Source organism: Cinclus cinclus, chromosome 16 (genome assembly GCF_963662255.1).
Source record: "Cinclus cinclus chromosome 16, bCinCin1.1, whole genome shotgun sequence".
Taxonomy (NCBI): Eukaryota; Metazoa; Chordata; class Aves; order Passeriformes; family Cinclidae; genus Cinclus; species Cinclus cinclus.
In genome coordinates this window covers 10,678,644-10,748,468 of record NC_085061.1, presented here as the reverse complement: position 1 = coordinate 10,748,468, position 69,825 = coordinate 10,678,644, and the positions used below count along the sequence as shown (strand labels likewise).

Genomic DNA, 69,825 nt, shown 5'->3' with positions numbered 1-69,825 from the left:
GTGTCCAAAGTGGAACTGGACACTTGGCAGCAGCTGCCAGTGTCACCCTGAAAACCTGCATGTGGTCTTCACCCTGCCCACAGTGCAGAGGTTCACTCAAGCCCCCTCCAGGTTGGTTCAGAGCCTGGTTTCCATCCAAGAAGTGTCCCACCAGGACTCCAGGGCTCATCAGGCAGTAACTGGGAGACAGTTTTCCTGCCTGTAGTCAGGGCATGGTTCTTACTAATGGTTTCATACGATCACAGAATCATGGAGTGGGATTCGTTTTGCCCATCCCTTCCCTGGAGAGGTCTGACCTCTCCCTAGGCTTCAATCATAAAATCATTGAATGTTTGGAGTTGGAAGGGGCCTTCAAGATCACCTCGTTCTAACCCCCTGCCATGGGCAGGGACACCTTCCACTGTACCAGGTTGCTCCAAGCCCTGTCCAACCTGGCCTTGGACACTTCCAAGGATCCAGGGGCAGCCACAGCTGCTCTGGGCACCCTGTGCCAGGGCCTCACCTCCATTGCAGGGAAGAAATTCCTCCCAAAACCCAATCTAAATTTGCCCTCTTTCAGCCTAAAGCCATTCCTCCTTGTCCTACCACTGGCTGGCCTTCCAAAACTTGCCTCTGAAGCCCTCCTGCAGGCTCCCTTTAGGCACTGGAAGGGGCTCTGAGGTTTCCCAGGAGTCTCCTCCAGGCTGAATACTCCCAGCTTTCTCAGTCTCCAGGGCAGAGAGGCTTCAGCCCTTGGAGCATCTTCATGGCCTCCTCTGGAATTTCTCCAACAAGTCTATATCTTTCTTGTGCTGCATTCTTGATTTGCTGTAAAAAGCTGCTTTTTGTGAGCTTTGAAAAATGAACATGTGACATTACATAGGGTTTGTTAAGCTTGGCCTCAGAGCAGCTGCTGAGATGAGCAGAGCTCTGAGGAGCATCTCTTCTTGGTGCTGTTAGGATGGGCTCTGGCCCACTGCCCCCAAAGGAGCCACAGTCACTTTGGGTGGGACTCTGGCTTGTTGAGCTGTGGTCTCCATAAACCCTGCAGGTTTCCTAGGGCAGGGTTGTTGAGGGCCCTGAGAGGGCAGGGACTGCAGGGTGACCTGGCACTGTGGTTACTCACCTCTTCCTGTGGTCTTGCTTCTCCTCTCCACCCCCAGACTCCACATTTAAGGTCAGAACACAAACTGACTTATTAGAGCTTCTGATCTTCACCCACTGCAGAGAGGACTGCGGTACCTGTGATACCTGTGGTACCTGTAGTACCTATGGCTTCTCCTGGCCCACTGAGCAGCTGAGGACAAGAGCTGGCCCTCTTTGACCCTCAGCTTCTCACTCTTTAAAAGGAGTATGGCAATGCTGACCCCCTTTTTCAGGCACTTTGGCATTCCTGCTCATGGAGAGGGACTGTAACAAGATGATCTTTCAGGTCCTTTCTAGCCCAAACCATCCCAGGATCCTCTGATTCTGCGAGATCTGCTGGTGAAGGAGCTGCTGTTGCTCTAGGACACCTGGCATCTGGGGTCTCGTGCTGGCCATCCCCCAGACCCAGTGACTTGTGCGCTTGCTCTGAGCTCCAGGCTGGCAGGTCAAGTTTTCCTGGTAGGCTTTGTACATCAGCTGGTGCCAATGCAGCTAAGACCACCAAGGACAGGGTTTCTGTTCTGGAATTGGTGTCCAGAGAAACTGAAATTTCTGCCCAGGGAGCAGGGTCTAAAAAAAGTGTCTTTTTTTCATTCCCAAGCAGCGTTCTCATTCCTAGGCATCTTCAGTGGGGAGGAGGAGGCAGTTACTATGGTCAGAGGCAGTGACAGGAGCAGAGGTAATCTGGGAAGATCCAGGCAGGTATGATCTTAACCCAGATTCCTTTGGGTTTAAATATCACTGTGTGCCAGGCCCTGGAGCCATGGGGTGCACACTCCCCCTGATTGCTGGAGCCATCAGCCTCTGCAAGCCTGGCCTATGTCAGAAGACACAAGTCCTGAAGGAGTGACCCATCAGAGACTCCTGGGGATCAGTCCCTGCTGTCCCATGCCAGGGACCAGCCCCAAGTGCAGGGGCACTTGGTGAGGCTGTGCTGGGTTGTGGTTGCCCCCAGAGTGGACTGCTCTGCCTCCAGATCTCCTTGGGAAGTGGGACCAGGAGAAGGCAAAGGTTTGCTGGTGCAGGTTCTTCGAGCTCTGACATGTGACTTGTCCATGCCTGTGCCCCCATCCTCCTGCTCCATCCTCCCTGCATGAGCCGGGCTCCAGAGCCAAGTCCTGCTGTGTCCATGGGTCTGTGCAGGCAGGCGACCTGGACTGGGTTTCCTGTGCCCTGAAATCCCACACAGATAAGCTGCTGTGGCATTTAGTCCATGCTCCTGCTTTCCCTGTCTGTTCCTGGTGTCCTGCTGCTGTCCAGTGGAGTCTCAGCAGTGAGCACACTTCTGGAGCTCTGGGAGCAGGGAGGTGGAATTCCTGCCTGATCTCTGCAAGTGGAAGATGGATTCTGCCAGGAGATCCCACCCTCCTAGCACAGTCCTGGCCCTGCTCTGTCCCGGTCATGAGCTCTGGAAGGCTCGTGGCAGGCAGGAAAGTTTTGCTTATGGAGCAGAGCTCAACCGGGTGAACTTCACATGAACTCGAAGTTTCTTTGGCTGTTTTCTTTCCTGATGATGCAGGCAGGTCAAGATCAGGATGCTGCACTGTAAAGGGACCCAAAGCTGCCTTCCTTGTGCACCAGCATGATCACCTCATCCTTCTGAAGGACAGGGCCAGCTTCAACCTCTGCTGTCTGTGACCAGGGACAGGACCCAAGGAATGGCTGGAGCTGTGCCAGGAGAGGGTCAGTCTGGATCTCTCATAAAGGTTCTTCCCCCAGAGGGTGCTGGCACTGCCCAGGCTCCCCAGGGAATGGGCACAGCCCTGAGGCTGCCAGAGCTCCAGGAGTGTTTGGACAATGATCTCAGGCACAGGGTGGGATTGTGGGAGTGTCTGTGCAGGAACAGGGGCTGGACTTGTGACCTTTGTGGGTCCCTTCCAGCTCTGGCTACTCCAGGATTCTGTAATTCTTGGTGTCCAGGCAGGAACACCAGCAGACAGGTAGAACTGTTCCTGTGTTACACTGGGTCTGTGCTGCTGTAACTTTTGCTCTCCCTGGTCCCAGGGGATGGTGGGCACCCCATCGCAGCACCAGGGCTTTAGTGGCCTGCTCAGGGTCACCCAGGTTGTCTGTGAGAGAGTTAAATCACCCTCCTCATGATGCTCCCACACTTTACCTGGAGATCACTCTTGCTACCTCCCTTGTCTGCATTCAGACCACAGAAAAATTGGGATAATGGAGCATGGGAGGGCCCTCAGGTTTGGGGGCTGGTTGGGTCAGTGATGGCAAGCTGTGATTGCAGCATGAGCCACCTGTGTGAACACAGGGACAAGCTGTGCCATCCTAGGCCAGCCTGTGGCAGGGCACAGTGGGCACAGTGAGGTTTCCCAGATCTGTGAGCATCCTGGTCCTGAGGAAGCTCTTGCAGCACGTGTGAAAAACATGGTGAGGAGTATGGTGGGAAGAGCTGAGTGTCTGAGGGGCATGAGGGTATCCCCAACCCTCACCTCACTGCTCAGGGAATGAGGAGGGGGAGGAAGGAGGCAGCAGCACCCATCATGTGTTGGGGCCACCAGCTCTGGAGATGTTTCCCAGCCTCTTGGTGCTGGAAGGGCCCAAGCTGGCTGAAAGTGTGTGGCTCAGAGATCCTGTCTGGTGTTACTGTGTGAGCAGGAATGTCCCAAGGGCTCTGGGAGATCTTGGAGGTGCTGTCTCCTCTCACCCCCCTGCCACCTCCCATCTCCAGGATCACCTGCAGCTGTTGGCCCCTGCCACCCTTGCTCTTTTGGGCTGCAGGGAAGTCATCCTTGTGACCTGCATGGAGAGGCAAGGAGGGCACCACAGCTTACCCTTGGTAGGGCTGTACAGCACTTCCCAGTGGAAGTTTGTTTGCTTTAACCTCTGCCAGGCTTTAACTGTTTGGGCTGGATTGTTCCATGCTTTTCTGCCTCAGGCTGAACTTTCTCCTTTTTTTTCCCCTCTATTTATCCCAATTTTCAGCAGAAGGCTGGGGGAAAATGGTAGCTTTGCCAATTTCTTTTTTCTTCTCCTCCTGTCTCTTTGTTTGAGGGCTTCTGTCTCCACTCTTTGAAAAAGAGACTTGAAATTTGGCAGAGATGATGCATTCCTGCTGGAGATCAACATGGATTTGGTCAAATGGTTAGCCACTGGAAAGCGTGGCTGGGCATGCCTGGAGGAGCTCTTCAGCAAAGGGACTCTGGCCACACTGTGTCCTCCTGTCCCTTTCTCACACAAGTCCAGGTCAGGAGTGGTGGCTGAAGGAGCTGTTTCCCAATAACAAGTCTCAAAAACACTTTACCCAAGACAGCATTGTCCTTGTGCCCATTTCCCATGCATGGCACTCACCTGCCTCTCACCCTCAGCAGAGAGAAGGAGCAGAGCTTAGGCCAGCTTGGGCAGTGCCTTGTGAGAGGAGAAGATGCTGAGGAAATGCTCCTGTTATGTGAGACCTGGGAAAGGGTGCTGGTAGACCTGCCTGTCTCATGGGTGAACTCAGCAGCATCACATCCGTGCATGGAGGGACAGAATCCCAGAATTATTATGGCTGGGAAAGACCTTCAAGTCCATCAAATCCAGGCTGAGCAGGTCCTGGTAGCTGGAGGTTTGACCTGGTGATCCCTATGGTTTTCAAAGTTGCTCTTTTAAATTAGAGTGAAAAGTTTTTCTAATTGCTGTCCTGGGGGCATTGAAAATTCCTCCACAGACTCCATTATCTTCAGCTGGGGTTTCTCTACTTGATGCTTTCTCTAATTCTGCAGAGAGAGGAATGACACATGAGTTGTGAAATCTCTGGTCTGATAAAGGAGAGCAGGCAAGCTCCAGCTGGAAGGAGGCCCTGCTGGTGGTTACTGTCCCCCATTAGTGTGGCTACAAGAGTGCTCGGGCACTTGTAGGGTGTTTTCTAGTAAAATGGTGAAAAAAATTGGCTTCTCCTCTTGTACTGCAGGCTTTGGATCCTGACACCGTGGAGATGCTGTTGTAGTTGGGTGGCAGTGGCCCAGCCTCTCTAGTGTTGCTCATGAGTTGGGTGGTGCTGGCATGAGACCAGCCCCAGGGCGACGTGGTGGGGTGGTCACAGAAGATCCCAGTGGGTGCTGGGCAGGGATCTGATCTGGAACAAGCTGGGAGCAAATCCTGGCATGAAGGATTTGGCCAGACAAGGGGTTTGCCAGGCTGGGACATGCCGGTCCAGGGAGATCCCAGTGGGGGTGTCTGTTCTTGGTAGCCGTACCGGGGACAGTCTGTGGGCAGTGGCCGGCGTGCCCAGCACTGCTGGCTGGCTCCTGCTGGGTGCCTTCCAGTGGGAAGCGGGTTTCTGACTCCAGTAACAATTACCAGCTGGGCAGCAGCTCTGGAGCCGGGTGTGTGCATTTGTCTGCTCTTCCATTGTGACTTGGCCGATGTCTCCTCCTCCCCGCCGAGATCAATGGCTGTGGGGTCCCTTTTGTAACCCCTTTGGGTGCAGCTCTGGAAGTCTTCAGCCTGGTTTCCATCAGAGTGCTGGTCCCATCTGACTGGATGTCTTTGTGGGACAATGGAATGGAGGTGGGTTTCCATCAGAACAAACATCCCAGTGATGGACTGGAAGGCTGGGAAGTACAGGTGGGACGTATGAGGCTGAGGATGGAGCCCAGCCATAGGCATGGGGGAGTGAGCTCAGGGGACCTCCAGAAGGCCTTCTTGGGCCATTTTTTCTACCTGTTGGTGGTTCTGGAGAAGAGGTGGTTCCTGCTGGGTGGTGCATCCAGGTGGCACGTCCTTCCCGGGGGCACCAGGTGGCGCAGGAGGTTAAATGATTTGATTCTCTGCAGGGCTGCTTGCAGATGTGTTGCCTCCCACTGCTGTGATGAGTCTGCAGGTCTCAGCTCCCAGTGTACAGAGCTGTGCCCCCATGCCCGGCCATCCTCAGACCCAGGGGCAATGGGGCTCCCTGAAGCCCTGTTTCCAGCTGAACCAGGAGCTGACCCAACCTTTGAACTGTACTGGGGACCCTGAGTGTGGAGCCCACCATGCCAGGAAAAGGCACAGTGGTGTGGAGGAGCCACACGTGCGGCAAGAGCACTTGTGGTGTCAGGGGAGTAAGGAGGCAGTGGAACATTACCCTGGGGTGAGGCCATGACAAAACACATTACAACCCTCTGGTACAACCTCAAGCTCTCTTGTGCTTCTTCCTGGTTCGTGGAAGGTCCTGGGCTTTTTGGTGGGGTGCAGGTACATAGCAGCAGCCCTCACAGCAGCTGGGACACTGCCATCCTAGCCCACTTCCTTCTCCCATTGGAACAGCCTCGGACCCATGGACTCTGCCAGTCCCCTGCCCTGCTTCCTCCCCAGAAGTGTGTGTCAGGACCCAAGGAAGGGGCAGGACCCAAGGAAGGGGACAGGACCAGGCCTGGGTGCGTGTGACCTTACATCCCTTCTCACTCCTCCTGGTATGCCAGCTGTGCCCTGGGCATCTCTGTGCTGAGCATCTTCCTCCTGCTCTTGTTGGATCCAAAGTGGGCCGCTGTGAACGCACAGGGATACTTTTTCTCCCTTCATTTGCCTTCAGTGATCTTTGATTTCAGTTGTTGTATGACTCAGCTCCTGCATTTGATCCCCTGAAGCAGGGTTTGCACACATGCAGCTGTAGCAGGAGTGCTGCTCATTCCCGGAAGGCCAGGCTGGGATAGGGCTTCCTCCTCACAGAAGGGCAGGGAGTCCCCACGGCTCATCTGCTTCCCCATGTGGGAGTCTGATTTAACCAGGAGGGTGGTAGTGGCTTGGAGGTATCTCTGAGAGCTCTGCTGACCTGAGCTTGTGAGATCCTGGCAGGACGGGAGTGGAGCAGAGCAGGTCCTTCTCTGGACCCTCTGTCTGCCTGTCCACCCATCCCTACTTTCAAAGGTCTGGCTGGTTGCTGGTGCTGGAATCATCAGGCACATTTGAGTGTGGAGCTGAACACATCTGAGTTTGGGACACGGTCAGTGGAAGGTGATACCATCCAGTTCCGATGAAGGGCAGTCTGGGCACTGACCTTTAGGTGCTACCTCTTCTTGCTGCCTGTTCCCTGCGGGCAGCTCCGGTCTGGAGCAGCTCCTGACTCAGCAAGGAGCAGTCAGCAGTGGTGCTGAGCTCCCTCTGGGGTGCTGGGCTCCTTTTCTTAGGGGGCCATGCAAGCACAAGGTCATAAACCCCTGCAGAGGTTTGCAGGGAACAGGGGTTTTACAAAGTGCAGGGAATTACTGGGCACAGTTATATGTAGAACGTGGGTTGTCAGGGGACAGGGGTTGTCAGGGGACAGGGGTTTGCAGGGGACAGGGGTTTGCAGGGTGGCTGCAAGCTTCCACCAAGCCCCAGGGCTGTGCGCTTGGCTCTTGGCACCAGAGCTCTGGCTCTGTCTGCCTCTCCCTGCTGGTGCCAGGGTTTTTGGGTGGTCGCAGGGCTGTGATCACAACCAACACTGCCTGTTGTGTCGTGGGTACCTGGCACCGGGCTGACCACACTGGACTTCCCCAGGAACTTTGATCATGACTCAAGGCAGCCTGTCCTGCTCTGTCCTGTCTCCATCAGGTTCCAGTTAAAACCAAATGCATTCTCCAGCCTAAGCTACACAGCCGTTTGAGCCCTTCCAAAAATGAAACAAATACCCACGGACTGCAATTCGAATTGCAGCTCAATTAGGGCTTGTTCCCAATGCGATCATAAAACCTCCAGTACGAAAACAAACAACCCAACCAAACCACATCCAAGCCTGACGGCATCCTCTGGAATGCCTTTAAAATAACAAGGAGGGCAGAGAAAGATGAAAGCAGTGTGGCCAGTGGGAAGAAGGCTCTTTGACCCTGAGGGGCAGCCTGGAGGTGGGCTGAGCAGGTGTGGGGCAGGGCGGTTTGGGATGGGGAGAGCACAGAAGCGACGGATGCGATGGACACAGGCTCGATGGGTACCATGGAGATGTGGGCCAGCGTGGAAGTGATGAGCTGGACAGAAATGGGGCAGCCTGGAGCCCAGGGTTAGGCTGTTCACAGGAGGATTTCACCGGGCAAGGAGGAGGAAGCTGTAGAGGTGTTTTGGAGCGTGGTGGTTCTCGGAGAGGTTCCGATGTGTGAACAGGGCGGGGGGAGCGCGGGCCCGGGCCGGACCCCGCGGCTGGAATGCGTGTCCCGCGTAACCCTGGCTTGCACCGCGTCCAGCCAGTCTGGTGCCGCGGTTCGGGTTTCACGGCGGACTTTAAACCCGGCCTTATTTAGCGTGAGCCTCGCCGGCTTGTCAGGGAGGGGAAGCCGCAGCACAACTAATAAAAAAAATAAAAACCAAACAAAAACAATGTAATTAAAGAGACTCAGCACTGTGTGTTCCCATAGCAAGAACATTTACCCAAGACTTCCTTGCTCAGATACTTAATGTCAAGCAGCAATTAAAGGCTGGCTTTGTGACTAGGCAGCGAGGAAGGTTTGCCCTGGCCCGGAGATAGGAGCCCAGGGCTGAGCCATCCCCAGTGCCTGTGCCGGTGGGGAGGGACCGACGGCTTTTGGCACTGGGAGGTGCCCCAGGGACACGTGCGGCTCACACAGGGCTGCTGCATCCCGAGCAGCAGCTCCCGAACCTCTCCAGAGATGCCCTCAGTCTGTAAAGCACAGACCCACTCAGCTCCATCCCCACAGAAGTTTGGTGGCACAGAAGCAGAAAAGTGTATTTTCTAGGTAGGAACCTCTGGGCAGGACATGCAGGAGCTCTGCTGGGGTAAATCCTTGTGAAAACAGTAAAATCAGCAGAGCTGGAATGGGTGTAGAATATTCCAGCATCTCGTTCCTGACACAGATCTGTGGACGGAGACTCTGTGAGCCTCTAAAATGTTGAATCTCCTCGCTCAAGGGATGGTTTGGAGTGCCTGGAGCCAGGCTAGGATGCCAAGAGCCAGACTGTGCCTGTTGGTGCCCCCTTCACTGAAGCCCAAGGTGGTGCTCATGGGCTGCTGTTGTTGGCAGCATCCCCTACCTTGGCTGGTGAGCCAGTCATTGTGCCACGTCCCTCAGCACAGTCCCAGGGAGAGGTGCCCCCATGCCCTGGCAGTGCTGCATGAGGTGGGGGTGCAGGGGGGTGCCCACGCATGGCACAGCTGGGACAGTGGCACTTTGTGATGGCAGCATCTGCCTGCAGCAGTCCTAACCATGATGGCAGATGTCACTGGGACACTACAAGTAAAAGTGATTTAGGGTACATTTTAATGGTCATTGAACCACGAGATCCTTCTGGTCACACTTTTAAGCAGTGATCAGAAGGTTTAACTAAAAAAAAAATAGAGAAGAGCAAGAAGCAGCTGCATTATTGTGTTGTAGCAGAGTTTGCTCAAGCATCTCTGATCCCTTCCTCCCCAAAGGCACTGCTGGGCCTGCAGCAGTGGGGTGTTTTATGGGACACTGTCAGTGAGTGAGTGATCTACTTGGTCAGCTCTGAACTTCTCTTGGAGTCCTGAAGTCTCCGTCTTTCCCAAGTTCAGCCTGTGATTTAAGAGGGAGATGCAGTGGGGGTGAGACATTTGGGCAGGCTCTTTTGTGCTGTGCCAGGTGACATGGCTGTGCTTCATGAGTGCACTGCTGACCCCCAGCTGGCCTTGTGGTGTGAGATCTTGTGTGTCCAGCCTGTGTGAGTCCCTTGTGCCACAGCTGAGTGAGGACTAGACCCAGGAGAGGGTATGGGGTGAGGGGGGATCCTTGCTATGTGCTCCCAGCACACGTGTTCCCCAAAGGGTACAAAACCCCTCTGATTTGGGGAGTTAGTTTGGATGGCACAGGGGGAGTGCTTGGAGGGGAATTGCTCCAAGGGGGAATGCTCCTTTTCATCCCCTGGTGAGATGCAGGGTACTGGGCATTGCTGGGTGTTGCAGATCTCACCCAGGATGTGTTTTTGATTTGGGTACCATGCTGCTGGGAGTCAGCTTTCCACTCCAGAGCCATGCTGCGCCAGGGTGGGCTGTGTGTCCTGTGTGTCCAGGGGATGTTCTCTGCTGCCACGGGCCATGAGCTCCTCAGGCAGCACAGACACATTGCAGTGTGCCTGGCATGGGGACAGCAGGGAACATGTGCTGACATCGGTGCTCAGGAAGTTCTGCCTGACCCAGGGGCCTGACACCATGCTGAGCTCCTCCAAGCATTGGGGTCTAACAGCACTGGGCTTCTGGAGCGCCAATAAGAATGTCCTGGCAGGAGCAGCATCTATATAAGTTAGTTGTCATTGCTAAACAAAAGAGGCATGCTTGCTTCAGCTCCACTCAAAACAAAACCCAGCAGGTTTGCCAAGTGGGGAGAAAAGAGAAAAGCTGGAGGAAATGAACAAACAAACAAACAAATAAAGTCCACTTTGCTGCCTTTCCCTGGACCCAGGTTTCAATAAGCAAGTGTGTTTTCTAGACACACAGATGTTTCCATGGAGCAGGAGTGTTTTGCTCTGTCTGCATGGTCAGGTCACTGCACAGCACCTAAATGCCTTGGTGGTCTGCACAGCCCAGGTTGGGTAACTGCTGTGCCTGTTGCTCCCTGAGCCCTGCTGCCTTGCAGGGATGCTGATTGTGGCATTTGGTCCTAGTTCTGAGCATGCTTTTTGGTGGGTTATGAAATCCCACTCTTTGGAAGGGCTCCCCTACTCATGTTCCATTTTTAATCCAGACTCTATTTTGCCAGTCATGAAAAATGCTTATGCTTGGACAAAAAGAATGGAAAACACAAATGCATCAGCAGTTCCTCTTCATGTCAGACGTGGCACTTCTTATTCCTGTCCCCATGGCTGTAGAGGAGCTGCTCTGAATGTTGGTCTCTGCTGTCAAGTGTTGGTGTCTGTCTGTGCATGACCATAGTTGTGAATTCCTGCTGCACAGGGGTGAGTGTGTCCCTGGACCTGGGTCAAGTGTGCTCAGGTGTGGAGAGACCTCTCACACTCAGATTTTTCACTCAGGAAAAACCTGTATGTTTATCTTGCACTTGATCTCATAGGATGGTACAGTCATGGAGCAGCTCAGGTTGGAAGGCACCTGCAAGATCACCTCCTTCCACCCCCTGCCATGGGCAGGGACACCTTCCACTATCCCAGGCTGCTCCAAGCCCTGTCCAACCTGGCCTTGGACACTTCCAAGGATCCAGGGACAGCCACAGCTTCTCTGGGCACCCTGTGCCAGGGCCTGCCCACCCTCCCAGGGAACAATTCCTTCCCAATATCCCATCCAACCCTGCCCTCTGGCAGTGGGAAGCCATTCCCTGTGTCCTGTCCCTCCATCCCTTGTCCCCAGTCCCTCTCCAGCTCTCCTGGAGCCCCTTTAGTTCGTGGCAGGGGCTCTGAGGTGTCCCTGGAGCCTTCTCTTCTCCAGTTGAACACCCCCAGCTCTCCCAGCCTGGCTCCAGAGCAGAGGGGCTCCAGCCCTTGGAGCATCTCTGTGGCCTCTTCTGGACTCACTGTCCTGTGCTGGGGCCCCAGATCTGGAGGTAGCTCTGCAGGTGGGGTCTCACCTGAGCAGGGCAGAAGGGCACATTTGTCCCCTTGCCCTGCTGCCTATGCTTGGTGCTGCAAGTTCCCAGCTGGGGTGAGGTTGGCTGGATTGAGTTGTCTGTCCCTGGTAACTGATTTTTAGGCTTCTTCTGTCTTTTGCCTGTTCCATCCTTGGATGCCCCTGTGGACTGAATTGGAGCATGGTTCAGGAGAGCATCCCTGGCATCCTGTGCTAACACACCACTGACATCCACATGGCTGTGAGGCTTCAACAAACTCTGCAAGGGCCAAGTCCCTCTTCTGCTCCCAGTACCAACCCTTGTCCTTTGAAAGCCATCAACACTTTTCATTACCAATCCTTCAGGCTCCCTTATTCTCATACATGGAGCCCTGCTGCTTCCTTGTTTGCTGCATCAGGCTGGGAATGGTGGTAGCAGCACCCTGGAGTTCCGGCCACCCACACTGACCCCAGGGACTGGAGCATAGTGCTGAGCTTATGTCCGCTGCTGTGCCTGTCCTCTCCCTGCCACCTTGGGGAGGCACCCAGGAGCTTTTCTGTCCCACAGCCAGCCTCGGGATGTGGCTGGAAGGTCATTGCTGCCAGCAGCAGCACCGCTGGCACACGAGCTGTTCACAGCCCAGGCTCCTGGTGGTGAGAGTGTTGTGGGATGGCCACCATGGTCCCCACCAGCCACAGCATAGAATCATGGACTGCTCTGGGTTGGAAGGGACCTTAAAGATTATTTATCTCATTCCACCCCCTGCCATGTCCAGGCATACCTTCCACTATCCCAAGTCCTGTCCAACCTGTCCTTGGACACTCCCAGGGATCCAGGGCCAGCCACAGTTTCTCTGGGCACCCTGTGCCAGGGCTTCCCCACCTTCATGGTAAAAAATTTCTTCCGTATGTCTGACCTGGTGACCTGTTGGCAGGGTGGTCATTCCCTGCCTGTCCAGATACCTGCTGGGCTCGGGGTGGACTCTGGGCTCTGTCATGGGCACAGCAGCCCTGTCTGTCGGGGACTGCTTCTCAGCTGGAGATTCAGAGGGGCTATGCCTTTCAACAAAATGCACTTAAAATCAGGGAATTGAAACAATGATAAACACTTTTTACTAGGCCAAGATCTGTAGTGTTTCAAACATTAGCATTCAGAATATCCATAAACCACATTATAAACTACCCTGTGGACTTGCTTGTGTTCGATGCTGAAGGGGAAAAAATGAATGTGCCTTATGCTCATCCATCCTCATGTGCTTTTAAAAAAAAGAAAACCACCTCTATTGCATTGGTTTCCTGAGACAGCATCATAGTTAGAATCACTAAGGTTGAAGAAAACATTTAAGATCATCAAATCCAACAATTAACCCAGCACTGCCAAAGCCACCACTAAACAATGCCCCCAAGTGCCACATCCACACACCTTTTAAATCCCTCAAGAACTGGTGACTCCACCACTGCCCTGGGCAGCTGTACCCTTTCAGGAATGAAATTTTCCCAATATCCAATCTAAACCTCCCCTGGCACAGCTCGAGGCCGTTCCCTCTCATCCTGTCCCTGTTCCCTGGGAGCAGAGCCCGACCCCCCCTGGGCTGTCCCCTCCTGTCAGGGAGTTGTGCAGAGCCAGAAGGTTCCCCCTGAGCCTCCTTTTCTCCTGGCTGAGCCCCTTTCCCAGCTCCCTCAGCTGCTCCTGGTGCTTCTGCCCCTTCCCCAGCTCTGTTCCCTTCCCTGGATGTGCTCCAGCCCCTCAAGGTTTTCTTGTCATGAGAAGCCCAGAACTGACCCATACAGATCTGACCAGCCTCAGCTCATCCTTCCACAGAACCTCAGCCTCTTCCATGAAGATGGTTATGGAGTTTGCTGGTGTGTGGGTTTATGGCACTGCAAACCTGATGTCCACATCACCTCCCTGATGGTCACAAACACATCCCCCATGGCCAGAGAGTTGAACTGCTGGGGCAGGCAAAGCACCCGTCCCCTTCTTGCAAACTGTAGGACAGTAATTAGCAACAAGAACCAATTGTGGCTGGGATAAATTTAGTTTGGCTGCACTGAGACTCTTCAGGCAGAGGAGGTGAGATCTCCACCCACACCTCCCTGCAGGCTGGGGCTTTGCCACGGGTGAGCTGGTGTTGGCTGGTCAGCCCCTGAGGGTAGGACATCTGTAGGTGTTGTTTTCGGCTATTAGTTGCTCCAGGGCAAAGTTTAGCTCTAGATAAATCAAGACCATTTCACTGAGTCCAGATGACTCATAACCACAGGGCAGGAAACTCTTTTATCTTGGGGGCAGCTGGTTTAATATACATAGATGTTCACTCCTGAGCACTGAATAATTTCCATCTCTTTAGTTCTCATTAAAAGCAAATCAGAGGAGGGAAAACAGTGAGAAATTTCTCTCTGTCTCTGTTCCTGCCATCTCTGAGAGAGCTTCCTCCCAGCTATGCAGTCTGCCTGCACTGGGTCATTTGCTGAGTATTTTAATTGGCAGAACAAAGGACTTTCTCTCCCAAGCACCACTCCATTTTAAACCCTGATTCTGCAAGCACAAATGGAGCAGGGATCTGTTACAAGAGGGTCTGCTCCAGCTTCCATAGAGGGAAGAGCATTCTTGCCTCCTTTGAAGAAGGGGAGCTGCAGTGGAATTTGCACATCTTGTTGATGAACCTGCTGAAAGAGCCACCTTCACCTCTGAGCAGCAGCTGGAGGTGGAGAGGAGAGAGAAGAACGTGGGCAGCAGGGAACTCAAACACAAGAGAAAGGGCAAGGTTTTGCTGGAGAACCTCTTGAATCGGTTTTTATCCTAAATATGCCAGGCAGTGCTTTGCATCTCAGGCTTTATCTGAGGGTCAGGACCTGCCTTCCTGTCTCTTCCTGCCAGAACAGCTCTGCCTGCTCAGGCACAGGTGGGTTTTCTCTTATTTCTGGGCACCAGTGACAGCAGAGCTCTGCTGCTGTTCTGCCCCTGTGCCCTCTGGGATGCTGTCCCTGCCCTCTGCAGAAGGCTGTGTGTGCTGTGTGTGAGCCCTTGGCATGAGGAGTTCTCAGGAGTGCCAGGAGCTGCTCCCTGTCCATGATGACACGTGGTGTGCACAGGCTGAGGACTCTGTCCAGAGCCAGGCAGATCCTGGAGACCACAGGACTGGTGTTCCAGCCCTTCCTTGCATTGTGCAGGTCTCCCCCACCATAGTGGCATGTTCCTGGGTGCTGATCCCTTCCTCCCTGCCAGAACCAGAAAGGCTCTGCTGCTCAAAACTCACCCACTCCCACATGGCTGCTAAGGGGTATTTTGCCAAGTGAAGTGACAAAACACCTGTCTGCTTTTGCAAATGGGCCTTTGGTTGATGTGATTGGTGCTCAGTGTCTGATCCATGAACCCCTGTGTTCAGATAACCTCCATTCCTGGAGCAACCCAGGGCAGCAACTTGACACCGTGGCTTGGGCCACACTGGAGACCTCTAAATGCACAGGGTGAAGCTGGTGAGATGAATGATTGCCAGGAGCCAACCTCTGCAGCATTTTCCACTCTTTAAATTTCACAGTAATAAAAGGTAAAATCATTTGAATCCTTCTTCAGCCCACTGTGCCTCATCTGAAATGAGGACGACAAAGAGCACAGAGTGAGGGGTTATTAATATCCTGTTCTCACGATGATGGCTTTATAAACATCCTTACCACAGGCACAGCCTTGCTGCAGTGTTTGGGCGTGACCTTCAGCCACATGTTATGCTTTTATCACACTTGATATTTAACCAGTAAAGCATGGGGGGAAGACCTTGGCCCTTAATATCTGATCTTATACCCAGGGGGATGGAGTCAAAACTGAGAGAAACTGTGTTAAGTGTAGCCATGCTGAATTCTCCTTAAACCTGGTATTCCTCTCTGGGAACTGTGCCAGAGCTTCAGCAAGAAGGGGATCAGATGTTTGACGCAGTGGAAACCCTCCATGCCATAGGGTATGACTCATGGGCAAAAGCCCCACACAGCAACAAGGCCACACTCACACCAAAGCAGAGGATTTTGACTGGTGGGATGAGGTCTTGGTGGAGACAGGAAGGTCCTGGCTGCAGGGAGAGGAACAGCTCCCAATCTGGAGAGCCCCAGAAAAAACGTCAGCTTTCCTTGTGACTTGTAGGTATTGATAATAAGAATCAAAATCATGTCCCCGTGGCAGGGCATTGGAATTAGATGGTCTTCAAGGTCCCTTCCAACCTAAACCAGTCTGTGATGCTATGATCAGAGAGGAGAAAAGATTTTGTAGGTTAATGGATGGAGAAGATAGGGTGAAGCTGTGGAGCCTGGATCTCTTGGTGAGCAGAAGACTGGGGTCACTGGTCCCCATCAGGACCTGGCACTGTCTGGATGCCCTTAGCAGTGGCCCTTAATGTTCCTGCTCCCACTTCCAGAGAGCGCCCTTTGCTGCTATAACAGCTCTGAGAAAAGTCATGTACCCAAAAGGGCTGAGGGATGGTGGTAAGTGCAGGACACGCGTTCCTGTGGAAGGTGGGTGTGGAGAGGGTACACGAGGCTGTTCCAAGCCAGTGGTAATGGACAGCACTCACCCAGCACGGGTCTGGGGGCTGCCAGGTCCTGCAGCCTGCACTGCTGAGGGGGCTGAGCATCCCTGGATGGGGCAGCCCGTCTCTCTAGGAGCTGGATGGTGGAGACTGGTGTGGTGAGATTGCCCTGGTGAGATGGATCCAGACCAGTTGTGGAGCTGAGCAGCCTGAGGTTGCTTTGGGCATCCCAGCCTGTGTCTGGAAGGAAATAACTTACCTGCAGGGATCATACAAGCCCCTTGGCACCCCTGCAGGGCCAGCAGCAGTGGTGAGGAGAAGGAACAGATCTGCCTCAGCTGAAAACAGATGGGTGAGGGCATTGCTGGCTCTGGATTCCACCTTGCAGTCCCTCCCATTGGTGCTGCCCAGGAGCACTCTGGCTCTGCAATTCCTGTCAGGAATCCTGACAGGTCCTGACAGAACAGATGTGCCTCTGCCTTTCTGGCACATCCTCCATGCCTCATTTCCCTCCTGGCTTTTTCCCAGGTCGTCCTCCCCTAAAATGACACAACAGATGAGGGACCTGCAGCTGGCACAGGCCAGAAAGCCACCAGGCCCTTCCTCACCAAACGCAGCCAAGAGGCTCTACCGAAACCTGTCTGGGAAATTCCGCGTCAACTACACCTCCTTTGACGAGGGCAGCCTGGTGGGACGGGGTGACAAGGAGAAGCTCCGCAAGTCTTACCTGGTCAGTGCCTGCTGGCTCCATCCAGATGGGGACAGAGGGTCTGTGCGGGCTGAGGGTCCCTGTGTGGGTGGTGCTGGAGCCTGAGTGAGAGCACAAGAGTGCATGAAGTGAAGCTGTAGGAAGTTCATTTGGAGCTTGTCCGGGTGTTTGCTTGGCACCATCCAGATGTGTCTGCAAAGAGCTGATGCTCCCAAAACCTTGGAATGAGGGCACCCTCTCCCTGATTGGGTTCATGGGGTGCTAGTGAGGGTCCAAGGTGTTTAGTGGGATGGAGGAGGGTGCCCAGTGCTTAGCCCATCTGCATTTCTCCTTTCACCCAGTTCCAGAGCAATGCTGCCCTCTTTGAGGCTGTGGAGCTGCAGGATCTTGACAGGGTGCAGGAGATGCTGAAGCACTACAGCCCTGAGGAGCTGGACCTCAACACCCCCAACAGCGAGGGGCTCCTGCCCCTGGACATTGCCATCATGACCAACAATGCTCCCATCGCCAGGGCCCTGCTACAGGCGGGAGCGAAGGAGAGCCCACACTGTGAGTTGGGACACGGAAGCGTGCTGTGCCCATCACCTGGGTCTCTGGCGTGGTGCAGTGGGGCACCACAGGCTTTCACGAAGGCGGGGAGGTGATCATCGGGCTCTGGGAGACCGGTGCAGGCTGCAGCAGGGCTTGAGTGGAACAGTGCACTCCAGTGGACCCCAGGAGCAGGACACGGAGGAGAGGATGGGGTCTCAGGGTGGGGATTCATTGCCAGCAGAAGCAGAGCTTGCCCTAACCAGTGTCTCCTCCCTTTCCTCCTGGGGCCTATGGCCATGGCCACCCTCCCACAGTCGTGAGCCTGGAAAGCCGCTCGCTGCACCTCTCCACGCTGGTGCGGGAAGCGGAGCAGCGCGTCAACGAGCTGATGGCACAGGTGGTGAACGAGGCACCCAACGCTGACTGCTCCGAGAAGGAGAAACAGCTCAAGGCCTGGGAGTGGCGATTCCGGCTTTACAAGCGCATGAAGGCAGGGTTTGAGCATGCCCGTGAGTGACCGCAGGAGGGCTGGGGGGCTATCCCTGCTCCAGGGGAAGGAGTGGGGCTGTGCATGGCACCAGCACCCATCAGAGGGTCCCTGCACCTTGTGGCCAGGACTTGCAATATGAGTGCATGGAGGGGAGAGCCTGTTCAATCAGAGAATATGTCCCCGGGGCCAGGGAAGGACCCAAGAGGGACACGGGGAGGTTCAGAGCAACCGTCTTCACTGTAGCAGTCCCTGCACTCTCTGTCCCCAGGAGTGCCAGATGCCCCTAGCAGCGTCCACCTCTCTGTGGCCAGCAGCTCCTCATTGCAGGTGACCTTCTGGGAGCCCCTGAGCATCAACTTGGCTGTTGTCACCAAGTACAAAGGTAAGGACCAGGATCCCTGCAGCAGAGCAGCGTCACACAGCCACAGCAGGTACCTCACACCCCTTGCACCCCATGTCAACACAACAGAGCCATGGGCAGTGCTGCCAAGCCTCAGTCAGGCCACTTTTATGCTGAAGCACAGTAGCCAGGGCTGCTGGACAGCCTGGCCACCACCCAAATGCTCTGAGCTAGACCAAATATCATCCTGCACCAAGGCAAAACTTGTCATGTCATTTGGTGGCTGCCCTCTCATCCTGCACACTGGGAAGACTTGTCCTGTACCCCATACCCACTTAAACCAGTTATTTTTGGCTTCTGGAAGAACTTCTTTAACCCCCCACTTCTGAACCACCAATTAAAGGTGCTGACCCCATCTTATGTGGCTTGGTGAGGACAGCAGCTCCCCATGACCTTCCCCCCACTATGAATCACCTTTTCCCCTGCCTTTACTCTGCTGCCTCCACCTCCTGGGCTGTCTGCAGTCCCCCTGCAGCTGCTGTCTGTGACATGTTGCCCCAGTCCTGGTGGCCTGTCCCCATTGCAGGGCCTCATGACACCTTGGGATCTCTCTCCTTGCAGTGGAGTGGAGCTGTTCCCCCAGCTTCTTGCCACTGCTGGGAGAAGCATTGATCGACAAGCTGAAGGAGCTGCACTTTACCATCCAGGGGCTGGTGTCGGTGAGTGCCAGGGGTGCCCAGCATGGGCAGGGTTCAGTAGGGAGAGTCCACAGCTGGGAAAAGCCACAGGCCATGGTGCAGCCCATGGGGAGGGGATCAGGCACTAGCACAGGCTGCTCAGGGCAGTGGTGAAGTCATCATCCCTGGAAATGTTCAAAAGATGTGCATTTGGTACTTGGGGACATGATTTAGTGGTGGCCTTGGCAGTGGTTGGACTCAGTGATCTTAGATGCCTTTTCCAACCTTAATGATTCTTTGTTTCTATGATAATTCTGAGCAGGAACAATAGGACTGTGCCACACTGCATGCCATGGGCACAGCCTGGGCACAGCCAAGATTGTGGGGCTGGGAGAGACATCTGTCTGTCCCCATATGGCCACAGCCACTGATGGGGGAACCTCCCCAACAGGGTGCCCGGGGACTTGACAGTGACAGGCACAGTGGGCTCATTCACCCAACGCCTGATTTATCCTCTGTCCACCACCCCACTCCTGTCTCCACCCTGGCTCTTCCTGGGCAATAAATCAGTGGCTCTTTCCTCTGCCACCTGCACAGTCCAACCCCTCTCCCCAGCCCCGATGTCACTGAGGGGGTGACCAGCCCCATCTCATCTTTGGCAGCTCAGCAAGGTCATAGCTGGTGGGACTATGGCTCCCTGCTAGTTTATCTCCCTAGGAACCACAAGAGCCATGCCTGGGCCATCACTGGGGACATGGGACTGCAGTGGGATGGAGCTCAGGATGGGAACATGGGCAGATGCGGGATAAATGGGTCACCCTTGCCAGGGGTAGGCAGGCAGGGAGCACTGACTTGAGGAGCAGAGAACACCTTTGTTGAGGTGAGAGGGGCTTAGGCACAGCAGCAGTGCTGAGCCCAGGAGCTCTGTCAGGGCTGGAGCTGCCCTCAGTGTGGCAGGAGGGGCTCAAGCGAAGCCCGGAGCAGCATCACTGCAAGGAACTGCTCCAAGCCCATCAATCATACTCTCAGAGCTGCTTCACAGGCTCCTCTCGCCTTCACGAGTGCCTGGAGGCCTGGCAACATTTGTCAGCTTGACTGAGCTTTAATCAGAGGGCTTAATCACTGTCAGTGCTGGGCCAGTTCCCTGTCTCCAGGGGATTGCCAGCACCCCAATCCACAGAAGCACTGAGTCTTTCAGGCTGGAGCATCTCTGGTGAAGAGCCTTTGCAACGTCCAGTCCTTCCTCTATGTGCCCCAAACCCACCCAGCAGGGCCACAGGGATTCTCTAGTGTCTCATAACAAGGACTTTGTATGGGAGGGAGGGTAAGAGTCAGTGACCCGGGCTGTGGGCTCCCAGCTGAGTACTCCTCATTGGTGTACTGGAGCAGTGGCCTGGTGGGAATTCTTGCCTCATCTGCCAAGCCAGTAGTGGCAGGGGCATGCTGAGTGTGCCATCTTCTTGCAGGGCACGGCGTACCACGTCCGCGTGTCTGCCTACAACATGAAGGGCTGGGGTCCCCCGCAAGCCTCCACGCCCCCCTTCGCCATCCCTTCCAGTGAGTACCCCCGGGAGCACTCCCACAGCAGCCAGCACAGGACGCGTGGGGGTCCAGCAGCTCCCTGTGCCATCCAGGGGTCCCTCTCACTGCTAGCATAGGAGTGAGCAGACCCAGGGGCAGAGGCAGAATTTGGAGTCTCAGGCCAGGCAGGGATGCTGTGCCTGGGGGTCTGGGATGCTGCCTCCAGCCAGCAGGTGCTTTGCCAAATAATGATTTTTCAGCCTTGAATTACCCTTCCCACTTGGGAAAGGCTGAGCCATTTCAGGCCACCTGGATCACCTCATCCCACAGAGGAAGCTGGGTGGTGGCTACGAGCCAGGACTCAGAGTGGTCCTGGACGGCAGTGGCCTCCCACTCTGTGCCACCACATGGTCTCTTCCATCCAGCCCAGAACCAAGGACCTGCATTCCCTGGCATGGAACTGGGATGGGGGTCACGAGCCCCAGCAGAGACCATCACTGGGCTGCCAGCACTCTCCTCCCCGTGCTGGTCCCAGGAAAAGTGTCAGGAAACAGCCACCCAGTTGTCACACAAGGCACCCCGGGGTGCTGGGTGGAGAAGGGCCAGGAGGACTGAGCTAGAAGGAGCAGCCCAAAGGGTGAAGTTCAGGACTGAGGGGGCTCCAGAATGGCCTCTACCACTTGTCACCAGTCCCAAAACAGGTGCCTGTGTGGTGTCCCATGGGATTGGTGCTGTGAATGAGTAAGGAGCAACCCCATGGGAGGCTGAGTTTGTCCCAAGGATCAGGCCATGGAAGCACATGCTGTACCACCATGCTGCAGGTACCCAGGGAGCAGGGCTGCTGCTTCCAGGAGCAGTGAGGGCAGCGGGGTCAGGTGGAGGTGACCAGTGATGGGTCAGAGATGTGCAGCGCAATGCACAGCTCTGGCTGCAGATCCACAGAGAACTGAAATCACCAAAAATCCATTTTCATGTCTAGGAATGCACATAGCAAGGGCGCAGCTGTCCACTACTCTGGCTTTATCTTGTCCCTGTCATGTTTGCACCCACTTTAAAGCTCATTTGCCATCTCACACAGGTCACATTCCCTGTGACCAAGATCCAGGTGGCATCAATTGAGTGTGGCTGAAGTGAATCAGACAGGAGTGGAGTTTATTTATTTTCATTGCCAGTAATATTTCTCCCTTCAGTAGAGATCCCTTCCTGGACCAGCAGAATATAGTCAGGCACCTCCCTGGGTGTTTTTAAAGCTACTAAAAATAGCGGCAAGTTCTAGCCAAAGTTAATAGAGCTGAACTTTCCATGGAAAACAGCAGCAGGCAGGACACGGGGTGTTTAAAGCAATTAATATAAAGCTGAGGGAGAAGAGCCTGCATGTCCCCTGCTCATGGTCCTGCTGCCATCCCACAGCGGGTGGAGCTGGCAGGAGTTTATTTATGTGTTTGTCGAGGTAAGCCTAGCTCCCAGCACTCATCTGGAGTAGCTGGGGAAGACCTGAAGGAAGAGACTGGAAAGAATTTTATTTTTTAAGGCCAGTGAAGTGCAGCAGCAACAGACAGAACCTTGTTCCTTCCCTCCGGTGTGTCCCTGCCACACTGTGGGGAGGCCACGGGGTGCTCCGCAGAGCTGGGTGTTCCTGAGAAGAGTGGCACAAAACCGGGCATCTCCCAGCACACCCACAACTGCTGCCAGGCTGTGGCACAGGGGGGACACTCAGGTGATGTGGGAGGAGGGGGTGAGAGCCCCTTTTCCTCCAGGCCAGGAGGTGTGAGGGTGATGCTGGTGTGTCCCCACAGACTGGCGGGAGTACGATGGCCGGGCACCGCGGCGGAGGGGACAGGCTGAGGCTCTGGACCATCTGCTGGGCCAGGTGAAGACCGTCCACCAGCACTGCATTTGCCATGGTGAGCTCATAGCACAGTGCTCCAGGGAGGCTGGGTGGGGGACAGCTGAGTCCCCCAGGGTTGCGGTGTGATCCACAAAGCTGGGATGGTGAGCAAGAACAGGTCTGGACCATGGATGAGCAGAGCAGGGAGGCAGTTCAGGCAGTGGAGACCTCAGCAGAGCCTTCCCAATGAGTTGGCATCAGCTCTTCATCTCCTGCTCCAACATCTGCTGCTCTGTGCTCCACAGAACCCTGCAAGAACCAGCCCCAGAGCAGAAAGCATTCAGTCTCCAAGAGTCTCAAGCACCTCTTCCACCCTGGCAGCAAGTTTCTCAAGACATTGAAGCGGTGAGAGGCTGGTGCACGGGGTTGGTGAGGGCCCCTGTCCCAGCAGAGCAGCCCATCCTGAGAGCTGGGGGTGCACACTGGGGGCTGGGGGTGCTCAGAGCGGGGTCCGCACCAGGAGTGAGCCAGTGGTGTCAGTGGAGATGAGCCCCATGTCCCAGAGATCAAAGGTTCTCTTGGTGTCTCCATTTGGACTGGCCAAGCTGTGCTGGTGCCCAGATCCCCGCTCCACCTCTGAGGGTCACCTGGCACCCCATCTTGTACAGACCCAGAATGTCCCCTGCACAGTCTGCCCCATCTCTGTTCCATGTGCTGCAGAGTCATGGGACATGGTATCTGCTGGGACACGCTGGGTTCCTGTTCCTGCTTCCCGTACCAGCCACAAGCCTCTTCTGCCTTGGGCTGTTGGAGGGAAGTGGGGACCTGGGGCAGGGCATCTCCTTTTCCCTCAGGAAAGAGACCTTTTGGGAGATGGAGCTGGCAGCTGGGGGTAGCACTGAAGTCTGTTTTCCCTCCCATGCAGGGGCCTCTACCTGACAGCCATCTTCTACAAGGATGACAACATCTTGGTGACCCATGAAGACCAGATCCCTGTGGTGGAGATTGATGACACCTACTCCTGCCTGCTCATGCAGGATTTCCTCTGGCTTACCAAGGTGGGTGGCTGAGGGATCCTGGGCTTGGGCAGAAAGCCAGGGTGACCCAGGCAGGCATCAGGTAACACCACTACCCCTCCAGCCCGGACACTGGGGCTTGGCAGTGCAGGCAGCCTTTGAACTTGCTGCTTGCTGGGGTTCAGCATGGACCAGGAAACTTCCAGGGAATGGCATTTCAGCCCAACCCCTGGAAGCCCAAAGATGGGTGACAGACCAGTGCCACACTGGGCAGGCTGTGTGCCAGGGTGGATGGGCTCTACCTCTCCACAGGGATGTCAGTGGCTGTTGAGCTGCTTCCCCTCAGCATCCTGCCATGGCACCTCTGCCTCTGCTGTAGGATGCACAGGGAGGTGCCACCAGATCCTCCAATGTCAGCAGACTTGGGGAAGAGGCTGGTGGGCAGCTCAGGGCCAAAAAAATTTGCTAGATGGTCCTTATCTACTGTTAGAGAGTGCTTTCTTCTCCCTCCCCACCTTGGCCAACTCGTATTCAAACTTCAGGTTCCAGTCCTAGGCGCAGATGGATTTCTGAGTGGACAGGGCTCAGGGCTGCCCTCGGGTACAGACTCTGGAGGGTTTATTTGCACCCTGCTGAGCTGTGCTGCGTGCCCACGTATATCCCTAACCCAACTCAGAGAGGCAAATGATTTCCCCAAAAGCCCCTCATGTGCTGCAGCAGCAGTGACGCTCTTTGGTGTGTGCAGGTGTCATGTATGTGGGACGAGATCCTGTGGCTGCGGCAGTGTGTCACCGTATCCCAGTCCTCCTGCTCCTGCATCCTGCAGACACGCTTCAAGATGCTGCTGGCCATCTCGCAGATGCAGGTGAGGGTCAGCCTGGGAGGGGAACAAACACCTTCAGTGGGTTGCTAGGGGCCAAGCTCCCTTGGGAGCAGCATGCAGATGTACCACAGTCAGGATAAACCTAGGATCTGCTGGCCATGACTGTGTGTCCCTGCCTCATCCTCCCTGGCAGGACTCCGGCCATGGGACAGTGAGGTGCCAGGTGTCATGGCAGTCCATGCAGAGGGGCTGGGGACCATTAGAGTGCTTTTCTGGGCAGATTAGTTTCCAGCAGGCAGCTGCCCACACTGCCCAGCTGCTCAGACCCACCACGCCCTCTGGGGTATCTCCTGACTCTCTGCTTTCTCCTGTCTTCCCAACCTGTTGCACAGGGGCTGCTAGGCATCCAGGACCTGGGGCAGGTTTTCTTCGAACCCATCAAAGACAAACAGGGCAACATCCTCATCGTCACCCTGAAGGAGGTGAAGACCAACCAGACCTTTGAGAGCGTCCGCTGGGTCCCCATCTGCAAGCTGCAGAGCAGCCGCAAGTCCGTGTCCTCCCCTGAGGAGCCCACTGCTCTGGACATGCTGCTCATCTCTGTCCAGGTCTGTGCTGGGGCTCCTGGGGCAGGGATTGCACTGGGCTCCCCTGGGAAACACTAGTGCTCCCTGCTCCCCCTCAGCCTGTAAAGGTCACAGCAGAGAGGGAGCAAAGCCCAGTCAGCCTCCTAAAATCCTGTTTCAAGGGGAGGCATCAAGTTGGTGCCAGATTCACCCTGGCAGCACCAGGTTGTCTTCCTGTGCCGCTCCCCTTCCCCAGCTGGACTGGCTGTGCTACAGCATCAGCACAAGCCCCACTCTGAGGACTTGCTCAGTCCAGCAGTGGCTTTGTTCCCAGGACAAGCTGGCATATCACCAGCGGAGCAGCCTTGCCCTCTCCCCGGGCCTCTACCTGGGCTACTTGAAGCTGTGCAGTGCCGTGGATCAGATCCGAGTGCTGGTGCCAGAGCAGCTCCCCAACATCCTGTGCCACGTCAAGATTCGCTCCAATCCCAACATCTCCAGGTGGGATTTGCAGGACTGCTCAGCCAGGGCAGCCAGGCTGCTCTGTCCCACTCAGGCTAACAGCATAAATCACCTTCTGCTTCAGCAGCAGCATAATATTCCCTCTTATCCCTGACATGCAGCACTCTCAGGCACAGAGTGGGATTGTTGGGGTGTCCTGTGTGGGGTCAGGGCTGAACTCTACAATCCTCATGGGTCCCAACCAGCTCAGCTTATTCTGTGATTCTCATTCAGACCAGAGCAAACTAAGTTCCCTCTCTACCTCCACCTCTCCCACATCTCTTGGGATGCTGCAGTGTCTGGGAGATGACCAGCCAAGCAAACAAAAGCTCTCAGAGTAATTGTGTCCATCTCCACCTGACCTGCTCCCTCCTTCACCTTCTGTCTCTGGCCTTCTGCAGGGATGAGTGGGAGTGGCTGCAGAAGATGGCCAGCGTGGAGGAGCCTGTTCCCACAGAGACAGAGACTGACAGGTTCCAGAACCCCTTGTTTCAGGAGCTCCAAGTGGCCATCAAGGAGCTGATGACCCTGGTGAACATCCCATTGCAGGAGGTAGAGGCAGGAGCCAAGGTCTGGGGCAGGGGGAGGGGACAGGGATGCGAGCACGGTGCTGGTGGTAGCAGCAGGCAAAGAGCTGCATGTTTGGCCCTCCTTGTGGGGCTGGAACACCCAGATTTTAGTGCTGTGCAAACAGAAGATGAGTGGTGAGTCTGCCTGCCCAAGGGACAGTGTGCACAGGAGCTGTTTGTCCTACCCACACTGTACCCCAAAAGTAACATTGGCAAATTTGGGTTTGTTACTGCTGCCAGTGGTTTGGTCCCAGGCAGCATGAGACCAGCCCAGCTCTGCCCCTCCAAAGCAGGCTGGTCCCTGGCCAGGGGCTGCATGCCCCTGGGGCCAGACTATATGGGGAGAAACCTTCTTTTACCATGCGAAGTATCTTCTGGGAGGTAACCCACTAGCCCCCAGTCCCAGGCATGTGCTTCTGGCTGGGCAGCTGGGAGGGCACTTCCCTGCACATCGCTGGTGGCACGTTTTTGACACCCTGCCATGGTGACTTTGACCAGAAGTTTCGGGACTTTTAGGAAAAAGTAGAGAAGAGGTGATGAGATGTTGCAGATGATGCCAGAAGCAAGGAGCCTCTGGTTGTGTGCTGAAGCTGCAGTGTTCCCTGGCTGCATGTGGTTCCTGAGGACTACTCTGTGCATGAGGACTGGACACAGGCCCCACCAGGTTATGTGTGCAGCTGTTACCTGTCCTGTCTTCTTGCAGGCCAAAGACTTCCGTCTGTACAGCCAAGAGGTGCTGGAATTTGGGGACCAGGTCTCCTTCCTGCTGCTGCTGCCTCCATCAGATGATGTCTGCACTGCTCCAGGCCAGAACAACCCCTACACCCCTCGCTCTGGCTTCCTCACACTGCCACTGCAGATCTTCGAGCTGGGTGAGGACAGGCAGTGCCAAAACTCACCCCTGCTGGTCCCCTTGTCTTCTGAGGCCTTCTGAGGTTTGGGCTGGGCAGTGGGGTGGCTAGAGTTCCCTTACTCCCTGGGGAGGAGGGATGGAGGGGTGTACTGAGGGCTGTCCAGGTGAACTAGTGGACAGTGTTGCCTCCTCATCTTGGATGATAGGGAGGAGCCTGTAGGTTTTTATCCCCTCCTCTCTTGTTTCCTCTCCCAGTTCACTTCTTCACATACGACCGAGAGTTCATCACGCAGTACTGCCAGGTGTCCGCCCTGCTGGAGCTGGAGTCACTTCTCTCCCAGCAGAGCCTCAGGGAGGCTTTCTCCGATGCTGAGCTCTCCACTGCCAAGCAGAGGCACCAGCAGGTTCAGGACTACATCCAGGTATGGGGTGGGAGCCAGGCTCTACAGTACCCCTGACCTGCCAGGACTCAGGCAGCAGCATCTGCACCAGGGGTGTTCCCTGGTCTTGGTGGCCCTGGGGGGGTTCCTTTGATGTGGCTTGTGTGCATCAGCAGGCTGGTCTTTCATTGATTAATGGAATGGTTTGGGTTGAAATAGACATTAAACCTCATCCATTTTCACCTTCCACTATCCTAGGTTGCTCTAAGCCATGTCCAGCCTGGGCTTGGACACTGCCAGGGACCCAGGGGTAGCCACAGCTGCTCTGGGCACCCTGTGCCAGGGCCTCAGCACCCTCACAGCCAAGAATTCCTTCCCAATATCCCATGTAACCCTGCCCTCTGGCAGTAAGAAGCTATTCACCCTTGTCCTGTTACTCCAGCCCCTTGTCCTGTCCATCCAGGCTCTTGACCCATCACTTCAGACCGTTGTCCCAAGTCCCTCTTCATCTCTCTTGGAGCCCTTTTAGGCACTGGAAGGGGCTCTGAGATCTCCCTGGAGCCTTTTCTTCTCCAGGCTGCAGTTGCTTTCTCAAGCAACTTCTTACTGCAATGTTCTCATTAAAAATCCCAAGGAGACACCCAAAGGCTTCTGCAGTGCACATGCCCTCCTAGCTAGAAAAGGGCCTGCAAGTGCATTTTGGGATGGACTTGCAAAAGAGCTTCCTACACTGTCCCTGTCCCCAGCACCCCTGCTGAACCAGCAGCTGCATCCTCCTCCTACCTGAGAGCACTTCCTTTGCGTTTCCCAGCTCAGGGGTTCCCCCAAAGCTCTGGGGAGAGGTTTGTGTACAGACTCCATGTTTTGCAATGGGACTTTCTTGTTGCTGTCATTTGCCATGTGAAAAGGCTCCTCCATTTCCTCTGTTGGCAGCAAATGGAGGAGATCTGGCGAGAGATGCGCTGGATCATGGATGTCCTGCAGCATGCCCGCTACAAGCAGCCCTCCTGTGGGGTGTCTCTCATTGGCTTCCTCAGCGAGGCTGGAGGTCCAATGAAGGAGAAAACCCAATCCTCCTCATCCCACCTTGAGTACCTTCCGTCCCCAGTGCCCTCACCAGAGACCAGCCACAAGCTCAACTCTGGTAAGGACCCGGCTGTGCCAAGCTCCTGCTTGGTGAGCTCAGGGGCTGCCCGTGTCCGGTGGGTCAGGGGTGGCTGTGCCCGAGGTGCAGCCAGGAGGACAGGCAGGGGAGTCGGGCTTATCCGGGGCAGGACCCACTCTGCCTGTGCTGCGGTGAGCGCAGCTCAGGTGTGTGACGAGGGGCTAAACCTCAGAGGCTTCCTTGGATTCCTCCTCAGTGAGGGTCACCGACACTCAGGCTGAGCCCCTCTTTGCTTCTCTGACCCCTCGCAGACTCGCACGGGCTGTCAGATGAGGAAGGCTCCTCGGAGGTGTTCCTGGCCACCGACAGTGACTATGACTCCAGCCGGGCGCAGAGCCCAAAGGAGCTCGACCTGGTGTACTCCTCCTCGGGGCCCGAATGCTGCAGCCGGAGGGTGGCCCGCACCTTGAGGGACAGTGCCCCGGATGTCCTGCAGAGCAACGAGCTCAAGACCCCATCGCCAGTGCCACCACCACCCGAGGAGCCGCGGCCACCGCCCATGCTCTACGACAGTGACTTCGTGCTGCCCAGCCGGCAGATTGAGCTGCTGCGCATCACAGAGAAGCGACAGGCGTACTGCGTCCGCACCAGCAGCCTGGACTTCCCCAAGCCCCACTGCCCCACCCCGAGAAAGTCCTGCCCTGGCTCCGTGGACATCTCCCCGACTGAGAGCAGGACCACAGGGCACTGCGGCCAGCTCAGGCTGGGGACTGGCTCGACAGCCAGCCCCGAGCACCACCGGGGCAGGCAGGGCTCAGAGCCCGCCTGCCGGACGCGCTCAGATGAGTGGACTCAGAACTTGCCAGAGCAGCAGCCAGAGCAGCCCGGTGGCTTGGCTGACCAAGGGAAGAAGCTGGGCTCTGTCACCTTGAGGGTCTGCCCTCAGTATGAAACGGGACTCTCCAAAGAGACCAGTGTCAAGGTACCAGAGTCTGTAACAGGTGGCAGAGAGGCTCTGCCATTGTCAGAGGGACAGGGCTGGCAGGATGGGTACAGAGGCAGCAGGGCTCATGTGCCCCATACCTGGCACTGCCCTCCCTATCCTCCACCATCTCAGGGGTGAGGTCACCTGGAGACCCACAGCACTCCTGCCCTGACTCCCTCTGTCCCTGCTGTAGTGATGAGTCTCCTGGTAGGACAGGGTGTTTCTACAGGAGCGATGGCTACTGCTGCAGAAGGAGTGAGACAGGGCTGCACATAGTGAATTTTGAGTCAAGGTGGTGGGGTTGAAGTTCAGCTCTTGGTCTGTGGTTCAGCAGGTGACAGTAGGTTGCTGCCACCCAGTGTGGGCAGGCAGAGCAAAGGACACATTGCCACGTCCTTGCCATGTCCTTGCCACGTCCTGGTATTCAAGCACATCATCCTTCTGGGCCAAAATTCATCTGTCACCCTTTCCCTGGCCATGCTCATCCTACATCCCTGGCCATCCTCCCCTTCCCAGGTGTGTGATCTCTGCTCCAGCCTTCCCCATTAGAGAAGGGAGAGCAGGAGCCTTTTGTCTCCAGCCTGTGGCAACTCCAGTGGCAGAACCCACTCCAGTTCTAGCTGGGGCAGCAGGCAGAGCTCCTTCCATGCTCCTTCAGACTATGTTGGAGCAGATGTGTGACCTGACTCCTCTCCACAAGGGCTTTGCTGCCAAGAGCTATCCCCCCAGCTCTGATCACTCACACCTGCTCCAGGTGGGATCCCCCACAGAGGACATCCCCCAGGACACACATCTTGGGCAGGTGGTGTCTGTCCCTCTGGCTTTATGGTGTCCTTTGGTCCCAGCCATGGAGATCCTTCCCATGTTGAAATTTCCCTGCCAAGACATTCCTGGTGCCCAGGACTGAGGATGATGGAGCAGCAAATCATTAAATCATGGACTGGTTTGGGTTGAAAGTGACCCTAAGGGAATGGCAGAGGAGGAACAGAGCCAACAGGCTGATTGGTTTATTGCTGGGGAGGTTTGATAGCCAGTGTCTCTGCACCCAGCCAGGACATCCTAGCAGAGACAACTCTGCCTCCCCAGATTATTTTCCGTTTGAGGAATGTCCATAGATTTCTGTGGAACTGAAGTGCAGCACTTGGGTTCTTGGCAAGCTGCCCATGTGGCTTTTGAAGTTGCAAAGCTCTGGACACGCCTGCTTGAAAGCGTTTTACTATGTTCTCCAAGAAAGGCAAGTTCAAAGGCAGGGCTCCTCGGCTGGTGTAAATCAGCTGAGCCCTGCCACGGCTGTTCAGGGCTGGCAGTGCTCACATGGGTCCAGGGCTGGGACCACCCTGCCGGGGCAGCACTCCTGGCGTTCTGTAAGCCCTCACAGATGTGCCAAAGGAAACGTTGCCTTGCCTGGGTGAGGATGGATGTCCTGCCTTTGGGTCTTTGAAGCCAAGCAGCGGCTCCTGGTGTTAGCAGACAGGGTCCTGATGAGCTCATTTTCTTGACAGGATTTAGGATTCACAGGGCTGTCCCCAGGGGAGCAGAGGGCCAGGAGAGCCGCTGGTGGGAGAACCCCAGACTTGTGCATGGGATGAAATTTAGCGCCGTGTTCCAGAGAGGTTTCAGTTGTAGTTTGGCAGAGCTTTTGTGGTCCAGCTGATCTGAGGGTGTGGACCTTGCTCCACAGGAGGAGGGACTTCACACAGATCCCTCCATGGTACTAAGAGCAGGGCAGGCACTGTCCTTCTCCAGCTACAGGTGATGAGATGGTGGGGCAGCCTCAGCAGAGCTGTAGGTGACATATCCAAGGGTTGAGTGGCAAGGGCTTGGAGAGAGGAGTGGAGGCAGGAAAACAGTCGATGAGTTTGGGCCCTGGCATGCTGGGGCACCCCGTGGGCATTCCCTGGGCATGGTGTGCCCATGGCTCTGTGCCAGGCTGCTGCCACCTGCTCATGGACACCACTGGGGCAGCTGTTCCTCCACCCTCACCATTCCTCCACGCTGTGTGCTGCCTCCAGCCCTGTTTCTCCTCGTTCCTCCCCCTTACCATCCATCTCTCCCACCTCTCTGTCTCCACAGCTGCACATCACCAGCCAGACGCCTGCCAGGGAGGTGGTGAAGTTGGTGGTGCTGGAGATGAACGACATCTCGCAGGACGTGCTGGGCGGCTCAGCCGCTGTCTGCTACGGCGAGGAGCAGCTGGAGCACTTCGGACTGGTGTTCGCTGCTGACGAGAGCGAGCGGTGGCTCCCCGATGATTTCTTGCCTCTGTCCCTCCACACCAGCCAGCCCGAGGGGCGGTTCTATGTCCGCATCAAGGAGACCTCCCCTCTGGTGCTCCAGTACGGGCCAGCGACCACCGTATGAGAGGAGCAGAGACTTAGACTTCCAGAGAGCAGACAGCTCGTCTCTGATGCTTCCTTCTTCTACAGACACCCTCTCATCAGGCGTCCGTGGGGTGGAGTGGGATTATATTGGGTTGTGTGTTATTTGTTTGTGCTATTTTTTTAGATTTTTTTTTTTTAACCAAAGAGGAGGCATCGAGACTCAGTTTTTCTGACTGGAGAAGGGGAGGGTGGAGTCCAGAGACCTCAGAGCTCAGGAGGAATCTCTGCAGGAATGGAATTTTTGAAAGTAAACATTTTTAAGGAGAAAGAGAGGGGAGAGAGAGAGAGGAAAAATATTACAAGAAGAAGCAGCAATACTTTTTTTTCCCCCTTTTTTTTCTGTAAAGCTTTGTTTGGGATTCACTGAAGGTAAAGCCACAGAGGATTGCTGGGGAGGGCTGTGGTGTCAGTGAGGAGAGGGCAAGAGCTACAAGGACAACCCTGGGAAAGGTGTTTTCCTATCTGCCCTCCTTTCACTGCACCTGAAATGATTCTTGCACACAGTTTGTGGAACAAAATTGTATTAGTATTTTCATTCTGAAAAAAAGTCAATAATCATTGTGCCAGAGCCACTGGAGTTGAGTAAAGTTGAAGACCCTTTGATTTGTGCCCAAGACTAAAGGAACTTGTGCAGCCAGCCCCCTGCACTCGCAGACATGTCAGTGCCACACTAGAGATTTGCTATAGGGCATCTCCTGCAACCCCCTGGGCTTCCCTGTCCCCCTGGGTGCTGTTTTGTTCTGGTGATTGTGCTTCTCTAGTACGTCCTACAGCATGATGTTTTGTTAGCCACTAGGTCTCCTGTTAACAAGGTTACTTTTCTGATCTCCTGTGGTCCATAGTAAAGACGACTGCTGCTGACTGCATGTCACTTGTCCTTCTTGGGTTTGGTGTGCAGTGTTCCATCATCCATCCATCTCCCAAACCAACCCTGATTCCGAGGGCTGGGCTCCTCTTTCCCAGGAGTGTTTAGTGGAATGCTTTCCATGATGTGCAGCATTACATTAACGCACAAATGACATGTGTGGGAGCAAAGTGCAAGTCAAAAATGCTCTTTGGGCTTCATTGCACTGGAAAGCAGCAAGATAAGCTTGGGTGTGCCAAGACATCATGTCCACAGGGTGGTGAAACCCCAGAGCTATAGGGCTGGATGCCTGGGTCTGGTCCTGCAGCCTCCACTGAGGGAAGAACACTTGTAGAGGAGCAGGGATGAAGCGAGAGCTCATGGCTGTGTTACAGCTGGCACAAACACTGCCAGCAAGGTGCCAGTCTGGCACCCCTTGGCAAGGCGAGGCTCCTGATGCTGTTGCCCCTGCAGCAGCCACCTCACTGCCCTTCCTTTGGCACAGAGATATCAGGGCTGGGCAGCACCACCCCGTCAGGGTTGCTTGGTGGCCAGGTGTGCCAGGGTGCAGGAGAGGCTCTGTGGGCAGCCAAATGTGTCGGCTGTGGTTCAACAGAGGTTCCTCATTCCACACCTTGCAGCAGCCAGTGTGGCACAGGCAGGAATATATCCCAGCACGAACCCTTCCTGCCCCACGTCGGAGCCACTGTGGAGGGGAGGATCCTGTGCCAGCCCCTCAGCTGGTGCAAATCAACCAGCACCACATTGACATCAGTGCAGGCGAGCGACAAAGGAACTTTTTAAAAGGGACTTCTCCCATCTCCTCTCTCCTTTGCTTGTTTTCTGCCCCAAGTTAAAACCAACCCTACTCTCCCAGGTTAAGGAAGAAGGGAGTTGGTAAGTGCAGAGGCTCCCAATGATGTTTGTTGTTGTTGGGCATCCACAGGCATTGACGTCCCAAAGAGGCAGGAGCTTCAGGGTGACCCTTCCCTTTGCATGTGTTACCTCCTGATGCTCAGAACCTGAGGCAAGGCAGAGGGAATGCACAACTGGTGGAAAACTTAAGTGCCTTTTTGGGAGTCACAGATTGAATTCAGTGTTAGATCAGGGCTGTGTACAGAAAGCTGCATCTGCATCCCTGATGCTCCTCAGCATGGAGCCGTGCAACTCCTGATGCCCTTTTATTTGACCCCAGAAGGGGAAAAGGCCTCCCCTTTCCTTAAGAATTTGTTCTCCCTTCCTAGAAGCCCTCTTCCATCAAGAGAGATGGAGCCATAACCGAAAGCCAGGCACTGGTCTTCGGGGTGCACCTGGGACAATGTCTGCAGCTGGAGCTGGGACCCTCTGCAGCTGGGAGCTGGTTGTCCACACCTCTGCACAGAGCTCTGCCCCTGGGAGGGTCTCACTGGCCCTGCAAAGCTTTTCTGTAGGAGCTGCTCTGGCACACAGTAGCTTGGATCACTTGGCTGAAGGGACCTGTATAGGACCTCCTCCCCTTGCCTGGGAGAGGAAGAGGGAAGGAGCAGGGGCCTGTCCTTCCTGTCATGAGAGGCCCAGAACTGACCCCAGGACTCACCAGTGGCCTCACCAGTGGCCCAGCACAGAGACATGTTCACCAGCTGAGTCCCACTGGACACACTGACACCACCCCAACACCTGCACACACCATCCCTACCTGGGCTTGGTACCAACTCTCCCTGGACAATCCCACATCCTGGAGATGTGTGTCCTTAAAACTCCCATCTGGGCTGGGGTAGGTGTGAGGAGTGTTCATCTGGGAGGTGGGAAGAAGCAGGATTTGAGGGCAGCAGTGGACGCCACAGGGAAATGCATTTCCCAGCTTCCCTTGGAGGCAGCTGACATTCTACTATTCCAGGTGCTGTGGAGCACTAAGATATAATGCTGCAGAACAATTTGTACTTTTGGAGGGGTTTTTGTCTCTTTGTCCTTGTCATTTCATCACTAACAGCATAAAAATGCAGATCAGTGTATTGGTTTTTGCTCCAGGGCACAGTGAAGCAAAGTATGAACCTGTCCAGCTGGACAAACAGGTCTTCTCCCTTTACTTGGAGGTGGGCCCAGGCCCAGAATCACATCAGGAGAAAACCAGAGTACTTCCATGCAGCTTAATGGGAATGTGTTCATTTCCATAGGAGCCATGCCTCAGTGGTATTCTGCTCATATTGTCTGAATTCATAGAAATAAACCTGAATCATGACACTGAATTTCCTCCCTAAAATCAGGAGCTTGTTGGCATCAATTCTGAAGTATCTTTTTTATATCTTCTCTCCTGTCCAAAGGGAGTTGCTCAGTTTATCAGACACGAATCCAGGTTTGTGCTTCGCAAAGTTTGCTCTCTGAGTCTGATACATAAGGGTGTTTTGTTTGGGTCTTTTTTAGTTTGAGTTTCTTTTTCCTTTTTACTTTCTCTTCACTTCTTTTTTCTATTTTTTTTCTTTTTTCCTGGGACACTTCTTTCCTTATTTCTGGCTCTAGGGAATGGCTGAGGAGCTGCTGCAATGGACACAGAGGTGAGATGCTCCGAGCCTGCCCCACTGAAGGCAGTGAAAGCCTTTCTCCCCTCAAACAGGAGGTGAGAACACAAGCAAGACCCATCCCAGCCATCCAAAACAGCATGGGAGTTCCAGGGCTATCCCAGCACATACAATTACGAAGTTAATTAGTTCTTTATCATCTGTAGGAGCTCCATGCCACCCTGTGCAGTGACAGGGACTGTTTACCCATGGAGTTTATGAATAGCATTGCTGTATAATTGAAAGGTGTGTGATGGGGTTCATGCTGCTCAGTCAAGGGGCTGCAGGGTGCCCACACGTTCCTTCCCTGCCCAGAAGATGCAGCTCTGCTGAGCAAAACCCCATTGGCCTGAGGCTCATGTCCAGGAACCTTTGTTCAGGATCTGAGTCTTCCTGGGAAACCACACACTGGTCTGCTCTGTGCTGTGGGCAAAACCACTTCCCGTGTGCAAGCAGGCTGGACAGCACAGATTTTAGAGCAAGATTGCAATTTACCAACCACAAAGACACTTGGGCTGGAGGAGATGAGAGTCTGGGTAACATTAGCACCATCAGAAAGCTCCAGATGACTTTGGTGTGTCTAGGATTTTTTGGCTTGAGGTTCTCCAAACCCATGTACCAGCCAGGCAGGAAACAGCTCTTTCCATCCCAAGAAAATTCCTGGGACACAGGGAAGTCTTCTGTTCCCAAAGCAACCTGAAAAATAAAATGTTATGAAAACAGGAACTGAGAACACAAAGATACAAATTCATGAGGAAGCGGCAGTGCATTATTTTATTTTATTTCCACTTAAAAGAGAAAAGCAAACTGTTTTTGTTTTTTTTTTTAACTGATCTCACTTTCATTGAAAAACCAAAATATAGAAACAAAACAGTGACTATCTATGAGTTTATTCTAACTCAGGAATTTTGGAGGGTATCTTCTGTTGAAACCAAGAATTCTTTATGAGCATTTATACTATGGATAAAATTGCGTTTTTTGGTGGGAAGGAAAAAAAATCAAACCAACAGATAAAGTGTTAAGACAAGGTTTTTATATCGGTATTCCCTCAATGGCTAGCTTAATGCCATAGATATAAACCACATGCTCAAAGCTGAGTGTGCACTTTGCTGTCTCAGGTTTCAAAGAACATTTGAAGATGCAAATGTGCTCGTCCTGAAGAAGTTTAATTTGATCTGCACATGCGGATAGCACCAAATGATGATTCTGCTCCTCTTTCTTTGATGATTTTTAAGTGGATGGACTGCAGTCCTCAACTTCACAGACTCACAGAATGGTTTGGGTTGGAAGGAACCTGCAAGATCACCTCCTTCCACCCCCTGTCATGGGCAGGGACACCTTCCTCTGTCCCAGGGTGCTCCAAGCCCTGTCCAGCCTGGCCTTGGACACTTCCAGGGATCCAGGGACAGCCACAGCTTCTCTGGGCACCCTGTGTCAGGGCCTGCTCACCCTCCCAGGGAACAATTCCTTCACAATATCCCATCCATCCCTGCCCTCTGGCAGTGGGAAGCCACCCCCTGTGTCCTGTCCCTCCATCCCTTGTCCCCAGTCCCTCTCCAGCTCTCCTGGAGCACCTTTAGGCACTGGAAGGGGCTCTGAGCTGTCCCCAGTGCCTTCTCCATGAACCCTCCCAGCTCTCCCAGCCTGGCTGCAGAGCAGACGGGCTCCAGCCCTAATAGCTGTGGCCTCCAGCCCTCATCTCTGTGGCCTCCTCTGGAGCTGGACAGCTCCGTGTCTTTCTTATGCCAAGGACCCCAGATCTGGAGGCAGTCCTGTAGGTGAGGGTCTCACTTGAAATGAGCCAAAGGTGCAGCCCAGGAAACAAATGATTTTCTGTGCTTTGAGCACATGCCCAGCCTCTCATTCACCAGTTTCCCTACCTTCCAGCTGTCTCAGTCCCCAGGACATCCCAGGTTGGAACTGGCTGCCCAGCCTGCTGAGGATCACAGCAGCTCCTCCATTGAGGTGCTGTTTGCTATGGCAGAAATAGCTGTGTGTGCTGCTCTGGACCAAAGCCCCATGTGGAGCCAGCCACAGCCAAACCACAACAGAGCACTCTGCAAATAAATGTCACCACTCCTACTTGCAGTTGTGTGGGACCCGTCACCTTGCTGGTATCAGTTAACTCCCAGTGACTCCCAGTGTTCTCTCTTAACACGGCTGGTTTCCAACCATGCCTCAACATTGGAAAACAAATGCACTGTGTGCCAGGTCGTGGAAATCCATCCCACTGAGCACATGGCCACACTGCATGGAGAAGGAGGCGGACAAAAGTGAAGAGTTCTTGAAGAGATTAGAGTGTGTGCTGTGGTTCACCGGCGAGTGATGGGGTGGGACAGAGTACTGGAAGGTGTTACAGTCCCAAGTGTTCTGATATTCCCTACTCCCAGTCCCAGCACTGCTGTTCCTGCTCCTCCATGAGCAGCACACTCAGTAAATGATCCACATTAAGAACAAACCTGCCCTGGTGCCATCCAGTGATGCAAAGCTCAGAAGGTCACAGATGGAGGTTTTGTACAAAGAGCGCGGCAGAGGTGTGATCCATGCTGGTTTGTTACTCTCACAAAGATTTTCCCTGCAATGTCACCATCAAACTGGAACCAGGTGCCAAAGTCTGCTAAATTTGTCTTAAAGGATGTGGGAAATAAACTGTTAATTATAGATCCATGTATCTGGATCTGTGAGGCCCTGGCACAGGGTGCCCAGAGAAGCTGTGGCTGCCCCTGGATCCCTGGAAGTGCCCAATGCCAGGTTGGACAGGGCTTGAAACCCTGGGATAGTGGGAGGTGTCCCTGCCCATGGAAGGGAGTGGAACAAAATGAGCTTTAAGGTCCCTTCCAACCCCAACCAATCTGTGGTTCCATGACTTTATGGTATCTTTAAAGAATCTTTATCTTTCCCTTGGGTGAAATTTAGTAGAATAGCCCCAAATACCATGTGTGTTTGGGCACAGAACCAAGGGAGGAAGAATATTCCAAGGTCCCACTGCTATCCCTGTGAAACACGACTGTGGATCCCACTCCCAGGTTAGCACACAGCCTCTGGCAGGAGCTGACTGGTCCTGCCACCCTGGCTGTTGCAAGCACCAAGTGAGAAACCACGGTGAGGTTGTGGTGCCCAGTACACCCTGACCAGGAAGGAGGATGGGAAGAGAGAGGTGGATGGGCTGCCTGCATGGTGGGACCCAGTGCTGCCCAGTTTCACCAGGGTGTTCAGATTTCCTGATGTCTAACAGAGGGGAAGAGCCTGTGGTGGGGTCAGCAGTCTAGGCTGAGCACTCAGTATGGATTATCAGTGCACCCAAGTTCTCACAGGGATTTCAATCCCAAATTTCATTGTTTTGACTGAAAATGGGAACATACCTTTTTGCCCCAGGCTGAAATACAAATATTAGTACCAACTCTGGGACATGGGATTGACTGGCTCATAAGCCAGATGGTGCCATTACTGCCGTGCAAGCAGAGATTGAGTCCTGCTAGCAGAAGGCTGTGGTCCATTCTGGTCACCCCTGAGGTGACCCTGAAAAAGGCTGTTCATGGGGATGCAGACAGGCAGTTCGTAAACTGCCGGTGGCTGGGACTCCTGGATGCCCACAGGTTAAGTAGATTAGAAGGGAGTACATACAATGGAGAGTCTCTAAGAAACACCAATCTGGACAATTCTGTAGTGGTGTTTCCTTCCAGATGACTTTCCCAACCTTCCTGCTTTGCTGGGTTAAGTGAAGGTCAAGTCTCAGTGAAGTCAACTGAAGAGCTGCCCTTGGCACCGGTGGGACCAGGGGTTTGGCCTGGGAGCAGGCTGTCCAGCCAGGGGAGGTGATTGCCACTGCAGCCGATTCCTCTCCCAGCAAGTGCACAGGCAGCAGGTCCCTCCTATGGCTTGGGTTCTGTTTTCGGGTCCTGGTGGTGATGAGGAGCTGAGCAGGGACACTCACTCCCTCCGTTGGCAGTTGTCTCCGGTTTGCATGTTTGGCTGGTACAGGACAAACCAAGCTCTTTTTGATTTGTCATCGATTCTGGGTGACTTCATGAAACCAAGCTCTGTTGCGCTGTCATGCTCTGGCTGGAAGAGGCTTTGAATGGGTGTTTAATGAAGATGTTAATTGAAAGCACGTGGGGAGGAGTTTGAGCCGCTCTGAGCTGTCTTGGAACTCCTCAGATCCCAGAGCCATCATCTCCTTCAAAACAGAACAGAAGAAGAGTTATTACAAAACAAATCATGTTTGTATAGGAGCTTAAAAAAATAGTCCTCTCCAGCTCTGTTAAGCTCATGTTACTGGCAGGGCTGAACTGGAGAGACCATGTGGGCCATTGAATGCCTTCAGCAAATTAAACCAGCATCCAAAGGAGAAACAAGGCACTGTTATCCAGACCCTGTCCAGACTGCAGCAAGACACAGCACAATGCCCTGTGTCCTGCTCTGCTTGGCCAGGGGCCCACTCCTGGAAATGTCCATCCCCAGCAGAAGGATGTTCTGTCCACTGGAAGCCCTTGCCTTCCCGTTGAAGACCCTCAGCCTTGGCACGTTGGGAAGCTGGAGGCTGCTCAGTGCCCAGCCCCATGCATTCTGGCAGCCATGGCTTGTGCAGACTCTGTCCTCTTTGCCTGGACAGGTGGGAAGGAGCTGGAGCTCCATCCTTCCAGACACATTTTTCCCTCAGCTGATGGTGCACATCTGGCTCTGGCCACAGCTGGAGAGGTCCTCTTCCCAACAGGGCTGGGGCTGCCTACCGGCCACCAGCTGTGACCCTGCTGCTCTTCTCCATGACTTTGTGTAGAAGGTGCTCCTATTCCTCACCTGGTCCAAGTTCCCTGCACCCCATTTTGCCACCCAGCACAGTGCAGGGAGACTGGGCAGGATGTGATATTTTGAGACCTCTCCCCGTCCGACAAACTGGATTGGAATTGGCTGGTGGACTGAGAAGTTATTAGGAACAGACACCCCCAGACAATGTGATTGCACAAGCTTCATTTCCTCAGAAAAGCAGGCCAAGAGCGCAGGAGTCTGTCAGTAAACATGTTGATTCCAGGGTCTTTTCGGCGCTGCTTGTAGAAAAGGAGCACAGCGCTGGCGCCTGGCCTGAACCTCAAAATGCTGCCTCTAGCTCGGGGACGCCTGGACACAGCTCATCTGTAAGAAGATTGGCAGTGCTGGAGCAGAGGGTGTGTTACCGTGGCTCTTGGCAATTGCCAACAACCCAAATCTTTCCCAAGGCAGGCAGGGTGGACGATGTGGGGTGAGTCACTGACTGCTCTGGGGTACCCTGGGTGCAGAGTGGTCACCAGTGGGGCTGGACCAGAAGCATTAGACTCCACCACTGCCCAGAAGGGGCTGACAACATAATGCTGTTGGTATCCAGAGCCCTCCATGCTCAGAAAGGTGCAGGAGGATGAGATGTCCTCATGGTGTATGCTGCCTACAACCCAGCCTCTCTGGATTCCAGTTTGCCTTCCTGCTGGATTCAGCTGGGTACCTTGGGGCTTTCCTTCTCCCTTTCTTTCACCCAGACACTTATCCTTGTGCTTCCCAGCCCCTGGAGTTAACAGCCTCTCTGAAGCCAGGCTGGAGGAAGATCTCTTGCAACACTGGAATGCTCTGCAGTCATTACCTCCCTCCCTAGAAATGTTTGGGGTCAGAGGACATAAGTCTCAGTAATCGTCCAACAACGTCAATGGAGCTCCGTTGATTTACACCAGCTGAGGATCAAATCCTTCCCTTTCCTCTCTCATATTTAAGATATTTCCCAGACTTCAGACATATACAGGGGAGGGAGTTGATGGCTCCTGGGTTTTTGAGGAGGTTCCAGCTTTGGTACTGGCCTGGAGTAACAGGAATAAGCTGGCTACCCTGGCTCTGTCTCTGCATGGAAAAGACGTGCTCCTGCAGTGTGCTGGCCCTCAAGCTGTCAGACTGGCTGGAGCAGGCCAGTGTGAGCCCACACATCCTGAAGGTCTCTTCAGGCTGAGATGTGGGTCTCCCATGGCCAGGACAAGCATGGTCAGCACAAGAATGACATCGCTGCTCCATAGTGTGCCATAGTATGCTCTGAAATTGTGAACCTCACAATTTCAGTTCCTCATTTCTACAGCCACAACAAAATCCAGCGCACTGAAACCTTGCACGATCCACCTCATCATCAGGTGGTGGGGCTCACCACATCCCTCCTCAAGCCTTTGCCAAGCAGGACATCACTGCCACAGGACCACCAGAGTTGGAGCAGTTCTGCTGAGTTCAGGATGCACCACCAGGAACCAGAAAATCCAGACACCTTGAGCACAGCACTGTCTAACTGCAAGAAAAAAACACCCATGAGTCTTCAGGAAGCATCAGTTTCGATAACAGTGAAAGTTCATTCTGAGCCCAATGTTTTGGTCTGGGCAGCTGGGCCAGTCCTGAGGGGAAGCGCCTTTAATATTGCTGATAGCTGGATCCAATTTATAAGGCTCTCAGCAGAGACAATCATCAGGGAAGGAGACAAATAATCTTCAGGCAATTAAATTTAATTGTTCCATCTGAAGATTATTTATCTCCCTGCCTGATGAATGTCTCCTCGAAGCGCCTAATAAATTGGATCCAGCTATCACTGATAGTGGCTGCTTTTCCCTTGCAGCGGTGAAGGGTGTGGAGAGCAGAGCAGCGCTCAGCTCTGTGTGTTGCTTAAGATCTGCCACCTCAGAACATCTTTTTAGCAGACTTGGAAGTGTCCACAGGCCTTATCAATACCCAGCTTTGGTGCAGGGAGCTTGGCAGTCCTGGGAGGTGTGAAAGCTCCCAGACCAAGGGACTGGATGGAATGAGATCCTGTTCAGACCTCGTGTATCAGGCTATAATGTGAGGCATCCGTGAAGATTTGTAAGTCTCTGTGTCTATCTGTCCCTGCTTCATTAGTTTCTGGCCTGGCTGCTTCTGGAAAGGGATGTGGAGGAGGCAGGGGAGGAATCCCCACCGGCAGGAGGGGTCGAGAGGTGGTGTGCTACAGCCCAGGATTTCGGACAAGGGTCTCCTGTGGGATCATGGAGCATGGCATCACTCCTGGAAAACCCCCTGGATTCTCCATCCTTGCCAGGGAACACCCCAAGCCTGGAGCAGGTCAGTTTTAAGCTGGCACAAGATTTTTCTTTTATCCAGCTTCTCTTCTCATTGCAGTGTTTCCCATTGCAAACACTGGATGTGCCTTTGAAGTCAGCCCTTTCTCATGCCTGTGCTTGTTTTTAACCCACACTGAAATGGGTCTGCACTGCATGGAGGGCCCAAGACATACACCCAAAAGACCCAGGTGAATTAAAGTGAAGGAAGTCTCAGAAAGCAGTGTGGTCAGGAAATCTTACCAGGAAGGGGGAAGAGTCATCAGTGAGGAGTGTGTGAAGCTCTTCTCTCCAGAGACAAAGAGCAGCAGTGGAGCAGGTTTTGCTCTCGCCTGGTCTGATTCCAGGACAAGTAATCTTTGTTTACCATCATTACCCATCTGGACAGTGGATTACATCTGTGCTCAGAGAGTCATAGAAGTGTTAAGGTGGGAAAAGCCCTCTAAGATCATCAAGTCCAACCCTTAGCCCAGAACTGCCAAGTCCACCACTAAACTATATTCCCATGTTGCCAAAGGTCTTTACAGACAGGTCACTTGAGCTGTGAATCCCTGTCCTGCCTGCAGCCTGTTATCAGAATGGATTGCAGGCTGGAAATGACAGTAAATTCTTGTGAGTCTGTGGGTGTTCTGAGGCACTGTGCATTTCTGAAATCGTGTCTCTATTCACCATCCAAACGTCAAATAGTTCAGTAGTATTTAATTAGCATACAATAACTGTCCCATTGAATTTGATGGAATACATAATTTTGGAATGCTATTTACAGTGCTAGTTTTCTTACAGAAATCCATGTGTCAGAGCTTTGTCCATTATTATAGTCTTTAAAATAGGCAGATGTGCCTTTCATGGCCAACTGCATGTTTTATTAATGGGCTAGAACTATCAGATGTATTGTAAATCACAGGATACAGCCACCAGTCTGCTTCTTCTCTGCTCCAGGGTCCCAAGGCAAGGGAGATTAATTGCCTGAGCAGCTGTATGGAGCAGTGGGGCACGTGCTCACTTCCCTGCTCTCAGAGCAGGTTCTCCTGACCACAGGTAACCCTCTCTGCCCTGTTAGCACTGCCTCTCCTCCCAGCTGCAAACCTCCAGGTGGCATGTGCAAACCTTCACGTTTATATATAAATCATAAAATTAACATGGGCTATTCTGCTTCTCCAATTCCCTCTTTTCTCTCCTCTGGTTCATCTTTTATGTGCCCTTCTCCTCTCTACCCTCCGAAGTCAAGGGCAGGAGCAGGCCATCTGGGACCTCTCCAACAGATCCAAATTCCCCAGGCTGCTTTTTTATCAAAGTGCTCACACATTGCACACAAACACGTCCCATATCATTCAAGCCAACAGAACATCTCTCCTCATTAGAATATTCACTAACAATTCAAACTACCTCTTTTGGTAGGATTGGAAATACTGCATGGGTGATTGCTTCATAGGAAATAACCTGGTAAGGCAGGGAAAGGACATGCCAAAAGTGAAAGCTGGAGTCAGGTTTAGTTGAGAAGCTCATGGCAAAGCCACACCGATCAAAACCAGACCCGCCCAGAGTCCCCTGAGTGTGTGACAGGGCTAATGAGGGCCCATCGTCCAAGTGACAGGACTGTGCCCAAGGACATCCTACCCAAAGGTTCAGTACAACCTTTCTGTCTTCCTGGCGGGGCTGGGTCTCGGCAGGAACAGCCTCCTGCCCTCCACAAGCTCCCCAGGGATGCTCTCAGCAGCCATTCCCAAGCCAGTGACTCTGCTCTGCTCCAGTTCGAGTCATCCCTGTGGAAACACCAGCAGAGCACTCCGATCCTCTTCTGCAGACAGGCCTGGCATGTTTGTCACAGGGCTGTGACAAAAATACCCTTTTGCTGCTATCAGGGGGCACAGCCAGGGGCCAGGCTCACCAAAGATGCAAGCTGCAGCACCACATACACACATCCCTTGGCAGGACACTGTCTGTGATCACATTTTATCTAGATGAGTCCAGCCTTTGAGGGCTGTCCCTGAATCAGGCTTGGAGATCCTCATTCAGCCCAGGGAGGTGTTCTCCATGGCTGGCTTTGGAGAGGTGTGAAGGACCAGCCTTTGTCTCCTGCCTGCAGCTTCCCCAAAGCATCCATGGGCAGGAAAAGGGATGGGAGAAGGCTGGAGGAGGCTGGAAAGCACTCAAAGATTTGGGAATAGCAGGACCATGGTCAATGGGATGGTGGATGCAGACAAGGAAGACAGCAAGGTGGAGGGAACACAGAGTTGTGCACGGCCATTTCTGCTTTGTGCATCTGTAATGACAGCACTGGACATGAGCACAGTGCTAAAATCCTGGACCTGTGCATAATACTCCACTGGGGACAGATGTCCTCCCTTGTTTTGTACACTGTAAATGCAGTACTGGTCCCAAACCCAATGTTTCTCCCCATCCAGCATTGTCCTCTCTCCTATCAGCTGCAAATGGCACAGATGGCTAGAAAAAGAGAATAGTTATTTTTTTAAAAAACAAACAAACAAACCCTCTCCCCCTCCCAAAAAAACCCACAAAACACAAACAAACAAAAAACAAACAAAAACAAACAAAACCAACAAAAAACCACCCAAAACCAAAACAAAACAAAATAACCACCAAAAAGCAAACAAAAAAAACCACAAACAAACAACAAAAAACAAAACAAAAAAAAATGCACCCGAGCCCTGTTATTTCTGCATTTTTTTCTGTGTGAGTGTGTGAGGACCCTTCCTTCCTTCCAGGAGAAATCAATCCAGTATCAAAGTGTTAGCTGCTTCCCAGCCATCTCCAAGCAAGGTGAAGTTGTGCTGGTCCCTGGCAAGCATGGCATCTTGCCAGACCCTCCAGGCTGCTCCCTGGCTCCTGAATCACCCCTTGTTCCTGAGAAGAGGGATGGAGGTGGAGGGGGCTGGTGTCACAGACAGAGCCATGGTGCTCCAGGAGGATGTGCGGGTGCCTGGAAGTGCTGGATGGAGAAGGTTCCAGCAGAGCAGGAGAGGGTGATGGAGCTCAGCCTGGCTGTCTGAGCAGCTGATGTCCCAGAGGATCAGGAGCAGGATAAGCCCTTGGCCAGGACAGCCCATGAACAGCTCAGAGGGACTGGAGGCCAGCAGATCACGTCCTTGTGGGACTGCAGTGTGCTGGAATGACAAACCTCCTGCAGTGCCAGGAACCTGCTCCAGCCTGGGGGCTCCTCTGTGGCCTCCTCACCCACGCAGTAGACCCTGAGACAGACTCTGGGGCCTTCGGTCAGATGTGCTTAGGAGCTTGAGAAGGCATGTGGGGTGCAGAGCAGGCTTGGATGCTCTCTGCTCGGTGCCTGCTGGTACAAGTCCACAAGCAAGGGTTGTGCTCTTCACTGGGGTCTGAGAGTCCCTTTGGCCATACCCCAAGAAATTTCAACTCTCTGCTGGACATTCAGCGCAGAAGAGCCCCCAACAAGGATCCCTTGCAGTGGACAGCTAGGTTTCCATGCATGGAGGAAGCCCAGATGTCCAGACCCGTGCAGGCTGTTCTGCGGGGCCTGCAGTCCTGGTGTCACGGTTTAACACCAGCAAAGATCAGGACACCCAGGCAGTGCCAGGAACTGCACAGGAGGGATGAGATGATGTGTTGATGCCATGGGTAAGCAAGGCCAAGGGGCAGTCAGAGGAACTGGCATACCAGGGGCGGAGGCATGCAGCAGGATGTGTGGGAAATGCCAGCAGTGCTGTGCTGAGGGGTCTCCTGCACAGGGAGGAGCAGGAAGGAGCCAGCAAAGGTCCATTGACACACAAAACACATCCAACATCAATTCCAAACTTCTCCATTTGGAGAGCAGTGTGTAAACAAAGTGTTCCCTCAGGCTTTGAAGAGGGGGGAAACTCTCTTTCCATGATTCAGGGGAGAAGAGCAGATCCCTTTGTCATCCTGGAGCTGTGGGGAAGTGAAGAGAGGATCTCAGCCCTTAGGTCCCCCTTGGACTGCCCACAGTGGGGATGGGGTCCCTCAGCATCTGAATAACAAGCAATTTGCTTCCATGGGACTCTGGAGGTGGTGCTGCTTTGGGGAACAGAAGTGACCCCAAACCCAAAAGCTGCTGCTTTGTGCTCTGAGGTGTCTGTCAGGTGGTGACAGCCTGGGCTGGCCCCACTGTAGAGGGCATCTTCCTCACAAATATCTCCAGACACTGTTTCACAGGAAACTTCAGGAAAATACTTGAATTTTGCTGATGGAAGAGCAGTTGTCCAAGGGCTGCTGCCTGCAGAGCTCCTCAGCCTCTGCCTGCAGGAGGCTGCACATAGGAACCCCAAGGTGGCAGAGATCCAGGTGGGAGAAACCCCCACTGGGCTTCCTATGGTACCCAGAGAGAGCCAAGGGATGCACAGGGGAGGATCAGGGCAGATGGGTGGGAATGGAGAGTTCTACAGGACCCTCCAAGACTGTCATCCCATCTGGGCCATGAGCAGCTCCATTGGTGACATCCCTGTGCAAGGAGAACTCCCTCAGCACTCCCATGTCCTATCCTTCCCCAGCTGTCTTGGAGCACTGCCTTGGCCCAAGAGATGGTGTCTCTGGCCAGCTGTCCCCTTGGAAGGCTGTGGGAAATGAGGGTGGACAGGGAGCTCGGGAGGAGCAGCCTGGCTGTGAGGATGAGTGGGGATCAGGAGGAATCAAGACAGGAGGAAGGGATGGGGTGGCTGGGAGAAGAGGAGGCAGGGCTGGGTGATCCCAGCTGAGGAGGGGCTCTGGACCATGGGACAGAGCTGAGGGGATATAAGCTGGAGATGCTGAAGGGCTGTGTGGGGGCTGGGGGGACAGCCCGAGGTGCACTCAGGGGCTTTGTGTGCACAGCCCGCACAACAGCTGCTGACAGTATGGTTGGCTCCAAAGCCGGTGTTGACAGTCCTTCACTTTTATGGGAACTAAATTTACCCAGACACACGCAAAAGAAAAAAAAAAAAAAAGGAAGAAAAAGATGGAGGGGTTGGAATTAAAATAAATTGCAGCAGCGCCAGCATCTGCTGCTTTGTGGTGCAGTCTGGATTACGGAGAGGGGAGGAGAAGCCCCCAAAAGGGAGTAGCACTGGTGTTTACTGCAGCCCCAAAACATCCCCCATTTGTGAGCTGTGTTTTCACTGTGTTGCCTCAAGAATGTTTGACATCCAAGATGCCAAAGAAATGTACCTGCTGGGTGGAAAATGAAAGCCCATGGGTTTTCCACCAGTGGGTTAGTGGGTGTTTCCCAGTGCATAGGGGCAATTATGCTCTGCATTGTTCTCAGAGAGGAGCTCTATACGAAGAAGATGTGAGGGTACTTGAAGATTTCCTTTTCAGATGCCGTAGAACTTTTGCTTAAATGTTTGATTATTCTTTCATGTCTTTTCTCTTGCCTCCTATCCTCTCAGGCCGCAGGTGTGCATAGTGGTGTTGGTGTTTTCCTTTTCATGGCTTGCTTCTTGTATTTGGTGTCTCATCTCCTCCAGATGTGAGGCAGCAGACCCAACACACTAAAGATGGGACTGTTTGTTTTGTTGGCTGCAAACAATTCCAGGCTGGGCTTCCAAGGGGGTTCTTTAAAAGGCAGAGACACTCTGGAAGATGCTTTACAAATAAAAAGTGTGCTGTGCCATGTGGGCACGTCTGCCAACACTGTGAGTGCAGAAAAAGCTGGACCCCCAAGTTCTGCAGCCTCCTGTCTCCATCAGCAAGGATGGCAGTGTGGGCAAACTGTGGGCCCCACCAAACCTGTGTTCCCAAGGCATGCTCAGTCCAGCTGGTGCCGAGGTATGCCCTTTGTCCAGAGAGGTTTGGAAGAGCAGGGACGTTGTCAGGTCACAGTGGGTCTGCTGCTAGCTTGGCACAGCCGGGAGAGGCTCCTGGCATGAACATCATCCTTCCCCACTGCAGGAGCTTCTGCAGCATTACCCAGCTCGTGAGGGGCTGCAACAACACAGGCCAGCCCAGGACTTTCTCAGAAGAGGAAGAAAAGTCCTTATTTTTAAATATTGCCGCCACTTTCATGGGTGTTTAACACTGTGAACAAACTCTGCAGCCAGGGTTTGCAGAGGCTGCTTGCCAGCAGGGCTCAGCTGCCAGCCCCTGGCAGCTGGGGCTCTTCTTCCTCCTGGGCTCTGGGATTAAACTGCTGCCCAAACAGAGCAGCCCCCAAAAGGTTCCGATGGCTTCACGTGTGGAGCTGGAGAAGAAGAAAACCAGCACAAATGGACACAGATTTTCAAAGTTCAGGAGAACACTATTTTTAGCTGCCTGCTGTCTCATTTTTCTGGATGACAAGTGTGCTGCTCTCTCTAAAAATTAATTCTTCTTGTGTGTTTTTTTGGTTGATCCCTAATTTATTAATTAAAAAGGGGATGCTGAAAACCATTACTCACTTTTTAAAAATTGGAGCCAACAGTTTCTTTTGCTTTGTTCAGCTGTGATGTGACCAAGGTCAGAAGTTATGCTCTGGGTGGAGGTTGGAAACCAGTGTGGTTGGCACTGATGTGCACCCCATTTAGTGGGTGTGTAAAATGAGTGAATATTATACCAATCAGTGAGTTATTCTCTGAGGAGGAGGTGCAGCCTCTGAGATGAGCTCTGAAGTCAATAGGAAATGCTGTCCATCCCAACAGCACTGGGCTGGTGGAATGGACTGGGGACACAGCTCTTGATGCATGAGAGCTTGTCCAGCCTGCAGTCACTGCTCCTGCTCCACGTGCTCCTCTTGCAGGTCTGAGCAGCTCCTCACTGCTCTTCTGCTCAGCTTTCCAAGGCACCACAGATCATCTCACTTCTTTGGGACAACAAGAGGCCTGGCCCAAGCTGCCCCATGGGGATTTCATGTGTTTTGCCTCTTGCAGTAGCCAGCTGGAAGTATCCTGGTGACTCCATTAATTAATGCCACTAGTGCAGCAATGTTGGCTTGAAGCAAGAGCAAGGCAGATGTGGAATAGGGTGATGGGTGCTATATGTTCCTTTTGTGGGTGGGAACTGCTGCTCTGCACAGCCAGGGAGAAAATTTGGTGATAAAGCCAGTCACTGGTACATATAATCCATAGCATTTTAATATTCCCATATTCTTCACAAGTTGCTGAAGGCTGGTCACACACCAGGCTTGGTTATGGCAAGTAGTCGGCACAGGCAGCACCCAGAGTGATGCTTTCCCACCATATCCCCTGCTTCTGGAGATGTGCAATGCTCTTGCAAGGAAAGGCAGGGGGAGCTGGAACGGTTCAACCTCAAGAAGAGATGTCTGAGAGGGGCCCTCATCCCTCATGTCTGCAGGGAGGGCTCTGAGCAGGGATCAGGCTCTGGTCCGGGGGCCCAGCAATGGCACCAGAGGCAAAGGCACAAACTGATGCACGGGAAGTTTCACCTGAACATGCGGAAGAACTTTCCTATGCACTGACCAAGCACTGAAGAGGCTGCGCAGAGATTCCAGAACCATCTGGACACAATCCTGTGTCATGTGCTCTGGGATGACCCTGCTTGAGCAGGGAGGTGGGACCAGATGAGCCACTGTGAGCCCTTCCAACCTGGCCCATTCTGTCAGTCTCACAGTGATCCTGTGATTCTGTGATGCAACACCCATTTCTGCTTTCACTGGATCAGCTCCCAGGCCCGCCAGCTGTGGAGTAAACTGTTTCAGCAGGAAAGAAATGCACAGAACCCAAGGGTGGTTAATTACTGCCTAAAACGGGAGCCCTGTTTCTGCATGGTCAAGTGAATCCCTGTTACTGCTGGTAGCTCAAGAGCAACTCCCAAAACCCAGTATGGCTACTGTGGTAATGCTGGGGGTCCCTGAACATCCCTCGGGCCACGGGAAGGCGGGCTTGGCTGCCACAGCCCCAGGCAATGACTCCAGAGCTCAGACGTGATCTGGGCTGTGGTGAGAGTACAGAACTGAAGCACGCCTTTGCATCCCAGGAGCACAGTGGATGCTCAGGGGCTCCAGCGTCCAGTGCAGCCACCCCAGCGACCCTGTGCCGTGCCAGGCCGTGCCGTGCCGTGCCAGGCTATGCTGGGCTGTGCCGTGCTGTGCCATGCCGTGCCATGCCGGGTCGGGCCGTACCGTGCCGGACTGTGCCTGGTCCGTTCACACACGGCCGTGGCCCGAGCGCTGGAGGTTCGGGCAGCCCGGAGGCTCAGGCACGCTCCTCCGCGGGACTTCAAAGCGGGCTCCTTTGTGTGTGTGCGTGTTTGTTCCCCTCCCCTCGGTACGACTGCTCTGATCGATGTGACATCACCTAGAGACGACGCGGGGGGACCAGACCCCGCCATTGTCCCCGGGCTGGGAGGCGATGTCCGTCTCCTAGGAGGTGGGAGCTGGGGCTCGCAGGCATGCTTTCATCTCGCTGACCTGCCCCGCTGGCGAGAGGGTTCTTCCCAAGGCACCGGCCTGGGGAGAGGCGTCCCCATTGCACAGCAGAAGGGACACGAGTGAGAGACAGACAGGCTCACAATGTTTAAAGACATCATTAAACGCCCCCGCCCTGGAAGCCCGCACTTGCCAGCTATACCCATCTGTTGCTTATCATTAAAGAGAGCCCGATCCTCTCGGAGAGGGGTGTGTAGGGCTGGGGGGGTGTGCTGGCCACCCTCCGTGGCAGCGCCCGCGAAGGAGGAGGGCGGGAGGCAGCTGGGGCTGGGGGCCATCCCCGGCACACAGGGACAGAGACGTGAGAGCCTCCAAGTTAGCGGAGGGTGAAAGGGAGGAGGTGGCCGTCCTGCTTGGATCCCACATCCAGTGGCACCTTCCCAGACTGGGAGAGACAAGGCTGGATCCTGAGGCTGGACGGCAGCAGGCACTCTCTGCCCCACAGGCAGGAGAGGATACAGACACGATGCCTCCTCACACCTTGGTGACAGCCGTGGCCCAGCAAGGCACCAGCAAGGCACAGGCAAAGTGGCTTTTTAATGTCTGGCCCTTTCCTTGGCTGTTCCCCAACTGACAGCTCACAGGGAGCAGCTGGCCAGGATGGGCCCATCATCGCTCAGCTGAACAGAGAGACACCAACACCCCGTGCAGTGCCTGGAAGGTGTTGAGGCAGGGACCATCCCGCCTGAGAGCAGGGCACTCAGTGATACCAACCAGTCCTAATTGTGAGCAGAGAGAGTGAAGACAGGATGGAACTGGGCTTCCTGGTGCCCCTGCAGGCTCCCACCCAGGTGCAGCTAGCAGCAGGCAGCTGGTGGCAGGAACCCTCCTACAATGTCACAGCACTCCTCTTCTGTGCTCTACAACCCCAAGGAGACGGAGAACCTTTCTAGGTAACCAGGGATACCCCTGCCCCATGCTTGACCCCAGGGCTTTGCATAGCACATCTCTGGCCATAGTGGGAGACACTCTTGTCCTCACCCTGTCTGATACAAATGCAGAAGGCGTCTCCAGTAGAACACTGTCACCGAGGTTGGAGCCAAGGACAAGTGACCGGTGCTGTCTGCCTCCTGAAGATGCTGGGTGGTGAAGGGCCCCCACTAGCAGGGCAGAGCCAAATGCCCCCCTCGTACCCACCGAGACCCTGCTGGCTGTGGGGCTGTGTTGTGCATAATGGAGACAGAGCACACACAGTGTCTCAGGATATTGTCCCCCTCCACCCAAAGCAAGGAACAAGATAGTGGGGCTGGGATCTGCTCTGGGCAGGTGCTCAGGGTTCTGTTGTTAAAATGAGTGTGCATGAGGAGATGGATGAAAAGGTGAAAAGGACAGTGGTTTGAAATCACCAATGCAAAGGGATTCCTGCTCTTGCCATGGTTATCTGGGACCATCCTCAAAGACCTGCTACCATTGCTTGTACCTTTTTCCATTTCCCCCATCCTGACTTGTCATGGCATCTTCACTGGGGGCAGGAAGATGGGGTCAGGCTTGGGCTGCCTTTGGGTCAAAACTCCCCTTGATGCTAAGCCATGAACACACAATGCTCTAAACATAATGATGGGCTTAATGATAATGACCAAGGCCATCTCCTCTGGGCACCAGGGCTGAGCTGAGGACACCTCTTCACACTCGTGCCCAGTGCTGAACGACCAGGGCAGGGTGGCAGGAGCTGAATTGCTCCTCTGGCCAGTCTCTCCCATCAGTGCTTGTTGCCCCATGGAGAGCAGGACATAGGCTGGGGGCTCTCTGATCTTCCACCCTGGGTCTGCCTTCCTGGGCCATCCCAAAACACTCACACTTTGCACCCACATGGTGAGCTGGGGCTGCTCCACCAGCTGCCACCTTGTGAGGGGGTGGCCCAAACCCAGCTGAGCTTGCACCTCACTGAGGCATTTTGCACCTACTCCCCACCCAGGCAGACCCCTGCTTGCAGTGGGACACCTCCTTAGAGGACAGCAGGGAGGTCTTGGAACAAAGCAGTCCTGCATTTACAGACCAAGGCAAAGTCAATCAACATTATTTGCTGTTGGGATTAACTGGTAGGGGAAGATGATCTTGGAAAGGACTGGACTTAATTATCAGCCCATCTTTAGCTGGCAGGCTATCTCCCCAGCTGGGAAGCACCGAGCTGCTGCCATCGGACACTTCTAACGAGATGGGTTGGAGCTTAAAAATTTACAGTTTCTGATGGTCAGTGTAATTCTCCATGGTGTGAGGGAATTGAGGAATTGCTGTTAGGTGATCTGGCAAGGAAAAGAGAGAGGGCATCTGAACGTGGCACTGGAGAGGCTGCTGTACAGAGATGGTGATCTGGGCTTAATGTGCATTGTCCTGGGAAGGGAAGGGAGCCGGGGAAGGGTCTGGAGCATGAGTTTGATAAGGAGCAGCTGAGGGAGCTGGGAGGGGTGGATGGGGGGGGTGCTCAGCCTGGAGAAAAGGAGGCTCAGAGGGGACCTTCTGGCTCTACACAACTCCCTGACAGGAGGGGACAGCTGGGGGAAGTCAGGCTCTGCTCCCAGGGAACAGGGACAGGACAAGAAGAAATGGCCTCAAGTTGTGCCAGGGAAGGTTTAGATTAGATATCAGGGAAATTTCTTCATGGAAAGGGTAGTCAGGCACTGGCACAGCCATCCAGGGAAGTGGTAGAGTCCCCATCCCTGAAGAGATTTAAAAGTTGTGTGGATGTGGCACTTGGGGATATGGGTTGGTGGTGGCCTTGGCAGTGCCCATCCTGGAAGGAGTGGGCTGTGTGAACACTGTTTCACACTGGTGGCCTCACTCACATTCTCTGGGCACAGACCAGCAGCAAGCCCAGGTGATTTGTCATCTTTTGGAGGCCAGGCCTGAGAGGGTCAAGAGCTTTGAACCATTGCCTTGGACCTGCTGCAGCTCTTTGCCTGCCTCCCCCAGCTCTGCTCCATCCTTGCATGCATGGAATGATGTCTGCTTCCAGGTATGAGTCTGTGGGACACAGCAGTGCACCCCTGTGAACTGGAGCACCAAATTTGGCACTGGGCTCACTGGAGACAGGGACTTTCTGTGAGTTGCTTGGATGAAGGAAGCATGTTTTCTGTCCTTCCTGAAAGGAAGCAAGGCTATGAAGATGTGGGAACCCCTGTTTCAGTGATAGGAACATGAGAGCCTGAGTGAGGTGCCTTAGGGCTGAATCCTGCTGGTAAAGGCACAGAGGAGAGCTTCCAGCTTGATTTACCATGGCAGCAGCAAAAGGAACAGCTTCTGAAAATCCCGTCTGGAACAGGTCAAGCATGAGCCAGGCCAGGCAGCCTGGATGAGTATGTCTGGGTCAGCATGAGCCAGGCCAGGGTTTTGCAGGTCACTGGACTCCAGAGAAGCAGCAGGTGATGCAGAATGGTCCCATGACACTGTGGGCTCTTCCCATCTGGCCAGCAGTCTCCCATGAGTCCCACACCTGGGCAACTGGCATGGCTGGTGATCTGATGTTGCAAAGATGCCAAAATAATGAGCTTTATCCTTATAAGTTTGTACCGAGTGATAGGCTTCTGATATGGCTTCTGTGAGAATATGACTGTGGATGGCTGATTTCTGGGGATCTGCCTCTCTTTTTTTTCAAGCCAGAAGAACATAAGTGAGACTCAGCCTCTAGAGAGCACCTGAGCACGCCTGACACGCTGTCTCTCTGAGTGACTGGGGTTTCTCAGCATTTGCTGTCACTGGGACTTGTGTTGTGTCATTCCCCTCATTCTGTGCAGCAGGAGTTTAGCAGGCAGGGACTGGGAGAAGTCCCTTGTTTTGCTTGGCTTGAAGAAGGAGGCCTTGTAGCGAGGGAAATGAGGGTTGTGGAATGACTGCTGAGCAGAGAGGGTGGCAGTGGCACACAGGTCAAGGAGCTGATGTCAAAGCACTGGGGGCTGTGGGAGTCTTCCCCCAGCTTGCCTGCACTTTGATGGAGGCCAGGGGCACTGGCAGAGCCGAAGAGACTGTGCTGGCAGAACACAAGCTGCTGCCCTATGAGGTGATGATGTCTCTGGGTTGTGATTCCCAGCAGGATCCAGAGCCCTGGCCCTTCCAGCAGTAGTCTCTCCTCTCCTCTCCTCTCCTCTCCTCTCCTCTCCTCTCCTCTCCTCTCCTCTCCTCTCCTCTCCTCTCCTCTCCTCTCCTCTCCTCTCCTCTCCTCTCCTCTCCTCTCCTCTCCTCTCCTCTCCTCTCCTCTCCTCTCCTCTCCTCTCCTCTCCTCTCCTCTCCTCTTTTGGACCTTTCTGTGTTTCCTGTCCTCCCTGCCCTCCTGGGGCCAGAGGCAGTGTAGGAGGATTGACTGCTCCGCAGCCCTAATGCAATCCAGTACCTTAATCTAGAGCTCTGACATTGCTGCCTGCCCTTACCAGACTGAATTGTATCTGCACTTCAGGAAAATGCAAAAGGAAATCTTCCATGCTGTCTCTAGAACCGGTTTTAAAAAGGATTACACATCAATACCAGGCACCCTGCTCCCCACCCTCCACCACCATTGTTCTTTCCAAGGCGCTGCTCTTGCTTTGATGATGATCACTGGCAGAGTTTCAAAACGATGTATTATAAAATCTAAAAAAAAAAACCATCCAGTTGCCATAACGTAATGCAGATTTTTGTCACCGCTCCACAGCTTCTGCTTTCAATTTCCAGTGAGAGGGAGAGACTCGGTCGCAGTCAGATGGAGACCAGCTCACATCCCCGCTCCGTGGGCCCCCAGGCAAAATCCCTGGAATTTGTTCCTTACTGTGTGAAGGCAGAGATGAGGGAGGAGAGTGCAGAGAAGAGAGGGGAGAAGAAAAGTAGGTGTCAGTCCTCAAGGAAGATGGGCACAAACCCAAACTGCCCCAGGTGGATATGCACCTCTGGAGCTCACACTTGAGCAGGGATGGGAAAATTCTCAGAGAAGCAGTTTTTCAGGGAAAGCCTAGGATTATCATCCTGCAAGGTTTTGAGCAGTGATGCAAGGTGTCAGCCTGGCTTTAGGTTCCTGCTGTCTGTCTGTCCATCCTGCCTTGAAAAGCATCTGACGACAGGTTGAGCTTTAGTCCCACTGAGCACCTGCTGCTGGGAGCAGCAGAGCATCAGCACAGTGGTGTCCTCCAGGAACTGGGGCATCCTGACAGGCTGTGAAGGCTGCAGGCAGGACAGGCATTGGGAGCACAGTGACACTGCTGCCTGCAAAAGCCCTTGTCCTGTGCTGGGTGCAAGGGCTGAGAGAGGCCCAGCCTGCCCCCTTTGCTGCTGTGCCTTGCTGCAGACAGGTGAGAGGGGCCAAACCAATCTCTGCCAGGTAAAACTTCAGCTCCAACATTTTGGAGCTGTTTGTCATCTATCCCATGGACTGTCATCCTGCCCAGAGCTGCTGGCATAAGCCAAGCAGGCTCAGGGATCAATGCAAAATGCCACCAGGGAACTACAGCACATAGCATTGTGGCATTCGTTGTCCAGTTTATGCTCCATCTCCTGTCTCAAAAAAGCTTTTGCAGCTGCAGAGGTTTGGGAGGGTGCTGGGATAGTATTCCCAAGCATAAAGGGACCTGGGACACTTCCAGAAGAGCAGTGACAGCAGAGATATAATCCGTGGGCTGCAGCCTCCCCCTCAGGTGTGCTTTCCCCAGGCTTGCAGCCCAAGCTGCCACATGTTGCCACTGCCATGATGGGAGAGATGGAATGCAGCTCTGTAAATGAGGCATGCTTCAAATTTTTGGAGAAAATGAGCTGTTTCTGAATAGTTGAGAAGTTTCCAGCATTCATATCACAGTGCTCTGAGAGCAGGGCTCACTCTGGACCAGGCAGCCAGTGCCAGCCCTTGTCACAAAGTAAAGGGACACAGAGGTGTCCACAGCTTGGGTGCACCCTCTGCCATACCCAGAGTGGATTTGGATCCAGTGCAACAGGAGCTTCTTGGGCTACAAAGGTTCCCCAGGCACCAAAAGCAAGGTGCCCACTCTGTGACTCCTCTCTCACTGGTGGCAGTGTGCCCCTAACCAGACTGTGCCTGGTGAAGGGAAAACGCTCTGGAGCTTAAGGGTGTCCTGAGGAACCCTCACCTCTCCTGCCTCCAGAACAGACCCCACTGGACTTCCAGCTTCCCAAATGGGAGCTGTATCCAGTAACTGGAAAACTCTACCAAACTGAGGAGAATGGGGGAATATTTTACCTCCACTCTTGGAGAATATCCATTTACAGAGGCTTCTGCTTTGGAAGGGTTGACTGTCTTCCACTTAGAAATGGTAACTCAACCTTGTAGCATGTGAATGTTGGTACAAGTCCATCATCTTCATCTGCGGAAGCCTTCCACAAATTTTACTGGGGACAACAGCACAGCTAGGTCTTGGTGCCCATGAACAGCTTCAGCATATGAGCACTTAGGTATCCCATGGTGGATTAAGCTGTGGATAGTAAGTAAATATCAAAAAACATTTGAAAACAGAATGCAACCACTCCATCAATTGCCAGAGCCAAACAAGTTCTGACTGGAGCTATCAGTGTTCCTTGTGGGCCAGGAGTGTCCCTAACTGATCCTCTGTGACTGTCACCTCTGGGGACTGACATCCTTGAATGCCTCTTACCTGGGAGGTCAGTCTGCACTCTTGGGTTTCTACCAAGGATCACAGAAAACCCTCCAGCCTGGCCACAACTGCTCTTCTCCCCGATCTGTGCTCCTATGTCCCCCCAGTCCCCTGCAGGCCCTCCAGCTTGCCCCTTCCCCAGTGCTGATCTCATGGGGGGGTAGGAGGTGACTCAGTGGGAAGCATCAGCTGCACAGCTCTGCCTCTCAGAGCTGTCTCCGTGCCTGATCCTAAAAGGGAGCATTTTTTAGAGAGTTATGAGCCTGTGCAAACAGGGCTTTATAAGGCAGCATCACTAATATGGAGCATAACCTCCCTACCCACAAACATCCTGATAGCCTTTCTGGTGTGAGTTTGGCTTTGTAAGCCAAGCCAATCTGATCAGGAAAATCCTGGGGAGAAAACAAACAAGGAACCCGGGGAAGAGGCTGGAAGTTACTTTCCAGAGTCAGAGCAGATGTTGTTTAGTAGACAGTGATGCCACAGACGTGCCTTGGCTGGCTGATCTGCAAGAGCTCAGCAGCCTGGCCATGGGGCAGAGGAGGCTTTGTCCCCATGGTCCTGCCTGCCTAGGCCCTGTTTCAGCCACTCTTCCCCCTAGCAGCCACTGGGACAGGCTTGAGGAGTGTCAAGGAGATGGGGAAGTCCCCAGTGTCACCCTCTTCCCCCTCACTGGGCCATAAGCTGGCATTTCAGGGTCAGTTGCTTCTGTCCCAGTGCTGGTGCCAAAGGTTGTGGAAAACCCTTTTTTCCATTTTGGCTGGGCTCCTCCCAGCCACAATGTCTGCAGCTCCACAGGAGGAGGGGGGAGAGGCTGAAGGCCCAGGGAAAAGACTCCTTTTTAAAAAATTGCATTTTCCTTCCATTTCTTGGTACTGCCACAGCCGTGTCTGTCCCATCTTGTCTGTCTCCCCCCCCCCCCCAATAATGAGCTGTTGTCTTGTGCAGCATTGAGAGCTAAGTAAGCATGAAAAATTGGAACAATAAAGAAGTAGTTCTGGGACAGCAAAGCCCCTTGTTTGACAAGGCTAATTCCACACCCCCCAGCCTCATTTTCTTTCAGCTACCTTCCCCCTCCTTGCTCCTCCTTTATTAAATGAACTGGCTTTTATTGGGGTGGAAACTGGGTTTCCTTTTCCCCTCTCGCCTCCCCCTCTGTTCACATGTAATTTGGAGAGTTAATCTCCTCAGGCAGGAAATGTTGTTTCTTTCACTCTTTCTCTCCAGCAATTTCTATTTGGCTCTTTTAATTGGGGCCCAGACCAAGGAAATGGCCACACCACAGAGCTTGAGCAGGAAGAGGTCTGGTTCTCCTGAGGGGCCCTGAGCATCCCCTCCCACTGCCCCAGCTCGCTCAATCCCCTTTGGCAGATGCACATTTTGGCCAGGGATGGGAGCACCCAGCTCGCCTTGGCCATCTGGGCACCCTGGTTGCACTGGGGAAAGTTGGGCTGGAGTTGTTGGTTGGCATTTCTGCTTCTTCTCTAAATTCCTCTCCCTGCTTTAGGTCAAGTCACCCAAAGATTTCAAGATGTAACATCACCCAAGACCATCTCCCCCAGCTCTCCACAGTATGGAGATACTTGGCTGATGTTACTTTCCATGGAATCCTTTTGAAAGACATGACATGGTAAAACCTCCTGGAAATTCTCCGGATTTTTCTTGATGTTTTCCCTCCACTTTCTTTTAAAGAAAATAATCCAGTTATAAAGAAAAATAGAGAAGAGGAGACCTATGTTTTCCCCTGCAACTCTCTCTCTGTCTCAGCCCTTTGGCTGAAGGAGATTTACCACCAGTGAGTGTGTGGGGCATGTGACCCTGTGTGGACATTGTCTTGGATGATGCCAGTGAATCCAAGCCATGGACAGGAAACTGAGATGGATGGTGCTGTGAGATCTGATGGCTCCATACTGCCCAGGTCGTGGAGTGAGAGTCATCACAGAGTCCTGGAATGGTTTGTGCTGGAAGGGGCCTTGGACACCATGTCTTTCCACCCCCCCTACCATGGGCAGGGACACCTTCCACTGTCCCAGGTTGCTTCAAGCCCTATCCAACCTGGCCTTGGACACTTCCAGGAGCAAGGAGTTCTTTCAGAAAGGAGAAGTGAACGAGCAATCAATGCTTCACTTGAAGGCAGGGCAGAACCATTTTGAGCTTTTTTGAAATAAAATACCCCAGAAATCTACTGGAAACTCATGGGGGAAGCCCTTCCTAGAGCAGATTAGAGCTGAGCAGATGCAAAGTCTGCAGCAGTCTCAAGGTGCTGGGAAACACGAGGAGGCTTGTGATGGAAGCAGCTGCTGGAGCCCTGCCTGCTGCTCAGAGCAGAGTCTTGTTCCCACCATACCTTAGGATGGAGACGAGCACTAGGAACAAAACTTTGTGCCTTTTGCACAAGCCTGTGGCTGCTTCCAGGCCCTCTGGAGACCCATGGCCAGGGAGATGGAGCATGGCTGTTTCCAAGCAGGGCTGAGAAGCTCTGTAGAGTCCAATCTCCTCCTAACCACAGTGGGGCCTGAATATTCCCAGCTCTCTGGCAGGAAAAAGCTTTTGGATTGCTGTCTGGCACCATTCATCATTCCCAGCAGGGCAGTGATTCATGCTGGGAGGCTCATTTTTGTTGGATACCCCTATCCCCCCACAGAAAACCTTTGGTATGGACTGGGGCTGCCCATTCATCACCTGCCATTCAATCCAATGCAGGTGACATCAGTGTCCTGCAGCAGTGGGGGCATGGAGGAGCCTGGCCACAGTCCCTGGCTCCAGGCAGTCACTGGGAAGAAGCAGCTCCATGGGCAGCACTCAGTCCTGCACCAAGAGCAGCATCCCCCCACTGCACTGTGCCACAAGGGCTGGTGGCCATGAGTTGCCCAAGAAGAACTGGACACTTCTGAGTGTGCCAGGCATGGAAGAGATGGGAAAAGTGGGTGGAGTTTGGGAATATGTAAGCAGACTTTTGGCATGAGTTGCTCTGTCCTGGATAGAGCAAAGTTTTGCTGGTCCCTCGTGGGTGAGCGACCAGCCTCTGGAGTGGGAGGTCAGGTGGCTGAGGACAGGGATACCTGGAATGGGGATGTCCTCACTCAAATGTGAACCCAGACATGTTCATACCCAGGGTATGTGAACCCCCCAGAAGCTGGAGGGAGGGAGGGAGGGAGAGAGGGAGGGAAGGAGGCTGATACTGCAGGTAGACATCACTACCTGCTATTTCTTCTCTCACCCTGGAAACACTCTTAGTGCAATGAGGACCTGAGTCTCCAGGAAGCTCAGCTCCCACAAGAACCCCAAAGGGAGAGACTTCTGGAAGAGTTTTTTAAGCATTATGAGAAATCCTGCTCCTCTCCATGCTTCTTACCTCTGCATGGGGACCCAGGAACAGTGCCCAACTTTGTCTAGTGCTGTGCCTGGGTCATAGCTGAGCAATCCAGCCTTGGGGCTGGGTGGGAAGTTGGCTTTGGAGAGACAGGATGGTTTGTGCATGTATCCTGCCTGCAGGAACAGTCATGGAATTCCCTGCACAGGTGCTCAGGAGTGCTGAATTTCACCTTGTGCACCTTGATGCACTTGGGCAGACAAGGTTCCTTTCATCCAAAGCAAATTAAATCCCAGCAGCATCCCTTTGGGCTGGCCAAAATTCCTGGCTCCTCTTCCAGGGAATCTTCAACCCTTCTCCTCCAGGTAAGAGGCCTCATGCCAGGCTCAGGCCAGGCTATGAGAAGCAGGGAAAGGCAGCATGCCCTGCTCAGAGCTGCCTGTGCTGGGAAGGGTGAGGAGCAACCTCCCCGGGTTATTGCAGTATCCCAAGGGGCTGAACCCTGAATTCCAGGATCCAGTCACAAGCAGGTGGCTGAGCTCTTCAGGCTTGTCCCCAGCTGCCTTGGGAAGTGGCTTATGGCTCAAGGCTTGGACCTTAGCAAGGGGCTCACAGACACAGCACTGGGCAGGGACAGAGCAGCTGTCCAGGGAAGCACAGGGGGAACACGGTGCTGCTGGGCACCAGCAAGGCCTTTGATACCACCCGTGTATGAAAGGGAAGGGAAATAGGGGTGGAAAATCTGTGGCACCTCTCACAGAACCTCTCTGGGATGGAGCCAACCCTGGGTGGAGACAGCAGTGGCAGCACTCGTGGCTGGGCATCCCTGCTGCAGGGGACCAAGGGGACATGGGACGATGGGTCTGGCCCGGCTCATCGCGCCAGAGGGCAGGGAGGAGAGGGTTAACTGTGCCCCGGCTCCTCGCTCTTGCAGAAGATGCTGCCACGCTCCCCAGCTCACCGCCTGCTGCCTTCCCCTCCCTCTCCGCTGCCCCTCAGAACTCTGAATAGGGAATTAGCTTTGCCTGCGTTTAGACCTCTTAATTAGCTATTCTTTTTTGCTGGGCTGGGGAAGAGGAGGGGAAGAGGAGACCCCAGCCCCCAGCTGAGCTCTGGTCCCGCTTCTGGAGCAGCACAAAGGGGCTCAGCGGGCAGAGCCATCGGAGGGCGCTGGGGACGCCAGGACCTGTCAAAGCTTGTTTCCCACCTTCCAGAGCCAAACTTTTCTGTCCCAGCCAGGAGACAGCCTGCCTTAATTGGGCTGAAAATCTAATCATTTGTACCTCCGGGCCTGGGAAGGGGGCAGGGGAGGGTGAGGGAAGAGAGATGGAACCGTGGGAGGAGGGACGAGGGGGAAGCATGTAATGGGGAAAGGCAGAATGGAGATGAGGCAGAAGAGGGGTGAGCAGAGCCATAGAAATGTTTGTGGAGGACGTGAGCAGGCAGAAAATTTAGGTTTTTAAGAAGTGAATTGAAAGTTACTCCTTTGAAAATGGAAAAATAAAAAGTGAGCAAGTGAAGAGTGAAAGGGAAAAAGCAACAGCATAAAAAGTGTTAGCAATTTGTACTGACCTCCAGCTGGTCTGGTAAGGCCCCTGTAATCCTTACCTGCCCCAGGAGCATCCAGAATCTGAGATGTCCCTGAGCCATGGGTGTATCTGCATGGCCCTGCTCCCATCCCAGAAGCTGTTTCTTTACTGTGGCTTTAGCTCTGCTCTCTTGTCCCTTGGGTGCTGCAATCTTTCCTCTCCCACCTCAAAATAATGTGAGCCTTACTGCAAAGAGAAGAGCAGGGAACCCAGGAATGGCTGTGCATCCTCTGCCATCTCTCTCTGACGTGGGTCACTGGCTGCTCCAGCTGCTGTGTCCTGGTGCCCTCCAGCTAAAGGTTTCCCAAAGTCCAGGCTGCCTGTGCTGCCTCTGGGCAGGGCATAGGGTGGAGAGGTGCCAGCTGATGTGCTGAGCTGTGTCCAGCTCAGTCCCTGAGGCTTGGCCACCTACCTGGTATGTACAAGCTGGGTTTGTGGAGTGGAGACCAGTCTCAGATCCACTGCAAGTTTTCAGTGCTGCTCCTGTGCTTACACCACCTGCACCCTTCCTGCTTCAAACACCTTCATGTGCTGTGTCCTGCCTGTGGTCAGGCTGGCTGTTGTCAGGGCAGCACTGAAGCACAGCCTTGTGAGCATGTGAAACCATCCTGTCACTTGTGTCTTTTCTCACTTTCTTCAGTACTAGATGTTTCACAAATAGTCTCATGCTGTACCTCTCTAACCACTCTCTCTTTAAGGTGACAGCATTTCATGTCTCCATGGGGTGACTTTATGATGATTGCATCCCCAAATCATCTGGTTCTGTTGGTGTTGAATATTGAGTTCTGCAGCTTTAAGGCTGGTTCCAGGGACTGAAGGGAGAGAGAAGAGGTGCAGAGTTTGTTATCAGAGACTGCACTTGCTCCCACGCATCCTTCACACAGACTCTGTTGTCTGCAGTGGACAGCAGGAGAGAGCTCTCCTTTACTTTTGGTTAGTTTTCTGGCTAGTTGAGGCAAAGAAGTTCCCTGGACTGTGGTGGGGCGCTTTTTTTGTTTGTTTGTTTGGGTTTTTTTTATGTGGTTTGTTTTGTTTTGTTTTGTTTTTCTTGGAATTGTTCAAACCTGCTCTGGACTGAAAACCCAGAGGAGCACCAGGAGCTCACACCTGTGCCCCACCAGGCCTGGCCTGTGACATTTCCCAGCACCAGAGGGACTGAGAACAGCCTGAGTGAGCTGGGCTGCAACCCATGGAAGGGACTCTGCTGAATTTGTCATCTCCTTGGAGCAATGAGAGGTTTTGCTGTTTAGTAATGTACATTTTTGTGCTGGGAAGTGCTTTGTCTGCTAAATAAACAGGTTTTTTTCCACTTCTCTCTGAGGAAGTATTTTCCCCGAACTAACTGGGGGAGGAACTGCTTGAATCTGTTTCTTAGAGGGATCCTATTCAGAGCTTTCCTCCCAAATTTGCCCTAAACTAGGACATCCACACAAATTCAGATTCAGCATGTTCACGGCCCCTCTCCTGTTTTATATAAAGAAACAGTTTCTTCCCCACCTGTTCCAAGATTTGGGCCTAATTCTTCAAGAGAGTGTCTCATTAATTTTAAATCGTTATTGTTTTTCCTGATGATCTATCAGAAGCAAATCCCAAAGTCAAAATCTTTATCAGAATTTTATTGCTTTGCTTTCCACTGAGGATCCAGCCCTTCATGCCTGTGCCAGGGAGGGTGAAGGAAACTCCTGGGAGAGGAGGCTGCACACTGTGCCCCATCCCTGCACCAGCCTGTCCACATGCATGGCACCATGGCCAGCCCAGCATTTCCATGCTCCCTGCCCAGCATTCTGAACCAGACCATAAGCACCATCACAGGGGTCAGGGTACAGGGTACAACCAGATAAGCAGAAGAGACTGAGGCACCAGAGCAGATCTGGATTGTGGAGGGATGGAAACCCTGACAAGGCATTGCTGTCAGAGATAGCATGGGCTTTAATTGTGGACTCCTTCACAGAATCACAAAATCACTAAGGCTGCAAAAGTCCTCTAAGACCACTGAGTCCAACCAGTAACCCTGCCACTGCCAAAGCCTCCACTGTCCATGTCCCTGAGTCCCATATCTACATAATTTTTTTAACACTTCCAGGAATGATGAGTCCACCACTCCCCTACGCAGCCTGCTCCAATGCCTGGCCACACTTTCAGTGAGGAAATTTTTCCTATTATTTAATCTAAATCTACCCTGGCACACCTTGAAGCCATTTCCTCTCATCCTGTCCCTGTTCCCTGGGAGCAGAGCCTGACCCCACCTGGCTGTCCCCTCCTGTCAAGGAGTTGTGCAGAGCCAGAAGGTTCCCCCTGAGCCTCCTTTTCTCCAGGCTGAGCCCCTTTCCCAGCTCCCTCAGTCCCTCCTGGGGATCCAGCCCTTTCCCCAAATCTGCTCCCTTCCCTGGACAGGTTCAAGTGTGTCTGTCCATCCATGCCAGGGGATGCTGTAGAGATACAGAGTAGAAGGCATCATGAGTGGAGATTCCAGCCTTAAGAATTGACAGCAGAGCAAGACTCCTGAAACTCACCAACTGCAGTCCAGTGAAAAACCTCTGCAGTGTAAGAAAGAGGACAGAGGACAGGAAAGAAGAGATTAGAGAGCCTGGAGAAATCCCTGGGATGTGCAAAGACTGAACCCACTGGGGATGGAGAGGTGCACACGGTATGGTGTGAGGTTTCCCACTGCTGGGACCAGAACTCTGCTGTCAGCCCCATGGCACATCTGGGTCACCTGCCCTGGGAGCCTGCCAGGATGGAATATGGTCTCAGCCAGACACTGACAGAGCATGAGGATCAGTTCTGCACCAGCAGCACCCCAAGGCTGCTGGAGATGCCTGCAGACACAGAGATTTTTTTTCTGGGATTTGGGAAGAGCGCATACCCAACAGTTCCAGTTTCAGTGGGGTAGGCAGGGATTTGAGCTGGGGCTCATCCATCCCAAGAATTCCCCAGGGTATAAGGATAGGACAAGCCCAAAGGGCTCATGGGCTTATGGATTTATCAGGGCGCTGAGTGCCAGGAACTGCTTACCTTGCAGCAGCAGCATCTCTGTGTGGTTGTATGCAACAGGAGGGGTTTGAGCCCTTGTTTCAGATGTTTGGGTGAGGCAGCTCTGAGGCAGTGCAGGAGAGCACACAGATGGGATCGTGCAGAGTGCCAAGACCCCCAAAACTGCCACTGCCATCCTTCGCACAGGAGAGCAGCAGTGTGGGCTGGGTCAATCAAGGTAACTCAGTCCCAGCCAGCAACAAATTGCAGGCAGATAGAGGCAGGAGATCTGCCCTTGTGATACCCTTCCATCTTCCAGCAATTGAGGCATTAGCAACTTCCTGAGCCAGGAGTAGTATGTCTGTAACAGCCACCACGAGCCTGCCCTCAGTGAATTTGTCTAATCTCATTTCAAAGCTGCATGTATTTTTAGCCTGTGCAGCATCCTGTGGCCATGAGCTCCACAATTTAATTACATGTCGCGTAGGATAGTAATGCCCTTGGTCTGCATGGAGCCCAACGCCAGCTCCTTTCATTCATAACTTCTCCCTGTAATCCCATCTTCCTGATTCCACTGGAAATTAGTCAGCAAAATGCTGGGACTCCTGTGACTGGCACCCTTTTATTTGGAGGAGTCTTTGGAGGCAGGCAGCCAGGGCTGACCTTGGTGGAACACATGGGGAGTTACAGAATCGCAGAATCTCTGGAGTCTGAAAGGACCCACAGGGATCATCCAGTCCAGCCCCTGTCCCTGCACAGACACCCCAACAATCCCACCCTGTGCATCCCTGGCAGCGCTGTCCAAACACTCCTGGAGCTCTGGCAGCCTCGGGGCCGTGCCCATTCCCTGGGGAGCCTGGGCAGTGTCAGCATCCTCTGGGGGAAGAAACTTTCCTGATATCCGACCTAACCCTTCCCTGGTATGGCTCCAGCCATTCCCTGAAGTTGAAAGTGAACAGGATGCTTGTGCCCAATGCAGATGGAGGGCCTGGGCTGGGTGACACTTCTCGCCAACCTGCTGCAGCAGGGAGTGCATCTGGGAGACCTGTATGGGACCTAGGAATGTGAAATCAAGAGTTTTGTGATTCACTGAGGTTCCTGTGGCAGCTTGTGTCACCAGTTGGAGATGGGATTCTTGGGACAAGGAGTTAGTGGGTGTGTGACACCAGACTGAGACCTTGTGCAAAGCAGGATCACAGAAAGAAGACAGGCAAATGGGCTGTGTCTGGGCTGGAGCTGAGCAGAGCTGTAGCAGCAAAGCCTGGAGTATCTGCTGCCATGTTTTCCTGGGGTGAGACTGCCTGGAAGAGGGCAGCAATGTGTACCCTCTGGGCTTTGCTGTCACTGCTGACAGTCTGGTGCAGGTGGTTGCTTTGAGATCTCCAGATAGTGTATGTGTTCATATGAGATCAATTGTTGATAGCTGAGGACCAGAGAAACTGTGGCTGCCCCATCCCTGGAAGCATTCATCAGGTTGGATGGGGCTTGCAGCAACCTGGGATAGTGGAACGTACCCATGTCCATGACAGGGGATGGGACAAGATGAGTTTTAAGGTTCCTTCCAACCCAAGCCAGTCTGGGCTGGAAGTGATTCTGCGATTAGCACAGATGTAAAAACCCCTCTTTTACATCACTACTGATATACCAAACCATAGTCTCTCATGAGCCAAGAGGATATGCCAACAAACAGTGCTGCTTGAATAACCAGCATCCAAATCTTCCCAGCAAAGCTGAAGAGTTACAAAACAAGACAGACAAGGTGATGAGCAGCAGAATAAGATACTTAATTTAGTAGATTATCCCATCCAGCCAGCTCCAGCACAGCAGGTCTCTAGCCAGGTCCAGTCAGTGTTCCTGGCATGGGAACAAACATCAGGTTTATGCTGTCTCTTACTTGTGCTACTATTGCTTCTGGCTTGATGCAGCAGTCAAGAGTGCAAGAACATAGCAGGAACCCTGGTGGTGACCAGGAGGGGATGGGACGAGGCCTGTGGATGTCTGAAGGCTCTGGGAAGCAGGACTGTAAGTTTTACTTGGTTATTTGAAGTTGGCTTGAATAACAAGGAATGTCCTTTGGTGCAGAATGTCAACAAATGACTCCTCACTAGAAAAAACCTGCCAACCCCCTGCTGTGACCTGGAGTAGCTTCAGGTCTGGGCTGTGTATCAGCATGGAGGGAAGGCAGGATGTGTTCCCGTAGCAAGTGCTGCCTTCCTCACTCTTCTCCAGCAAGGAACTCGCATCCTCTCTGTCTGCATCACCCTCCCTTCCAAGCCCTCGGATGCCACATGCTGCAAGGGATCGCCTTTCATATCCCTTCCTCACCTCCACTCTACAAATCATATTCCCTGTAGGGAGCTAGATGCTGGAGCAGAAAAGTCTAGACAGTGCTGAATCAAAATTTTTAGAGGAATTTTTTTGTTAAAATTGCCCTTTTTTTGTTAAAGGCAGGTTCAGGCAATCAAGACTTGTCCTGAATTTAGTTCAAATTAAGGAAAGAGTTTCCTCTGTTCCTGACCAGCTGGGGAAGCAGAGCTGGGGACTCCATGCAGATGCTAAGGGAAAGCCCAGTTTCAAAGCTGCAGGTGCAGTTGTCCTTCTCCAGTTAATTTCTAACCTGTTGCAACCACTGCTTGTGTCCTCTCTCCTGTAGCACTTGTCCTGCCCCCATGGCATCCCTCAGGGGCTGATTCCATGTGCAGGGGCTGCACAAGAGTGACTCCCAGTGCTCTCTGAAATGGGGGATGCAAAGAAAGCCCTGCCTGCCAAGGAACTCACCAGGAACCAGCCAGTGCTGGGACTTCTTCCCTCCTCTGGCCACCCTACAGGCAGGCACTGTCCTCTCTGCCTGACAGTGTCTGTCCCAAGATGAAAGCCCTGGTCTCAGAGGGCTCTGAGGGAGATGAAAAGCTCGCTGCTTCTTCTGGCAGACCCCACAGCCCAAGGAGGGACCATTCAGGGTGGTACGAACAGAAGGGATTTCTCTCCTGGGTGGGAAGGCACTGAAGAGTTCATTCTCACATCGAAGCAGACATTTCACAGCTCTCCCCAGCTTGATGTTATTCCTTCTCATGTTATTCCCTCCCTCTGCTCCTTCTTCGCTGATGCCCTCTGAAATGTCCATCAGAACAAAGACCATGTCAAGGACCCACGAGCTTCTTGGTGTGAATCAGCATCTTTTGCAACCATTTGCATGGGCTGAGGGGGAGCTAGATGTCACAGGGCAGAGCAGCAGCTCCACACACTCACCAAGTGCTGGAGCCAGGCTCAGCTTCACTGCTCCTGCAGCTGAACTCCTTTGCCGCCAACTTTCCAGCCAGAGCAAATGACTGACAGAGACTGATGGTGTCTCTGCCTGTGTGTAATCTTAGAGCTGCCTGGATTTGAGAAATCTCTTTCATTGCTTTAAAAAAGCAAGTGACTAGACTGAAGGGTCCCGATTAACTGGGAAAATCTGGGCTAAAATGCAAATGCCTTCTCAGGCTCTGGTCCTGCCAGCTACACCGGCTGTCCCAAGGGAGGCCAGTGAAGCCCAGCTCAGGAAGCAGCACCCAAGGCACAGCCCAAGCCCTGACCACTGCCAGGTCAATAGGTCCTGAATGCGGAGCTGGAGCTCCCATCCAAGTGGAATGAGGAGCACTTGGTGGGCACTGGGATGTGCTGCTGTGAGTCCTGGCTGCCTGCTCTGGCCATGCTCTGGGATGCTCATTCCCCTGCTCCACAACAGCTGCTCTGCTCTGCTCCTCAGGCTCCAAGGGACAGCTAGAACCACTCAGAGATGACGTTATTACATTGAATTGTTATTCACAGGCAGACTTTCTCAAACAGGCATTTAGGGAGGATTTGGCACCCAATGCCTAGCTGTGCCACATCCCTGAGTCACCTGGCTCCGTGTTTATCTCCCTATATCTCCACAGCATCTCACGGACAAGTGTGCTGGTTAAACCATGACGACAAGTAAAGCTGGAGTTTTACTCCAGAGAGAGTAAAGAGAACACAAATAGAGTGGCAGAACACAGCTGAGAGGAGGCTACATGGGTGCAATATAAACTGCCCCAGGGATTTGACCAAAGCCCAAGGAAAGCTGGAAAGCTGTCGTTCCCACAGATTTTGAAGCAGGTAGCAGGACTTCCAGCCTGCACAAAGGAAAACTGGGATGCTGCTCCGTGTCTTGAGTTAAAATGATCTTTGCCAAATGTATAACCTTGTGTCCTGTAGCTGAAATAAATTGAATTTTCAGATTGAAGGGAAAAAATCCAGATGAACCATTTGCAACAGGCAAGATTCCTGTTCTTTTTCTGGGAACAAGGCTGTGGGAGAAAACAAAAGGTAGGAGGCTACTCAGAGCTGGTGTGACCCCCAGCACTGGGCTGCAGAGGATGCTCTGAGTTGGTACCAGTTTCCCTCCTTAGACTGCAAAAAGGGTGAAAAGAAATCTCTTCCATGAGGAGAATCTCCTGAATACCAGCAGCCCTGCTCTGCCCCTCCTGGCTTTGGGATGGGCTTTGTTGAGGGATGAGGTGGTTCAGTGCTAATCACTCTCAGGGGCACAGCCAGATTCCCTGGGATTTAAATATAAAAGGAATTTTCCCTCCAGCTGCTGGTGTGGAGTTGATTGCCGGCATTGTGGAGCAGAAGGAATGGACCAGAAGGAGACGTGACTGGAGATCAGGGAAAGGTTCTTCCCCCAGAGGGTGCTGGCACTGCCCAGGCTCCCCAGGGAATGGGCACGGCCCCGAGGCTGCCAGAGCTCCAGGAGTGTTTGGACAGCACTGCCAGGGATGCACAGGGTGGGATTGTTGGGGTGTCTGTGCAGGAACAGGGGCTGGACTGGACCCTGTGGGTCTCTTCCCGTCCAGGAAATTACATGATTCTATGAAAAGAGACCTCCTTAGGGACAGCAAGAGACCACATGCTGACATAGGATCCTGTTTTCCATCCTGTGTCAGCTCATGCCTCCTGCTGCTTTCCATTAGCTTCTCCTGGGCAGGAACCAATGTCACTGCAGTGAGAAATGTCTCTCCTGGAGCTACATGAAACAGGAGGATGCAAATCCAGGTACCCCAGAACTGACCTTTGTCCCTTGTACAGGAGAGGGATTTGCAGGACTAACCCCTGAACACACTCTCCTAGGATTACTCCACAGACTTTAGTTTAGTGGGCACTGGGCCCAGCTCCTCAAAGTCACTGAGGTTCCCTGACTCCTGGTGATTTAAGACCCTCCTAGTGCTGCCCTCCTCTGATGCTTT

At 53.5% G+C, this 69,825-nt stretch overlaps 1 protein-coding gene across 1 annotated transcript; it reads left to right on the top strand.

Annotated features, from left to right (window-relative positions):
- The first annotated feature begins 16,600 nt into the window (after positions 1-16,600).
- LOC134050338 (ankyrin repeat and fibronectin type-III domain-containing protein 1-like) lies at positions 16,601-50,204 on the top strand. The gene is made up of 23 exons (XM_062503348.1): positions 16,601-16,786; positions 17,107-17,314; positions 17,611-17,805; positions 18,055-18,168; positions 18,748-18,845; positions 20,270-20,360; positions 22,121-22,228; positions 22,458-22,557; positions 23,078-23,210; positions 23,914-24,033; positions 24,384-24,599; positions 24,892-25,058; positions 25,460-25,610; positions 26,331-26,499; positions 26,736-26,902; positions 27,794-28,004; positions 28,277-28,947; positions 30,632-30,661; positions 31,024-31,305; positions 39,814-39,945; positions 40,582-40,638; positions 42,041-42,222; positions 49,688-50,204. The coding sequence occupies exons 1-23, from the start codon at positions 16,601-16,603 to the stop codon at positions 50,202-50,204; spliced, it is 4,305 nt and encodes a 1,434-aa protein (XP_062359332.1).
- The last annotated feature ends 19,621 nt before the right edge of the window (positions 50,205-69,825 follow it).

Excerpts from the sequence above, each read along its gene's own strand:
- LOC134050338 (XM_062503348.1), top strand. The coding sequence starts at position 16,601 with ATGACACAACAGATGAGGGACCTGCAGCTGGCACAGGCCAGAAAGCCA. Across the intron at positions 17,315-17,610 it reads AGCGAAGGAGAGCCCACACT|TCGTGAGCCTGGAAAGCCGC; the intron begins GTGAGTTGGGAC and ends ACCCTCCCACAG. Across the intron at positions 30,662-31,023 it reads TTCACACAGATCCCTCCATG|CTGCACATCACCAGCCAGAC; the intron begins GTACTAAGAGCA and ends CTGTCTCCACAG.